At 43.7% G+C, this 72,089-nt stretch overlaps 1 protein-coding gene and 1 long non-coding RNA gene across 3 annotated transcripts in view; both read right to left on the bottom strand.

Annotated features, from left to right (window-relative positions):
- LOC129135516 (uncharacterized) overlaps window positions 1-11,086 on the bottom strand; it is a 14,556-nt gene extending 3,470 nt beyond the window's left edge. Inside the window, exons 1-3 of one of the 2 annotated variants that reach the window (XR_008536426.1) lie at window positions 5,610-11,086; window positions 4,732-4,844; window positions 2,423-2,483 (exon numbers count right to left, since the gene is read on the bottom strand). This is a non-coding gene — a long non-coding RNA (uncharacterized LOC129135516). Of the gene's footprint in view, window positions 2,484-4,731; window positions 4,845-5,609 lie in introns of both variants that reach the window. The other variant, XR_010158545.1, reaches the window with a different exon arrangement.
- Window positions 11,087-38,704: 27,618 nt separating this feature from the next.
- Window positions 38,705-58,935, bottom strand: POMZP3 (POM121 and ZP3 fusion). The gene is given in 9 exon segments (XM_009453346.5): window positions 38,705-38,934; window positions 40,168-40,304; window positions 40,438-40,529; window positions 46,912-47,029; window positions 54,805-54,963; window positions 55,280-55,495; window positions 55,989-56,288; window positions 56,290-56,491; window positions 56,494-58,935. Coding segments are annotated over 9 exon segments (1,590 nt in total). The 5' UTR covers window positions 56,645-58,935; the 3' UTR covers window positions 38,705-38,719.
- Window positions 58,936-72,089: the final 13,154 nt, after the last annotated feature.

Below are 72,089 nucleotides of genomic sequence, written 5' to 3'. Positions count from 1 at the left end.
ATCATTATTTATCATTTTTGTCTTTCTCATTTCCAAGGTCAGAAAACTGAGATTTAGTGAAGTTATATGACTTATCCAAGGCTATATCTCAATACTATTAGAATCAAAAGTAGATGTGGCTGAGTCTTCTGAATTCTAGGGCAAAGTGTTTTCTCACAAGTAATACTGTCTCAACTGTCAAGAGTACAGGTCTACCTTATAACTGAAACTATCGTAGGTATCAGAAGAGGGACTATATCAGGAGGGCAGGCGGAGGAGCTCCATCATCATGGTCCTAAACCTTGAAAGATGGGTAATGCTTAACTAATACAAGAAAAAAGTGAAAGAAATTCTGAGCAAGGCAACACCTTGGATAACGATTAGAAAATTAACATTTGTTGACTGATTTAATAAGTATTAAGCACTCATAAGCACCAGCTAGTGTTCTAGGTACTGCGATTTGGCATTGAGCAAGAGACACCATCTTAGTCTTACAGAATCTATGCTATAAGTGGAATATGGACCCTTAGAAATGAATAACAAAATTTAAAAATTATTTTACACAAGTCCAAAAGAGGTCATGAATGGAAACAGGAAGAGCAGGATTTTTTGGTAGTTCATGATATGTAGGAGAGGTTTACTCAGAGGGAGAAAGGGTGAAGTGAGAGATCAAAGCAAAATCCTAAATTTTTGGCTTGAGTACTTGAACAGATGAGATGAAGAAGGGTATGAACATAAGTAGGTTGTGATGCTGGCCCTAGTTACTAAAAGGGTGTGTATGTTTATGAAGTAGAAAACAATAGCTGGCTCCATCAGGGCTGTGAGTTTAATGCAGTTGGACTCCTCAGACTGGGCCGTGATGAGGCACGGTATAGAACTGAGAAGAAGGGGATCTGCAACTCAGCCACACCTTCTAAACCAACACCCCAATCTCATTTTCATTGTCTGTAAAATGAGGGGTTAGGTCACGTTGATAAAATTTAGCTAATTTTAGGCTCTGAACTCCTTTTAAGAATCTAATCATTACTAACGATTCTCCAGAAAATGAAATTGAATATATGTTTAAAATTCCCAGGCAACACAGAGACTTAAGAACTTCTTGGCTTGAATATTATCAAGGATTACTCCAGTTCGAAGTGTTTGATTCTATACAATACCAAAATAAGTCCCAATTATAGTGATCTAACAAGACCATATGTGACCATTGCAGTGTGGCAGAGTTTTGCTGCAAGTTTGCCCACGTATGTGAACTGATGAAGACCCTCATCTCGTAGCTGCAACATCAGGAATATTCAGCCTCTTTCTTCATTGCATAGTGAGAGAGAGAACCAAAAACCACATAGGGAGTCTTCACTGCCTCTGACTGGAAGTGGCATGCATTCCTTTGAATTTTATATTATTGGCCAGATCTTATCACCTGGCACTTGGCCCCTAACTGCAAATGGGATACAAAATAGAAAAGAGTGTATTTGGTAGACATTATATATTCTCTTTCACATAAGCTTTCTCCTTACACAGATATTTTCATAGCTCAACCAGAAACTTTTGGTTAAATAAGCATAGACTTGTCTAAATAATGGAATACTATGAAGCTGTCATAGGTTTGTAAAGATTGCTAAGGCATAAAAGTCTATTTAAAAAAAGTACAAAGTAGTGTGGATAGTCTGCTGCCACTCATGTAAGAAAGAAGGAAAATGAGAATTTATGTTTGTATTTGTTTGCATTTGGATAGAAAATCTCCAGAGGATAAGCTTAAAAGTGAGTAGTGATGGTGATGGGCCTCTTGGATGGGAAAGATGAGAGAGTGAGAGCAAAACTTTTCATAGTATATGGTCTCATATTATTTTGATTTTTATATGAACATTCTCAGTAATGGAGGGCATTAAAATATCAGTGGCTAATTCCAAAGCTCCTGCTATTACAGAATGACAGCATCCGATGGAGGAGGATGTTCATGTATCACCAAACAGCTCAAGCATGGCTTCATTACAGTGTAACATGCATCATGTCATGTGTTATTGCTTACTTAAACCTCACTCTATCCCACGGATTAATCAAGATAAAGTAGCTAAATATTGCCTGTCTACAGATGAGGTTTCCATTTGTCAAGAGGAGATATAAAACTAAGTAAGGAATCGGTAGATTTTCTCTTCATCCACTCTCAGTGCTAATATAAGAACTTAAAGGGGATTTTTTGGCCGTAATTCGATATGACATTAATGTTAGAAAATTATTCACCTAAATGAACAAAAAGTTTTCCAAAGTAAAAAAATTATCTTGATAATGTAAATTTATATGCTATTCAAACTTGAAATGCATGAAACAATTTTTATGGTAGTATACTTTATTATGAATCATTTATAATTTTTGAAGCAAAAACAATGTGAAATCATAGTAAATAGTATAAGATTTGGAACTAGACAGATATAAATTCAAATCCTACCTCTACTAATTGTGTTCCTATGGGCTTCTTGCTTAATCTTTTGGAGTTTCCATTTCTCCATCTGTAAAGTGAGGATAACAAAATATGTAGTTGTGAAAACTGAAATTAGATGTTTAAAACACTTAATACAACATCTGACATAATAAAGCATGCTCCATAGATGTTTGCTATTATTAATATTACACATTGGCCAATTAATCACAACATTTACGAATGAGGTAGATATTATTTCTTTTTCCCAAAGATATGGTGAGATTTTGTGGGCAGATAAGAGGTTCCTTTCATGATTTCTCATAATATATGAAGTTAGAAGGAGTTTCAAGATATGCGAAAACATGCTGAGACAGCATGGACTAGTCAAAAAAATCTCTGACATCTGGAACTGCCATTTTGGAAACATGAGCTGTTGTTTAGAGTAAAGATAATATTTGGAAATATACCTATCATATTGTAAGCACTTGCTAAATGAAAGTTTTTACTAGCATTTTGTGGCAAAATGAGAAGATATATAACTGAGACCAGTAAGTTAAGCCATAATCCTAAAAAAAAAATCTGTCATTTAGTAAATGGTTCAATGGTTCACATTTGGAGAAGGTTAGTAGGGAGTTAAAATGTTTGAATAATTTGCCATTATAGTTAAATTTTTACCATATTATTAGACTTCAGTGTTTTGTTTTCTGAAATCTTTCCTCGAAGTTGTAGGCTTTACATAATCTTAAACATGTTTCTTCTTTAATTTTAAGCCCAGTGTATCTCAAGGAGAACTTAATTTGTATGTTTCTGATTCTTTTATAGTTAACTAATTCAAAAGTTATTTTGTAAGAATTCTTTGATGTCCAGAAAGCCTTATCATTTTCTTATAATATATTCAAGGTTTTTTTCCTTTGGAAAATGGAAATCATGTCTTGCTTAAAGTAAATAAACTCAAACACCCAATTTTGGAGGACTGTATCAAATCATATTCTCTCTCTCTTAATTTCTGGTAGTATCTTGGCTTACAGAAATGACCATTCTTGTTCAGGAAAGAATTGGATAGTTTAGCCTTTTTCAAGTTAGTTCAATTCAGTAAACATTTTTTGTTACCTCTGATGTATGGAGAAATATGCACGTTTCCATGGGTGATAGCAATAAAAATGATACAGAAAAATAATATACAGTGCATATCCTCAAGGAGTTTATATTCTAGAGGTAGAGATAGATACATATTAAAGAAATTATAATATTTGACTGAATAAAATATCCAAAAGAGGTAAAAGCAAAATTTTATCTGAATAGTGCAAGAAGAATTATGAATTCAATTTGAGGAACTAAGGAAGGATTTTCATAAAATATATGGAATTCAAGGCAGCCTTATTAGAATTTCAAGGATTATTAGAATTTCAATGAGTGAAGTAGTTGGAGGAGGGTGTCGCTCTCTCAACAAAACCACTTGGGCATAACATAGTAACTTCATAACTCTATTGCTTGTGAAGCCACAAGTTACAGTACTTTGAATGCCAAGCTAAGAGTTCATGTTTTATTTTCTAAGTAATAGAGGAGCCATTTGAATGTCCTTGAGGAGAACACGTAATGCAAATGCAATTTGGGCTTTAGAAAGATTATGCTGATGGAACTGTGAAGGATGAATAAGAGAGGAGGAAATCAAAAGGTTTGGAAACCAAGGCTGTGACTACTTCAGTTCAGTCAAGGGTTAATGAAGAAATAAACTATGGTAGGAGAAAAGTTACAAAACAAAGGTAGCCAATTATGATTTCTGGATTTTTACTTAAGATGAATGTTAGTTAGAATATAGACTGAGCTGGCTATAACAAGGAGACCTAAAACTAGAGCAAGTCAAACAAGAGATAATTTTATTTTTTTCTTATATAATAGACCAGAGGTAGGGGCATGGCCAGGGTGGAGAAATTACTCTGCCTCATAAGATCATGCATGGTGCTATTGAAAGAGGAAAATTGTCTCTCAACCACTCTCATTCTGGTCTTTAGAAAGGGGAATGAGGAAGTCAAAAGCAAGAAACTTCCTTTTAGAAAAGTGACCCTAGAATTGTATGCACTGCATGCATTCACATTCCATTCATTGTAAGACTCCAAGAGAATTTTTGATTCAGAGTCTAAAACTTGCTTGTTCAGAGCCCAGAGGTTTTTTCTCAACATTTTGTACTTACACTGTGAGTGGTATTTGAAATTAATTTGGGTAATATAGAGAAGTAGGTTATAGAAAGTGGGTTATAGATCCCATGAATGTGAGGATAAGTAGGAGCCAAATGAATGGGAGGAGGAGAGAAGACCCAAGTGAGGCTGTTTCTTTACCTTGGCTTGAAGCCAGTAGACTGGCCTTGACATGGAGGCTCTGGAACTGAACGTCTTGCCACAGATTTGCCAGTGCTGGACTGTACCAGCAGAAGCAGGAGTCCACATGAATCCTACACAAGCACCAGACTCATTTATTACACTTATCGACCCTGGTTTTTAAAATTATGTAAGTATTAGTTTAATGCCTGTTACCTAAATATCTTAAGCTCTATGAGGCCAGGGACTTGGTCTTTTTTGTTCAATATTGAATTCACTTCATATATCAAAGTGCCTGATATATATTAGGAGCTAGATAAACACAGGTATTTTAAATTTATGTTTTAAAAACTTTCAAACCTAGGGAAAATCTGAAACAGTAGTACAATAATTATACATGTTTGCTAAAACTTTTGCTATATTTGTATTTGCATATTTTTCTTTTTCTCTTTTCATCCTGAATCTACTGAGAGTAAGTTGCAAATGTTATGACACTTCCTAAATAATTCAGAAAAGAAGGAAGGAAGAAACAAACAAAGACACACCTGTCTGTTATCCTTTTAATTTCTTTACTTTTCAATTTACCATGTCTTTGTGTTTAATTATCATTCCAAGGATAACTTAAGTAAAATTACTTGGGAAAGTTTTGTTTCATAGATACTTCTAACAAGATAAACTGAAGTCATTTACATGAATGTTATTTCTGAATATTCTACAAAAATAGATTTCATTTCATAATCACTTAAGAAGCTATCATAAATCAAAAGTCTTAAAATTAAATTTTATAAATGTTTAAATGATGCATTTTTCCCAAAGAGTAATTATTAGCTAAATAAAAAGAGAAAGTGCATGCCAAAACGTGAATAGAGTAAAATTGTAATAAAGCAGCTTTTACTCACTTGAGTTTTAGAAATATTCTTCATTGGCTATTTTTGCTTTACTTTGAGAAGTGTGATTTTAAAATTGAGATACTTGTAAATAGAGGTAAGAAAATCATTTTCAGAAGGTTCAGCATATCCTAGAGGATTTCTTTCTGCTAGAAGAATAAGTTATCGACATTTCGATGACATTCACAGACCGCCCTAGAAGTTAAACATCAATAAACTCAAGACAATTCTATAATTAGACTTTAAGAAGTTGGAAGTGGGATTTAAACCAAGCAAACAAGAGACTTGACAAAGCACAAAACTGATGTTAGGAAAACCTATAGTTGGTATTGCCAAAACACAAGAACACTGTCATTCATAAAGGACCTACTAACTTCCCAGAGACCCAGATCTAGTAAAAGGGCAGAGTAGTTATAAAAGCTTATGTTTGACTACAAACAAATACCTTTTCTCTAGTTTAATATACAGCCTCCCAAACACTGAGGAGAATACTTAAATAAGAGAACGGGAAATCCTCTGTTGAGAAATCTCATATATTCTGTCCAGAAAATAAATGGAGACATTATATCGTGTATAAATATTCAATATCAGAATGTTGGCCAACAGATTTGTTCATAGAATAGTACAGTGTATATTTGTTTTATTCCCATACAAGGCTTAAAAGTTCCACACATTACTTACAGATACATAAATTACATATATATTTTAGCTTTCTAGTTATTCTATTTTACATTCACAGTAACCTTGCAAAGGAAGTAGTGAAACTTTTAGCATTCCCATTTCAAGGCAAGGTAACTAAGGGACATCAAAATTAAATGATTTATCCAGTGTCATTCAGTTTGTCAGCACTGCTGAATTATAGGTAGCTATGTCCCCTGCACACTCTCTGTGTTAAGGATTTTACTGTCTAGGGATTCTGAATGTTCAAGATCTTCTTTGCTATTATTAAAGGAGAGATTAAGCTCAATTAAAAATTACAAAAAAATCAGCTGTATTGTCATTAGAGGGCTAATTGAAATTTTAATGTTATAGATCATATTAACCTTTTCTAAATAAGAGCACCTTCATCTGAGTTTATCCTTGTCAGACTTGCCCCTTATAACATTAGGCAGACCATGACTCCTCTTCAATCCTAATAGGTGAAGAAGACATCAGGACAGCATGGAAGTGTGTCCACAATTACTCTGGGTTGTCACAAAGATCTTGACTGTTATCTAGGATGACCCTTTTTAGCATTTGAGGGGTCTCTTTAAAAATCAAATGAAATATATGGTCCTCGTTCTCATAAAATAAAACAAAAACAAAGCAAAACTGAAAAGACCAAGAAACAAAAAGGTAAAACAGATACACATGGGATTGTTCATTACCTGTAGGTTAAGAAACCCTGGTCTGGGAATGTGAGATTGAATCAGTGTACCAGCTTTGGAACATAGTAAGAACTGAAAGACTAATAGATGACAGAATGTTACAGACGAATTCACAATGAGCCATGAAGGAATAGGAGACCAATGGCAAGGATATAGAAGAACCTGGGCCTGAAATATGCTAGTCCTTCAGTAGCATGACTTAGATAAGGATCTGTATCCCTGGACTCCCCAATTTTTGGGGAGACTATACCTGGACTATTTTATTTGCCTGAACATCTTAAATAAAAATTCAAGGGAAAAGCAGTAAAAGTACATAACACAATAGAGAAATAAATGAAGAAAAATTAAAAGTACTTTAGATTTTCCCAACATGAATAAAGAAAACTGTCTGTAGAGATATCTAAATTATACAGAGAAGAAAGACATATTTTTTTATCATGGTTAATGGAGTTATAACTAGAAACAGAGAAAGCTATGTATGTGTATTTATTTTTATAGGAATGAATATATGTACTCTCTCTCACACACAAACACGTGTGTGTGCATATGTGTGTATGTAAGAGATATACCATTTATCTATCTTCCTAGCTCTCTATATAATTCTTTTGACAATATCATTACTAGTAGATTCAGGTACTATCTCTCAAGGGATGTAGTATAAAATATAGCTTTCTCTGTAGAATGAAAAAAATAGACTAGATATGTGTGAGCAGATTGGTGTATGCAATTTCCAAGTAAACTCCAAGGCAGTAAAATACGAAAGTTTAAAAAAACCAAGTTTCCAAAAATATCATAGAATTTCTGAAATATGTATATATCATAGAGTATATTTCTATGTAATCAATTAGTATAAACATGCCAAAAATATTAGCTATTAATTAAATTGGAGCTATAAAATAAGACTGTTCATTTAGAGTTTTACATGGTATCTCTGTAAACATGATTAAAGTTCTAACCCATTGTGAGATGAGGAATAGGCTGCCTAGCAACTGTTTTAACTAGTTCCCCTGACATTCTCAAGCAAAAAATGGGTGTATGGATGGGAGTATTTATTTTTGTTTTTGTTTCTATATTAAAGCTTCTAGATGATTCCTAACTAGTCACTCTCATTGTTTTTCTTCTTTTCATCATCTGAAAGTAATAATTTTTAAAAATAGGAAAGAAAAAAAAGAAAGAAGGAAGGAAGGAGGAAGGGAATGAAGGAAGGAAGGAAGAAAAGAAAGATATATAAGGATCAACATGAGTCATTTCAAGCAATCACTGAAGAATCCAAATATAATAATGCAAATCAAAGTCAGATGCTTCTGTTTATCAAATACAGGCATATACAGCTTTTTGTGTAATGCTCACAAATCAAATTCAAAGTAATGATACTGGCTTAATAAACTACAGGTTCATTGAAATGAATGGCAGGAAAGGTAGCATTTCTTGACTCAGGATGTAAGGGCAACTTTAAAACTCTATAGCTACTTCATGAAACCATACATTGCTAAGAAGATGTTCTCATAAAGAAAACATGGCAGATTAGGTCATTCTCCTCCTTCCTGACTTCCTGGTTAGGTAAAATCACACTCATAAAACACTCCCAGCACATATTCATAGGATGTCCTAGCATGTTCCACCAGGAGAGGGGAGAGAAAGTGTTTGGTGGTGATTCAAGCAACAGTAAGCTATGTAGAGGGTTTTGAGTGTTTCCTTAGAGAGAGAGAGAGAGAGAGAGGGAGACTTCATTTTTACTACATAGCTATCATAAAGCCCTTATGAGTTTGAGAGAGAAGAATTAAGAATGGATCTCAGGTTAAATTCCAGAGTTAATGATGTGTTGATGAAGATGTAGGAAGCAAAAATGATTAGTTTAAAAGGTCAGAATCTCAAGCAAAACAAAAGAGGTGGTAGGTCTGGAGTATCACCGATAAGTTATATAAATAAGATGTTTATTAACATACATTACCTATTTATGCAATTATTTTTGTAGCTTTTGACTCCATTCTAAGACTATATTGCTAATAGGGTTTAGTAAACATAGTTTTGCAAACCTACATTATAAAGATGTTTCAACCTCATACATTGGCCTTTACCATCATGTTGAATACAGAAATACTGTTCTCTCTGGAATTTATTGTGAGTCCTGCGTTCATTTACATTTTATCAGTGACCCAACATGAAACATAACATTTACTTTTTGTTTAGTACTTTCCTGAAGCAGACAGGAGAAAGTCATTGAAATTGCTTCAAATTACCTGAGAAATTGCCATAATTTGCAACTTCACAATGCAAGCCTGGATTTCCCAAGTTAGCTCTGATCTCAATGATGAGTTTAAATGCCAGGATGATATTTTAACTATGCAGAGTCATAGGCATACATGAAACTCCATTAGTTTAGAATCTAATGAAGACTTATGTTGACATATCATTCTATGTATTTCAGCATATTATCTACTAAGACACTATAAGAACAAAACCCCCCAAAATTCCATTCTTTTTTGAGGTAGGGTGGCTTTTTCTCTTTTAATATTTTTTTACATTTGAGTTCTTCATGTTTCCTGAAGGCAAATGATGCATGAGAAAACTTGGAATATCTTGACTAGCATTTTAAAAGCATATTAAATATTATTTTCAAAACTGAACTATGAATAGTTGTGCACAACAGTTTTCTTGTTGGAAATAAATTCTGATATTTATCCATTTTTCCTTTGATGACCTAGCATACTAATGCTATACAGACTACTTCATTCTTCCCCAAAGTTGTGAAACTCACAATTTCATGAAAGATCAAGGATACAGATACTCTTTGAAGGGGTGATTTATATGTTTAGTGGAAGATGGTTATTTTTTACAAGGACTTTGGATTCTTGTGAATGTAGGTTTTACAACTAAGAATATGTTAGATGTCATTTTTTATAAATTTCATGATAGTCCTAAATTTCATTAATGTACAAATAAAATGATTCCATGGTTAATACAGTCCCAGAACTACCGGAGACCATGTTATTTAATTGCTATAAATCTTCCAAAAACAACAACAGCGAGAAAAAAGTTAAAATTCCTACCTAACGTGGTGTGTTATTTAAAAGGGTACCATATTCATTGCTTTATTCATCCTAGTTTTCTGCAAGAATTGAGAAAAATCTTTACATAGTTGAAGGTTTTATAATGAGGAAAAAAATCAGTAGCTTGCAAGGAAGCTAAAATAGGTTCAATGTTGCTAAACTGATACAAGTTGTACTCTAAAAATGCAACAATCATTGAGAATATCTAGGACAACCTTCTTTCCCCTTTTTTTTATTTTAGGGTAGATCCTCTGTTATGGTCTCGCTGCTAGGAACTTCTTCACATTATTTCATAGAAATCTTGTGTAGAGCATAGAAAGAGTTGTGACAGGGTTGTTTTGAAATATGTGCTTGCTGGAGCCAAACTGCTAAATTTACCAGCCATCTGACATGAGAAAAATCATTTGATTTTTCTGTGCCTTAGTTTCCTCATCTTTCAATGCAGATAATAATACCCATTGCAAAGATTGCAGTGAGTATTAATATACATAAAGAACTACGGTGTCTGTCCACAAAATATCACATGGATTGTGACATGGCATTATAACAAGCATAATGTTGTGTTGGCAAAATATTGTATCAGTTTTATAATTTAGTGCTTTGAGGTCCACCAAATGTAGTTTTTAATTTATTGAACAAGCATATTTGAGCTCTGAAATAGTTAAGATCAACTCCCTAAAATTATTGGTGCTACTTAGGAGGCCAGAGGTATAAATTGTTACTATTGTCAATGTTCCACACAAATCACTTAGGATATGTGAATGTCTGCTGGACAGAATTCGACTTCTTTTGTGGGGAACTATCTTTTGTAGGGAAATGGGCTCATCTTTGAAGACATTGTACAACCAAAATCAAATCATAGCAAGAGACCCACTTTATTAATTTGTCCAATTTGATTACTAAGAATTTAACCAGTATTAGCTTCTTTAAACATGCAATATGAAATAATATTTTAATTGCCTGGTATAAGCAATACACCAATTAGGAGATTTGCTGAATGTCCTAGCATTTGTGCATCTTTATAAACGCTTCATGGATAGTTCCAATAAGAATCCATTCTATGCTGACTGCTGTGCTAGGGCTACTCACCCAGAGACGTGATAGGGGCTACTCCCCTAAGACCAATTCCTCCTGGCAGGCCACTCACAATCTCACAGCGGGAGGCAGCTAAACACAAAATCAATATTAATATAAAATCAACTGCTATATTTTTAAAGAGTAGTGTTTGGATTACATAAGCAATCATAAAACTCCAGTTGGCTTTAGCAAGAGGTTTAGTCCTATAAACTTCAAAGGTTTTCTGTGTGTGCTGAGCAGACAAGCATCCTAACAGAATAAGCCAGAACTTTCCTAGCCATCCTAGCATGTTTGTGCCTTGTAAGATATTCCCAGTTACATCCTTTAATTTGCCAAAGGGCAGAAAAAGAATTTGGTAAGTTAACTTTCCCACATGCACAAATATAACTGCTGTTTTGGTATTCCACACAGGGGCCAGATTGGATGGAAGGGCAAGAGGGCCACTGAGGGAGATCACTGCAAGTGAAGGCAAAATCTAGTCTGATGGCTCAGACTAAAAAACTTGGCCTGCCAATAAGAGGGAGCAGTGCTTCCAGTGAAAATGTGAGGCAGTGCCTGGCTTTCCCTGCTATACTCCACCCTCCTCCACTCCCTGGACTGCCTGCCAAGAAAGAGAAGGGTGAGCAATAGAGAAGGAAGTGAATCACTAGCACTTCACAAGTGCTGCTGCAGAAGCCTGCCATAGAGAGCTGGCTGAGACCTAGGTGCTCTCCTGCTGATCTGAGAGGGCAGAAAAATAAATAAATAGAAATGTCAAAAAGAGGACAGCAGCAGTGTAGGGAAGGGAGGCAGAGAGGAACAACCCCAGGCAGGAGGAGTGTGGGTCAAATGTGAGAACCAATACCCTCCTTCCCTAGCTAAAGTTGTTCCCCCATCAGCCTCAGTTTCCACCATCTCTGAGGCATTCACAGGAGGAATAACTGGTGTGTTAAAATCCACCAACCACTTATATACAGGAAAGAAAAAAAAAAGATAGGGTCTTTAATCTTGTTGCAGTAAAGGAAACACAATGGAAGATAAGCGTAGAGCCTCTTGGTGAGAGGAGAGGCAGGCTTTAACAGAGTTTCTGCTTGTGCTGAATTATTGAAGAAGGGCTTAGGGATGTGGAAGCCGATCTGGATACACTGTCAAGAAGAGGGGGCAGTTTAGTTACCGGACATTTCAGTAATCTTTGTTCAGGAGGCCAGATCAGCTATGCAAGAAAGCAGCAGTAACTCAGAAGTAGCTTCAGTGTGATCTTGGCCACATCCTGTTAGAAATATACTTTGTTTCTGTTGGCCTTGTCAGTGTCCTGTTGGAAACATGGTTAATGTCTTAGCATCAACATCAGAATTCTATTACTAACAGTGCTGCTTTCCGTGGTCTCAAGTAGGAGATCCTTAGAAAGGACAAAACTCCAAGATATTAAAAGGAGAAAAGGAGCAGCAGGCATCAGAATTTTGATATTTTGTTTATTTTATAAATATGGCACATGAGTTTGGCTGGTGAGGCCAATAAAATACAGATTTTGTGTGTGTGTGTCACTAGTGTGGAAAAAGAGTTGTAGTGGAGAGCTTGGTATGTCAGGCAACGGTGCTAGGAGAGGCTGTCTTTTGGGAAATATTTCATAAAATGGGAAGCACTTGGAAGAATTGGTAGTTTGATAAACTCCATAAAAGTGAGTTGAGTGTTGGCCATAGGTGAGAACAGCATGGAAGGAGTGGAGGGAGTGGAGAGAAAAGAATGTGTCCCAGGAGAAATAAAGGGCTGCAATATTTCAATGTACAGAGACCTGAGTATGTTTGGGTTTAGGAGACACTGAGTTACACAGAGGAATAAAATATATGGTCGAAGGTAAAAAGCGGCTTGGGTGAGGCTGGAGACAGAATCTTAAATGGAGTTAATACATTATTCTATATGTTCTTCTGAAGGATCAAAAAATATTATTTTATTCTCTAACTTTCCCCAAAATAGTAAGTATCATAAAAGTACTTTTCTAAGACAGTTGATCCGTATGCAATTAGCAAAGTAAAACAGACTGGAAGGAATAAAAATATTACAAAATTGGTAAACTGTTATTCTGTGTTTACATCAGACAAGCTTCCTAAAACACTGCAAAGTGTATCATTTTATTATCTACACAGAGCAGAGAAAGCAAAGGCAAAATGTTAATTATGTTTTATGCTTGCTGCTGGATTCTATTACGTATTTATGATTTTTAAAATTGTAAATACAATGCAAGTACATATTGCTATTATCTTCAGTTTACAAATGAAGAAATTGAGGGCCATTTGGTATAAGTGGTTTGCATGGGATCACAACAATGAAGTGCCACGGCAGTGATTGCAACCCAGGTTTCTCTATTTCTGATGCTATACTATATGTGTTCCAGTAATCCATTTCATCCTATCTTTTGTGTCCACTTAGTTACTATCTACTACAAATTCTACTTTTAAATACTATTTATTTCCTCAAAACAGAAAAAAACATGAAAATTTGTTTATCCTATCTCTTCTTCCAACCACTACGTCATTCTTCTATTAACTTTTCTTTTAAAGAAAAGTCTCCAGAGTTGCTCTTTCCACTTCTTCACCTTCCAGTCTCATTTTTTTTCAATCAGCTTTATTGCAGCATAATTGACATATAATATATACCCATCATTGTTAAGTTTTGATCTGTGCATGCACCCACTTAACCGTTACTACAGTTATGAACCAAACTCACCCATGAAAATTTCCTCATGGTTCCTTGTTATTCCTACTTCCTTTCATTATTATGGATTGTAGTTTTCTGTATTTTGGCATTTATGGTAATTTTGTGGAGAATGCAAAATTTGTGTGAATATTACTTTGTTGGTGCTTTTTTTTTATTTCTATAAATATTCTTGAGCTTCCTCTTGAGATATAGTTAAGTTATATGAGTCTTATTATAAACTTTGTTGCATGAGAAGATAGTAGCATTTCATTTAGGACTAAGTTCACCCCTCTGTTTAAACATAAACCTTCTGAGCAATCTACCTGATGTCCTGTGAATCATGAGGTTTTCCATTCTGGCTGTTAAGAACAACACTATTCCTATCCCTTTGTGAGCACTGAAGACTTTTCCCTCATACCCTTTCAGGTGGTTCTTTTCCCAAACTCAAGTAGTTTTCTCACATGCACTGAGCAGTACTCAGCTGTATGTACAAGGGGGACTCTGGAGATTTCTGGGGTTATTTCTTTGTATAGCTCTCTCTACTTCAGTACTGTGCTGTATACATGCCAGCCACCTTGATCTCCCTGCAATTCCAGCTCCTCAACTCAAAGTTCTGTGTTCCACTTGTGTTCCCATTCTGTGGTATAAGAATAAATGCATATTTACTGTTTGTTCCATTTCTGGTACAAAGCAGAGCCTAAAAGCCTTGTAATTTCCTGAGTGATAGGAGTGTCTTTTGTTAATAATAACAAACTTCTTTCAACCACATTTGAATTTATGCTAATGAGGTGACCCTCTTATGGCCGTGAGATAGCTTCAGGGTGGGGGTTGGTTGTCAGAAGAACCAGCCTTCTCATTAGAAGGTTGGAACTTTCAGTCCCTTAACCTCCAGGGAGAGAAGAGGGGTTGGAGATTGATTTCACTCACAAGTGACCACTGATTTAACAAACCATGCCTATGTGATGGAGTCTCCATAAAAAACCCTAACCCATGGGGTTTGAGAGCTTCCAGGTTGGTGAACACATTGAAATGCTGGAAGGGTGGTGCAACTGGAGAGGTCATGGAAGCTCTGCACCCTTTCATCCATACTTTGACCTTTGCGTCTCTTCCATTTGGCTGTTCCTGAGCTTTATAATAAACTGGCAATAGTAACATTAAAATAATTAATCGGGAGACCAATAGGCTGAGACAACTAGCACCTTGGGTTCTTATAGAAGCAAACAAAAACCCAACTCAGTGTCAACAGTAACATGAAACTTAAGCTTAGCTAATCAGCTACTGCCAATCAACCTCTAAGGACTTCCACTTTAACTAGTCAAATATTTTCTTTGTCATGTTTCCATGCGTCCCCTATAAAAGTGTTTGCCTCATGCCCCCTTAATGGAGCACTAACTGCTTGTTTTCTGGTGCTGGCCAATCCATATATTGCTGCATGCTCAAATAAATTCATTAAGATTTTAATTTGCCAAATTTTATCTTTTAATAGTCTGTAAAGCTGTTTCCAGTGTCTGTAAATTGCTACAGCAAATTCTTAACCATGGGGGGATGTCCTGGGAACCCCTTACTTTGTAGTTGGCCAAGCATAAAGGTAGGTAGTCTAGGCACCCCATTAGCAACTGGAGTCTGAAGTGTGGTCAGTCTTGTGGGACTGAGCTTTCAAACCTATAGAGTCTCATGCAAACTCTCGGTAGTTAGTGTCATAATGGAATTTAATTGTAGGACCTCTGGTTGGTGTAAAAAATCAGAGAATTGGAAAATTGGTTGTTGGTGTTAGAAAACACCCAGGTCCTCCTTGTGCTATGACCTGGAAGCTTTCTCCAGGCAGTAAATAGAGCAATCAAAAGGCTCATGCTTTTTGTCAATGGATCATTGTCTTTCATTTTTTAATGGTCAATGTATTGAGAACTTTTATTTTAAATATTTTGTCCACTTTTTTAGTTGCTTCATGTGGGAGAGTAAGTCCAGTCTCTGTTACTCCCTCTTGGCAGGAAGTGAAAATCCCTTTATCTCTCGAATCTGCAACCCCACAACTTTCCATCCGCAGTCATCATAGATGCTCCTACTGTTTTGTTCACGTGTGATCTTCAAAGGTCAATTCTCAATCCTCGTCTTATTTTATCTACTACTGTCAATTCCCACATAGTTACTTATTTCTCTCCTCCCTTGCTGACTTAGGTTTTCTAGGGTGGCCTTTTTTAAGTGCCACAAATGGGGAGTTTACAATAAACAGAAATTTATTTTCTCCCTGTTCTGGAGAATTGAAGTCCAAAATCAACATGTTGACAGGACTATGCTCCCCTCTGAAACTCATAAAGGAAGAATTCTTTCTTGTCTCTTCCTGGCTTCTGGTGGTTTGCCAGCAATCTTTGTCATTCCTCTACTTGTAGCAGCAGCACTTCAATCTCTGCCTCCAATATCATGTCATTCTCACCTCATGCATCCATGTCTTCACATGGCATTCTCTTCTGTGTGTTTCTATCCCTTCTTCTTATAAGGTCACCAGTCATATTGGATCCCTAGTCTAATGACCTCCTTTGAATTTGATTACATTTAAAAGATCTTATTTCTAAAGAAGATCACATGCACAGGTACTGAAGCTTCAGATTTCAACATATATTTTGGGAGGACAACATTCAGCCTGTAACACTGATTATTCGATTATACCTTCTTCTGAACTTCTGAAAGTTGAAGCATCCTAGCTGAGTCTTCAGATTTCTTCTTTTGCATACTCCCTCAGTAATAATCTTATCGGGTCCTAAGTCTTTAAACATCACCTCAACATTAAAGTTTCCAAACATTATATTATTGATGCCAATTTGTTTCCTGAATTCCAAATTCATATGTTCAACTGCAAAATCTATATTTCTAACTAAAGAAATCCAAAACAAAGCCTTTTTTCTGATTCCTGCCGACCCTCCCATCAAACATGTCCTTCTATTCTTTCTCATCTTAGGAAATGAAAATACTATTTCTCACTGTTGCTCACACTAAAAATTTGAATAACTTTAAACTTTGTTAAAACCCAGTAAATCTGAAATTTAGCATCCTAAATTTACCATCTAGCATCGTCTGATATCCTTGCCCAGTCATCATTGTTTTTTGTTTCTAATTTAACTTTAGCCCTTGCAATAGTTCTCTAATTGGTCTTCCTGTTTACATTATTACACATTGTATTCCATCATCTGCAAACTAACCACAGTAGTCATTTTCATGTTCAAAACTTTTATTGGCTTCTCATTACACACAGAACAAAGTTCATATTTTTAAACTCTAAACAATATTGTTCTATGTAATCTAGCATTGCATCCTCCTCCTCAATCTCACTTCCTTCCCTTCTTCCTGTTGCTCACTCCACTAGCTTTCTAGCTTCTGTTTGAATAAGTCAAGCACTTTCCTACCTCAAGGGCTTTGCAATAGTTCCTTTCTGCCGGGCACAGTTTTCTCAACCTTCTCATGAATTTCTTTCCACAAATATTCTTTTATTTATTTATTTATTTATTTTTTTTATGGAGTCTTGCTCTGTCACCACCCAGGCTGGAGTGTAGTGGTGTGATCTCAGCTCACTGCAACCTCCACCTCCCGGATTCAAGCGATTCTCCTGCCTCAGCCTCCCAAGTAGCTGAGACTACAGGCATGTGCCACCAAACCAAGCTAATTTTTGTAACTTTAGTAAAGACAGGGTTTTACCATGTTGGCCAGGATGGTCTTGATCTCTTGACCCCGTGATCTGCCCGTCTAGGCCTCCCAAAGTGCTGGGATTACAGGGGTGAACCACTGCACCTGGCTCTCTTCCCATAAATATTCTATAGTTCAATCTCTCTTTTATTCAAATCTGTGTCCCCAAAATCACTTCCAGAGACGACTTAAACCACTGTGTGTCCTGACCACTGTGACTTAAACATCACACCCAGGATTTCTCCATTTCTCTCTGCTTTATTTCTCCTTATAATTCTAATCCTTTATTGACATTATTTTAGAGATTTTAGAGATATACGTATTTGTTTGCATGATTTCCCCTTTCCTCCATCAGACTGCAGCCCTATGAGGATCAGGATTTTTGTCTGTTTTTAGTATATTTAAAAAATTCCTGCTTAATACATAGGAGTTATTCAAAATATTTCTGAAAATGGAGTAATTTTTATTTATTGATACATACCTAGTATTTATCAGAATGCCTGGCATAATATAGGTTTCAGTAGGTATTTGCTCAATGAATGAAGAGTTTCTTAATGTAAACTGAATAAACAGAAACAATTCATTAGGAAATGTAATTTAGATTTAAAAGGCCTCTGTTGTTTACAAATGAATTCTAATCAGGTAGGTACTAGCAGCTCCTCAGGGAGGTAAAAGCTATCATTTAGAATGTGGCTGCCCTTTCTGGGTAGCTTTTTATTTTTTCTGATCATAATGGCATGCAAAAAGATAATACAAGAAAGTACCAATGCTAAGGCTTACATTGGTAAAGAGAGAGAGAATATTACTCTTCAGCAATTGTTCATTGTTATCAGTACTGGATTTGATTACGGATATAGGATTTATAGCTCTAAATTTGGAGCTCTAAAGAAACCTTTAGTTTTGAAATAACTGTAAGAATTTGTAACTCTTGAGTTTCCAATATTAAATCATTTTCCCAACTTTTAAAAGTTAGATTCTCCTTTTATCCATAAAATGGTCCTGAATACTTGAAGTTTATTATAATCACATATCTCATGTTAAAACAAAAAAAAGCTACAATCCCTGAACTAACAATTTTCTTTTTGGGGATTCTGGGCAAGAGGGCTGACTAGAAGCAGCTAATATGCACCAATTTCAAGGAGAGAAGACAGTGTGATCAGTAAACACTAGCTCTTCAACTAGATCATCCAAGAGTAAACTTCGGAATTCATGAAGAAAACAACACAACCCATGGAGAATGGAGAAGCGTGAGATATGACAATTGCCCACCCGGAGTGGTACAGAGCCAGGGGAGGCCCCCACCTCGGGAAAATGGTCAGTGAGTGAGGGTCCCTGGGGACCACACTTCTGCCATGGACCCCTTTGCAATCCTGGGCACAGGAAATACCCTAGGACCCCTCCACCCATGGGAGAGAGCACCTTGACTGTGGACTAATGAAGACCCCCAGCATAGCAGAGCTGCCTTACAGAAAAGTGGCCAAACTGTTTTCCATGAGGGTCCCCACCCCTGCTACTCCTCACAGGGCAAGGCCTCCTGACCTAGGATCTCAGAAACACCCAATCTGGGCTTTCGGCCTGTTGCAGCTCTGCGTTTTCTTGGAACAGAGCTCCCAGGGGTAACAGGCAGGCCTGCAAATTTTGCAGCTCCACAGTCCTCATTCCTGTTGCTCTCAGGATTGGGAGGGTAGTGCAGGGATTAGGGACTATCATGGGCCCCCAGCACAGCACAGCTGCCTTACCAACAAACAGTCAGATGGTTTTCTGCATGGGTCCCTGGCCCTACTACTCCTCACTGGGCAGGGGGCTTTTTGAGGTGTGCCTGCAGCATAACTACACTGCCCGCACCTGAATACTTCAGTCAGTGGCAGCTCTGCGTTTCTCTGAAGAAAAAAATCACAGAGACATCCACAGCCCCTCTGTCATTGCAGCTGCAGTAGTACTGCCCTTACTGCCTTCAGGCTGGGGAAGGAACAAAGGGCCTGGTTGATATGCCGGCACCTCCAGCATGCCACAGCCACCCTATGAAAAGGAGCTCAGTCTTTCTTCCCTGTGAGTCCTCACCCCCAACTCTTCACCAGGCAGGGCCCCTGGCTCAGGACCACAGAACAGCTGCCCCACCCCAGGCTAAGCATTCTTACTGGTAGTTGCTCTGGGTTTCCCAGGGATGGAGCTCTCAGAAGAAACCAACAGCCTCTCTCCGCTATGGCTCCTGCAGTGGTTCTGCCCTTGCTGCCCCAGGACTGGGAAAGGAGCAAAGAGTTTGAGGGCTTTACTCACATTTCCAGCATGCCACAGTCACCATACAGATAGCAGTATAGTCACCCCTTCCTGTGAGCCTTGACCCCCAGCTTTTCACCAAGCAGGGTCCCTGGATGAATATTCAGCCACACCCAGCTGAACATTCCCGTTAGCAGGATCCTTGTATTTCTTTGAGGTGAAGCTCCAAGAGGCAACTGAAAACTCCTCTGCCACTGTAACTGCAGTGGTACTTCCTTTGCTGCCCTCAGACTGGGAAAGGAACAAAGACCATGAGTGCTTTAACCACACCTCCAATAAACCATGGCTGCCCTAAAGAGAAGAGGCCAGTCTGTCTCCCCAGGTCCCCTGGTCCCCACTGCTTGTCATTGGGCAGGGACTCCTGGCTTGAATCCACAACACAGCTGCCCCACCCAGGGCTGATTGTACCAACTGGTAGTGGCTCTGCATATCTCTGCAGTGGAGCCCCAAGAAACAAATGAAAGTCCTGCTGCCACAACCATTGCCAAGGTCCCATCTCTTGCTTCCTCCAAGCTGGGGAGGGAACATAAAGCCTGAGCTTACCCCAGGGCGGCAGTGTGGATCCTGGGCATGCCAAGCTAAGACCTACAGCCAGCATTCTGGAGGAGCCGACACTTTCAGATCACTAAGAGGGAGCACAGATACAATTGGGAGGAAGTACAGAGGTTCCACATGGCTGAGCAAGAGCCTACCTACTGGCCATTATGCTTAAGCACCATCTACTGAGTCATAGCCCAAACTTCATCACCAAAAACATTTTGCTAATATACCCACCTGTGAAACCTAGGACAAAAATTAGAATTCAGCTATGAATAAAGACCCTGCACAAAGGTCTTGGCCTTCTGAAAACATCCAGAAAAGAAGTCAACTGTCGATACTCAAATTATACCACAGTTAAAGGAATATCAGCCTACACAAATGAGAAAGGACCTGACCCGTAGAAGAACTCTGGCAATTCAAAAAGCCAGATTATCTCCTTTCCTCCAATTGATTGTGCTGGTTCCATAGCAAAGGTTCTTAACCAGACTGAAAGTACTGAAATGACAGACATAGAATTCAGATATGGATAGAAATGAAAAGCATCAAGATTCAGGAGAAAGTCAAAATTTTATTCTAATCCAAGGAATCTAAGGATTGCAGCAAAACAATACAGGAGCTGAAAGATGAAATGGCTATTATAAGGAAGAACCAAATGGATCTGATAGAACTGAAAAACACACTACAAAAACTTCATAATAAAATCACAATTATTGTATTAGTTTGTTCTTACACTGCTACAGAGAACTGCCTATGACTGGGTATATTATAATGCAAAGAGGTTTAATTGCCTCAGAGTTCCGCAGGGCTGGCAAGGTCTCAGGAAAGTTATAATTATGGTTGAAGGAGAAGTAAACATGTCCTTCTTCACATGGTAGCAGGAAGTAGAATGAGAACTGAGTGAAGGGGGAAGCTCCTTATAAAACCATCAGATGTTACGAGAACTTACCACTGTCACGAGAACAGCATGGGGACAACTTCCCCCATGATTCAGTTGCCTCCCACCAGGTCCCTCCCACCAGACATGGGATTATGGGAACTATAATTCAAGATGAGGTTTGGGTGGGAACCCAGCCAATCCATATCATTCCACCACACCCAAATCTCATGTCCTCACATTTCATGCCTTTCCAACAGTCTCCAAAAGTCTTAGCTCATTCCAGCATTAACCTGAAAGTTGAAGTCCAAAGTCTCATCTGAGACAAGGGCAAGTCTTTTCCACCTAAAAGCCTGCAAAATCAAAAGCAAGTTAGTTACTTCCTAGATACAGTGGAGGTTCAGCCATTGGGTAAATACACCTGTTCCAAATGGGAAAAAGTGGCCAAAACAAAGGGGCTACAGGCCTCATGCAAGTCTGAAATCCAACAAGGCAGTTATTAAATCTTAAAAACCCAAAATAATCTCCTTTGATTTCATGCCTCACATTCAGGTCATGCTGATGCAAGAGGTGGGCTCCCATAGTCTTGGGGTCCAAATCTCAATTCTTGACTTCTGTGTACCAGAAGGCTCAACAACAAGTAGAAGCTGCCAAAGCTTGGGGCTTGCACCCTCTAAAGCCATGGCCCAAGCTATACCTTGGCCCCTTTTAGCCATGGCTGCAGCAGCTGGAATGCAGGGCACCAAGTTGCTAGGCTGCACACAGCGGGGGGACCCTGGGCCCGTAAAGCCATTTTTTTCCTCCTAGACTTCTGGATCTGTCATGGGAGGGGCTGCCACAAAGGTCTCTGACATGCCCTGGAGATATTTTCCACATTATCTTGGTGATTAATATTTCTCTCCTCATTACTTGTGTAAATTTCTGCAACCAGCTTGAATTTCTCCCCAGAAAATGGTTTTTCTTTCCTATTTAGTTATTGGGCTGCAAATTTTCCAATCTTTTATGCCCTGCTCCCTCTTGAACATTTTGCCACTTAGAAATTTATTCTGCTAGATACCTTAAGTCATCTCTCTCAAGTTCAAAGTTCCAAAGATCTCTAGGGAAGGGGCAAAATGCCACCAGTCTCTTTATTAAATCATAACAAGAGTCACCTTTGCTCCAGTTCCCAACAAGTTCCTCATCTCTATCTGAGACCACCTCAGCCTGAACTTTATTGTCCCTATCACTATCAGCATTTTGGTCAAAGCCATTCAGCAAGTCTCTAGGAAACTCCACACTTTCCCACATTTTCCTGTTTTCTTCCAAGCCCTCCACAGTGTTCCAACCTCTGCCGGTTACCCATTTCCAAAGTCACTTCCACATTTTCGGGTATCCTTGTAGCAGCACCCCACTCTACCAGTACCAATTTACTGTATTAGTCCATTCTCATGCTGCTATAAAGAACTGCTCAAGACTGGGTAAATTATAAAGGAAGGAGGTTTAATTGACCACAGTTCTTCAGGGTTCGCAAGGCCTCAGGAAACCTACAATTATGGTGGAAGGGGAAGCAAATGCCCTTCTTCACATGGTGGCAGGAAGGAGAAGAATGAGAACCAAACAAGGGAGAAGCCCCTTATAAAACCATCAGATCTTGTGAGAACTTACTATCATGAGAATAGCATGGGGGAAACTGCCCTGTGATTCAATTACTTCCCACTAGGTCACTCCCACCATACATGGAGATTATAGGAACTACAATTTAGGATGAGATTTGGGTGGGAACACAGCCAAACCATATCAAGTATTAACAGCAGAATCAACCAAGCTGAGGAAAGACTCTCAGAGCTCAAAGACTGGTTCTCCAAAATACAGTTAGACAAAAATAAAGAAAAAATTAAAAAATGAACAAAACATTCAAGAAATATGAGGTTATATAAAGAGAACACATTTTCAACTCATTGGCATCCCTGAAAGAGGAAAGAAGGCAACTTGGAAATCATATTTGAGAATATCATTCACCAAAACTTTTTCAGCTTCACAAGAGAAGCCGACATTCAAATTCAAGAGATGCAAATAACCCCTGCAAGATACTATATCAGATGACCATCCCAAAGACTCATAATTTTCAGATTCTTCAAGGTTGACATGAAAGAAAATATATTAAAGGCAGCTAGAAAGAAAGGACAGGTCACCTACAAAGGGAAACTCATCAGATTAACAGTGACTGTTTCAGCAGAAACACTCCAATCTGAAATAGATTGGGGGCCTATATTCTGCATTTTTAAAGAAAAGAAACTCCAACCAATAATTTCCTACCCAGCCAAACTAAGCTTTATAAGCAAAGGAGAAATAAGACCCTTTTCAGACAAGGAAATATTAAGGGAACTTGTTACAACCAGACCTGCCTTACAAAAGGTACTTGAGGGAGTTCTAAACATGGAAAGCAAAGACCATTACCAGCCACCACAAAAACAAACTTAAGTACATAGGTTATGGACACTATAAAACAACCACATAATAAAGTCTGCATAATAACCAGCTAACAACACAAAGATAGGATCCAATTCCCTTCCCCCACCCCCCCGTGAATATTAACCTTGAAAGTAATGGGCTATGTGCCCCAATCAAAAGGCACAGATTGGCAAGTTAGATAAAGAAGCTAGACTGCAAGACTCAAATGTATGCTGTCTTCAAGAAACCCATCCCACAAATAGTGACACCCATAGACTCAAAGGGATGAAGAAAAATCTACCAAGCAAACACAAAACAGAAAAAAGCAGGGACTCCTATTCTTATTTCCAACAAAACAGACTTTAAACCAGTGATCATCAAAACAGACACAGAAGGGCATTGCATAATAATAAAGAGTTCAATTCAATGAGAAGACCTAACTATTGTAAATATATACCCACCCAATGTAGGAGTACCCAGATGCATAAAGCAAGTTCTGAAACACCTACAAAAAGATGTAGATAACCACACAATAATAGTGGGATACTACAACATGACACTGACAGTATTAGGCAGATCATTGAGACATACAACTAACAAAAATATTCAGGACTTGAACTCAACACTTGACTAAATGGGCCTAATAGATCTCTACAGAACTCTGCATCCAAAAACAACAGAATATAAATTATTCTCATCTGCACATAGCACATACTCTAAAGTCAACCACATGATTGGCCACAAAACAACCCTCAGCAAATCAAAAAAAACTGAAATCATACCAAACATACTCTTGGACTACAGTGCAATAAACAATCAACACTAAGAAAATTGCTTACAACTATGCAATTACTTGGAATTAAACAACCTGCTCCTGAATGACTTTTGGGTGAACCATGAAATTAAGGCAAACATCAAGTAATTCTTTGAAACTAAACTCTAGTATCCCAGAGATACCAGAATCTCTGGGACACAGTGAAAGCAGTGGTAAGAGGGAATTTTATAGTGATGCCCACATCAAAAAGTTAAAAGGATCTCTAATTCATAACCTAAGGTCACACCTGGAAAAATTAGAAAAACAAGAGCAAACCAACTCCAAAGCTAGCAGAAGACAAGAAATAACCAAAATCAGAGCTGAACTGAAGGAAATTGAGAGATGAAGAGCAAAAAAGATCAATCCAAATTTTAACTTTTTTAAAGAATAAAAAGATTGATAAACTCTTAGCTAGACTAATAAAGAAAAAAATAGGGAGGACCCAAATAAGCACAATTAGAAAAGACAACGAAGACATTACCACTGACCCCACAAAAATACAAAATACCCTCAGAGACAACTACAAATACCTATGCACACAAAGTAGAAAACTTAGAAGAAATGGATAAATTCCTAGAAACATAAGCTCCCAAGGCTGAACAAGGAAGAAACTGAATCCCTAAACAGATCAATAATGAGTTCCAAAATTGAATGTTATGAAAAGCCTATCAATTAGAAAAAAACAAGGACCAGATGGATCCACAGCCTAATTCTACCAAATGCATAAAGTAGAGCTAGTACCACTTCTACTAAAACTACTCCAAAAAGTTGAGGAGGAGGGACTCTCCCTAACGCATTGTATGAGGCCAGCATCATCCTAATACTAAAATCTGGCTGAGATGCAACAAAAAAAGAAAATGTTGGGCCAATATCCCTGATGAACATAGATGCTAAAATCCTCAACAAAAATACTAGCAAATCAAATCCAGCAGAACATCAAAAAGCTAATCCACAGCAATCAGGTAGGCTTTATTCCTGGGATGCAAGATTAGTTCAACCTACACAAAACCAATAAATATGATTCATCTCCTAAACAGAACTAAAATAAACCACATGAACATCTCAACAGATGCAGAAACGGCTTTCAATAAAATTCAGCATCCTTTCATGTTAAAAATCCTCAACAAGCAAGGCATTGAAGAAACATACATCAAAATAACAAGAGCCATCTATGACAAACCCACAGCCAACATCATACTGAATGGGCAAATGCTGGAAGCATTGCCCTTGAGAAACAGAACAAGACAAGGGTGACCACTCTCAGCACTCCTATTCAACATAGTACTGGACATCCTAGCCAGAACAGTCAGGCAAGAGAAAGAAATAAGGCCGGGCGCGGTGGCTCACGCCTGTAATCCCAGCACTTTGGGAGGCCGAGGCGGGCGGATCACGAGGTCAGGAGATCGAGACCATCCTGGCTAACACGGTGAAACCCCGTCTCTACTAAAAATACAAAAAATTAGCCGGGCGTGGTAGCGGGCGCCTGTAGTCCCAGCTACTCGGGAGGCTGAGGCAGGAGAATGGCGTGAACCCGGGAGGCGGAGCTTGCAGTGAGCCGAGATCGCGCCACTGCAATCCAGCCTGGGCGACAGAGCAAGACTCCATCTCAAAAAAAAAAAAAAAAAAAAAAAGAAATAAAAGGTACCCAAACAGGAAAAGAGGAAGTCACACTATCTCTATCTGCAATCTGTTTCTATACTTAGAAAACCCCATAGTTTCTGCCTAGCAGCTCCTAGATCCAATAAAAAACTTCATCAAAGTTTGAAGATACAAAATCAGTGTACAAAAATTAGTAGCATTTCTATACACCAATAACGTTCAAGCTAAGATCCAAATCAAGAACACAATCCTATTCACAATAGCCAAAAAAGGAATAAAATACCTAGGAATACAGTTAATGACAGAGGTGAAACATAAACATCTCTACAAGAACTACAAAACGTTGCTCAAAGAAATCAGAGATGACACAAACAAATGTAAAAACATTCCATGCTCATGAATAGGAAGAATCAAAATTGTTAAAATGGCCATACTACCCACAGCAATTTAGATTGAATGCTATTCCTCTTAAACCACCAATTACATTCTTCACAGAATTATAAAAAACTGTTTCAAAATTCATATGGAAACATAAAAGAGCTCAAATAGCCAAGGTGATCCTAAGCAAAAATAAAAAAGCTGGAGGCATCACATTACCTGACTTCAAACCATACCACAAGGCCACAGTAATCAAAACAGCATGGTACTGGTACAAAAACAGACACATACACCAACTGAACAGAATAGAGAGCCCAGAAATAATGCCAGACAGCTACAACCACCCAATTTTTGACAAAGTTAACAAAAAACAAGCAATGGGAGCAGGACTCCCTATTCCATAAATGGTGCTGGGATAACCTGCTAGATATATGCAGAAGACTGAAACTAAACCCCTCCCTGACACCATATACAAAAATCAATTCAAGATGGATTAAAGACCTAAATGTAAAACCTAAAACTAAAGACCTTAGAAGGTAACCTACAAATTACCATTCTGGACATAGGTCCTGGGAAAATTTTCTTCCCAAAGATGCCAACAGCAATGGCAACAAAAACAAAAATTGACAAACGGGACCCAATTAAAGTAAAGAGCTTCCGCACAGCAAAAGAAACTATCAACAGAGTAAACAGACAACTTCCACAAGGGGAGAAAATATTTGCAAATTATGATTTGATGAAGATAGGTTCTTCATAGATTCTAATATCCAGAATCTATAAGGAACTTAAATTAACAAGCAAAAAACAACCCCATTGAAAAGTAGGCTAAAAACCTGAACAGACACTTTTCAAGAGAAGACATACATGTGGCCAATAAGCATATGGAAACAAGCTCAACATCACTAATAATTAGAGAAATCAAAACCACAATGAGATACCATCTCATGCCAGTCAGAATAGCTATTATTAAAAAGGCAAAAAACAGCAGATGCTAGTGGAGTTGCAGAGAATGGGGAATGCTTATACACTGCTGGTGGGAATGTAAATTAGTTCAGCCACTGAGGAACACAGTGTGATGACTTCTCAAATAACTTAAAACAGAATTACCATTTGACCCAGCAATCCCATTATTGTGTATATACCCAAAGGAATATAAATCATTCTGTCATAAAGACACATGAATGCAAATGTTCATCACACACTATTTTCATAATAGCAAATATTGCATGTTCTCACTCACAAATGAAAGCTAAACAATGAGACTACATGGGTACAAAGAGGGGAACAACAGATACCAGGGACTACTAGGCTGAAGGAGAGGGGAGGGAGAGGATTGACAAGCTACCTAATAGGGCCTATGGTTATTTCCTGAGTGATGAAATAATCTGTACAACTAACCCCTGTGACATGCAATTTACCTATATAGCAAACCTACACATGTATCCCTGAACCTAAAATATAACTTAAAAATAAAAATAAATATTTTCTTTTCATTTTTTGTATTACCAGTTTAGTTTTCTTTTTTACCTCTCACTCAGACTGTTGCAATAATCTCCAAGCTGTATTTTATGCATTTCATTTTCCCCCATCCTATTTATTCTCCACATTCCTTCCTAGATTTTCTTTTTTTTTTTCTTCTTTTTTTTTTTTTTTTGAGATGGAGTCTTACTGTCACCCAGGCTGGAGTGCAGCGGCGCGATCTTGGCTCACTGCAAGCTCCGCCTCTTGGGTTCATGCCATTCTCCTGCCTCAGCCTCCCCCAGGACTACAGGTGCCTGCCGCCAAGCCTGGCTAATTTTTTTGTATTTTTAGTAGAGACGGGGTTTCACCGTGTTAACCAAGATTGTCTCGATCTCCTGACCTCGTGATCCACCCGCCTTGGCCTCCTAAAGTGCTGGGATTACAGGCGTGAGCCACCGCGCCCAGCCCTAGATTTTCTTTCCTAAAGGAAAGATGTCAAGCCACTTTCTTGCTTGACAATATTTAGCAGCTGGCTTGCCATTGATTTTAAGATAAGCTCCAAATTCTCCATTGTATTAGCTAGCTATGGTTATATAACAATATTGTAACAAATTTATTGTCTTATTTTTTATGATGTCAGTATTTATGATGTCAGTTTCTGTGGGTCAGGAGTCCAGGGATGGTTTGGCTGTCTACTCTGATTCAGAGTTTCACAAGGTTTACAGTCAAGGTATAGGCTGGTGCTGCTGTTTCAAGCTCTGAAGTTTAACCGGGGAAAAATCCATTTCCAAGCTCATGTGGCTGTTAGTATCTTTCAGCTCCTGTGAGCTGTTGGCCAGAAGCTGTTCTGAGTTCCTGGCTGGCTGTTGACCTAAGACTGCCTCAATTCCTTGTTCCATGAATCTTCCCAATGTGGACGCTTACTTTGTCAAAGCCAGCAAGGGAAAGAGTCTCCTTATAAGATGGAGTTTACAATCTTAGGCAACGCAATCACATCACCTTTGCCACATTCTGTGGGTTAGAACAAGCCCCAGACTCTGCCCACACTCAATGGTAGGGGATTGCATCAGCCATGAATATCACAAGGTCATCTTAGAGTCTGTCTGCCACATTCATCAAGTCATACAATGCCCTTAAAATCTGGTCTCAACTATCCTTCTTTTTTCTACTCCAGCACTGTATATTTTGTCACACTAAACTATTTTTAAGAAATTATATTGAATCACACGAACAACTGTATTTTGTTGGGGGGATTTTTGTGGGGTTTTTTTGCTTCCAAGTTTTTCTCTTGTTACCTTCTGTGCCTGAATTACACTTCTGCACCTTACCTGGCAAAATTTTACCAAAGACCTTGTGCAAATTTCAGCTCTTCTTAAAACACTCCTGGTTCTACCCGGAAAAATTAATAGCTCCTTCTGAACTGTGTTCCTAAAGCCCTCCCACCGCCTTCCTATCCATTGATTTCATTATGGCATAATTTGGGGTGCTTGCCTAAAATTGTAATTCCAGTAAGAGTAGACAGTGTTTTATCAATACTGAACCCTCAACACCTAGCACAAGATCTTGTACTCGCAAGGACTTGTGCATTTGCTAATGAAGTGAACAAATATTGCATTAATTTCAAATGTTTGTTGAACTGAATTTTTGAATGCTGTGTTGACCAAACTACTAGCAGGGCAATGTGTTTCATTCTTGAAAAGTTGTACCTTTGCATTCCAAACACAACCTTGCCTGCTTCCCAGAGTTCCAAAACTAAAGTAAAACATCCAATTAATCAATCAGTTACTCAACTGAAAAATCAAAGCTAGAGAAGTACTCTAATCAAGCATAACTTATTTTCCTATCTGAGATGTTTTCCACATTTTGTATTTGCTGAAGCAGTGCAAAATGTTGCTGCTTAAAGACATTATGTGACAATCTGTTTTCATTCCTATGCTCTAAAAATTATGAATAGTAATTTTAATATTCTTTATTTTTTATATTTTAAATCAGTGTTATTAGTTTTCCCATATTAATTTATTTTAATGACATATATGTAATTTCAAGGTTTGGAAAACTTTAGATAGCAGGTCAAATTCTTTTTAATTCAATCTGTTCAACTGAGGTCTTTATGGGCTTGGAGTAGATATTGCTTTAGGCTGCATATTAGTCAGTAAGCTAGATAATAAAAAATGGAAGTATATTTTTCCATTTTAGAGTAATGATGAAAGTCACATAAAGACAATTTCCCAGGCAACTGAAATTAATATTCATTATTGCTAAAAAGTTTTTGTTTTTATTTTCATGATTGGGAGGAAAGCATTTCTTAATTGGGTTATTCATCTTCTGGCCTCCTGAACTAGAAGTTAAGATAATTTGAATTTCTGAAATAATTATCAGTCATAACACTGTGGTGTGATATAACCATGCCTTTAAAGCCTGTTACAGGGAATCTATGCTACAGATTGTAACAGCTATGCTTTTCTTATTTATAAATGCTTTTTAACTTACTTTTAAAAATGTAGTTTCTTTCTATCAATGTGCCTGCTTCCAGTGCTGCCTCCTCCACCAACTCTTCTTAGGCATTTCGAAACATATAACCATTGAGGGTATATATGATCCTGACATTAAAATAAATTTATTACAATTTTATTATTATTACTTAGTAGTATTGAACATTTACTGAGCTCTTCCTATTTGCCAAACACTGTTCTAAGTCCATTAGGTGTATAATCTCATTTGTCTTCACAAAGACTATGGGTTAAGGTAAATGGTAGAAGAGCAATAATCTCCTAGACAGATTAAATACTTTATGCAAAGGAAGCCCTGTGGTAAAGAGAGAGTTAGTATAAATAAACATGGAAACAAGTCCAAAAAAGCTGGAGTAAGAAGTGTCTTGGTGGAAATGGATAAAAGTGGGAATTAAAAGGTGTGCAGGGGCCAGATCTTTTAAATGCTCTGGTTCAACCTTACCTTTAGAAACATTCTGTTATACCCATTGAGCAAAATAAAGCATCCTTTCTTGTTTCTTGAAAAAATGACTTCTACTTTGAATGACATTTGGTTGTTTCTGTAATTTACCTTCATTGGCTCTATTAATTTAACTCAAATTAAAACCCCATCTCTACTAAAAATACAAAAAATTAGCTGGGCGTGGTGGCAGGCACCTGTAGTCCCAGCTACTCTGGAGGCTGAGGCAGGAGAATGGCATGAACACGGGAGGCGGAGCTTGCAGTGAGCCGAGATTGCGCCACTGTACTCCAGCATGGGTGACAGAGCGAGACTCCATCTCAAAAAAAAAAAAAAAAAGAAATACATAAAATAAATTATAAGAGAAGGATTGGCAAAATAAGAAATATTTCACCTTGAGGTATATTTATATGGATATGTTATTAATATACTGAAAAATTGTATAACATATTTAAAAATCTGATGTGTCTTGGTATAAATGGTATCAGTCCATTTTGGTTCAGAAATAACATTCTTGTCAATTATGTCGTCATTACCATGCACTCAGACCAGGTTTTGGCCATGGTCACTTGAAGTCTTCATGTCCACACTTAATTGCTTTAGTCTAATGTCTTTCTGAAAGCTTCTTGCAGGCAATTATAATCCCAGAGAGTTATGTCTTCAAGGAGCTTCATGGAAAGAATGAAGTCTGACAAGTACGGGTTTCTAATAACTTTGAGTTCACACTATTGAACTAAATTTCCAAAACTCGGCCAGGCACAGTGGCTCAAGCCTGTAATCCCAGCACTCTGGGAGGCCGAGGTGGGCGGATCACCTGAGGTCGGGAGTTCGAGACCAGCCTGACCAACATGGAGAAAACCCGTCTCTACTAAAAAAAAAAAAACACACACACACAAAAATTAGCTGGGCGTGGTAGCATATGCCTGTAATCCCAGCTACTCAGGAGTCTGAGGCAGGAGAATCGCTTAAACCCGGGAGGCGGAGGTTGCAGTGAGCTGAGATTCTGTCGTTGCACTCCAGCCTGGGCAACAAGAGTGAAACTCTGTCAAAAAAAAAAAAAAAAAAAATTCCAAAACTCGAATGAAGAAACTGATGGGTTTGTGAAATTGCTAATACAGATCACAGCAAGAATTAATTACAAGACTGAATGAACTGATGAAAAATAATTATTAATCTTTTTTTTTTTTTTTTTTGAGATAGAACCTCACTCTGTCGCCCAGGCTGGAGTGCAATGGCGTGATCTCGGCTCACTACAACCTCTGCCTGCCAGGTTCGAGAGATTCCTTTGCCTCAGCCTCCCAAGTAGCTGGGATTACAGGCGCCCGCCACCATGCCCGGTTCGTTTTTTTTTTTTTTTTTTTTTTTGAGACAGAGTTTCATTCTTGTTGCCCAGGTTGGAGTGCAATGGCGAGATCTTGGCTCACTGCAACCTCTGCCTCCCAGGTTCAAGCAATTCTCCTGCCTCAGCCTCCCTAGTAGCTGGGATTACAGGCATGTGCCACCACGCATGGCTAATTTTATATTTTCAGTAGAGACAGGGTTTCTACATGTTGGTCAGGCTGGTCTTGAACTCCCGACCTCAGGTGATCTGCCTGCCTCGGCCTCCCAAAGTGCTGGGATGCTGGGATTACAGGTGTGAGCCACTGCGCCCGGCCTCATTTTTGTATTTTTAGTAGAGATGGGGGTTTCACCGTGTTGGCCAGGCTGGTCTCGAACTCTGACCTCAGGTGATCCGCCTGCCTAGGCCTCTCAAAGTGCTGGGATTACAGGTGTGAGCCACCAAACCGGGCCTGAATGAATTTTTTTTTTTTATGGCAGGGTCTTGGCTCCGTCACCCAGGCTGAAGTGCAGTGGTGTGATCATGGCTCACAGCAGCCTTGAATTCCTGAGCTCAATCGATCCTCCCACCTCAGCCTCCCAAAATGCTGTGATTACAGGTGCAAGCCACTAGACCCAGCTGAATTATGGATTTTTAAGGCTGCTTTATGTCAAACATTGTGGGTTCTTTTAATATTGTTTTCCAGATTTAAGGAAACTTTTTTCTTTTAAGCTTTGTATAATTTATAGTAATTTGGTAAAGTACTTTTGAAAACAAAAATGAAAACATTTGCTTTTCCTCTCTACCTGAACCCTCCAGAATTTAGAAGCAATTTATGATTTTTTTTTTATTATTATACTTTAAGTTCTAGGGTACATGTGCACAACGTGCAGGTTTGTTACATATGTATACATGTGCCATGTTGGTGTGCTGCACCCATTAACTCATCATTTACATTAGGTATATCTCCTAATGCTTTCCCTCCCCCCTCCCCCCACCCCACAACAGGCCCTGGTGTGTGATGTTCCCCTTCCTGTGTCCAAGTGTTCTCATTGTTCAATTCCCACCTGTAAGTGAGAACATGTGGTGTTTGGTTTTTTGTCCTTGCGATAGTTTGCCGAGAACGATGGTTTCCAGTTTCATCCACATCCCTACAAAGGACATGAACTCATCATTTTTTATGGCTGCATAGTATTCCATGATGTATATGTGCCACATTTTCTTAATCCAGTCTATCATTGTTGGACATGTGGGTTGGTTCCAAGTCTTTGCTATTGTGAATAGTGCCACAATAAACATACGTGTGCATGTGTCTTTACAGCAGCATGATTTATAATCCTTTGGGTCTATACCCAGTAATGGGATGGCTGGGTCAAATGGTAATTCTAGTTCTAGATCCCTGAGGAATTGCCACACTGACTTCCACAATGGTTGAACTAGTTTACAGTCCCACCAACAGTGTAAAAGTGTTCCTAGTTCTCCACATCCTCTCCAGCACCTGTTGTTTCCTGACTTTTTAATGATCGCCATTCTAACTGGTGTGAGATGGTATCTCATTGTGGTTTTGATTGGCATTTCTCTCATGGCCAGTGATGATGTGAGCATTTTTTCATGTGTCTGTTGGCTGCATAACGATTATTCTTATGTTTACAGCAACATGGTTATTTGCATAGATTCAAAAAGAATCTGTTCTCTGGCCAGGCACAGTGGCTCACACCTGTAATCCCAGAACTTCGGGAGGCCGAGGCAGGCGGATCACTTGAGATCAGGAGTTTGAGACCAGCCTGGCCAACATGGCAAAACGCCGTCTCTACTAAAAATACAAAAATTAGCCAGGCGTGGTGGCATGTGCCTGGAATCCCAGCTACTTGGGAGGCTGAGGCAGGAGAATCGCTTGAACCCGGGAGGTGGAAGTTGCTGTGGGCCGAGATTGCACCACTGCATTCCAGCCTGGGTGACAGTGAGATTCTGTCTCCAAAAAAAAGGAGGGCCAGGCACGGTGGCTCACACCTGTAATCGCAGCACTTTGGGAGGCCGAGGGGGGCGAATCACGAGGTCAAGAGTTCAAGGTGACTATAGGGAGAAAAATTATATTTCAATAGAAAAACGATAGTTTACCTGTTATTATAGTAATGTTCATTGTTTGAGTTATTTATCTACCTGTAGACTGGATTAGATTCTAGATTCTTCCAGTTTTCTCTAATGTCTGGCTACAGTCTCCAGTGAAGAATGAGAACTGGCTGGGCACGGTGGCTCATGCCTGTAATCCCAACATTTTGGTAGGCCGAGGCAGGAGGAGCACTTGAGGTCAGGAGTTCAAGACCAGCCTGGCCAACATGGTGAAACCCCATCTGTACTAAAAAAATAAAATAAAATTAGCCAGGCATGGTGGCATGCCCCTGTAATCCCAGCTACTTGGGAGGCTGAGGTGGGAGGATGGTTTGAACCAGAGAAGTCGAGGTTGCAGTGAGTTATGGTGGTGCCACTGCAATCCAGCCTGGGCAACAGAGTGAGACCCCATCTCAAAAAATAAACCCACACCCAAAGTGTTGGTTTACAGAGGCTTTCCAATGCAATAGGAAGCTTCTGGAAACTTTAGGGAAAGAGGAGGATTAAGCAATGGAGTCTAGAGAACCCTCAGTGGCTTGCCACTGCCTTTCATTTCCAGTCTAGTTCCCCTAGGAGGCAGGCAGGCCGAGCCCTCTGACATTGCTGCTGGAGGCTGTCTCTCCTGGCAAAGGCCCAGGGAAACTATCCTGCTGAGGCCCATCTGGAGCTGGCAGGGAGCTGACATTCACGGCCACATCTTAGTCATAACTCCTCCCCTCCCCTGACACAGCCACTTCCTCTTTCTGCTGAGAAAAGAAGTTGAATGAAGGACAAGCTCTCAGAAAGTTGCAACCCCTAAGAACTTGAGTACAAGGAAGAGACGGATGTTTATTGCAAGAACCGTTCCCCGGTGTCTCCTGGCTCACAGAACAGCTCCAACAACACGTGCTTGGATGCCAAGTGTGCCATGAAGACCAATCCTTGCTATAATCCTGATGGAAAGAACTTCCCCATCTGAAAAGAGGATGGTGATAAGTAAACAGATTGTCAGGGGTAGAAGTACCCGTCGGACCCCAAGCCTGGAGCATTTTGCCAGAGACCTTTTTTTTTTTTTTTTTGAAACGGAGTCTCGCACTGTTGCCCGGGGTGGTGCAATCTTGGTTCGCTGCAACCTCTGCCTTCCGGGTTCAAGCGATTCTCCTGCCTCAGCCTCCCAAGTAGCTGGGACTACAGGCACATGCCACCACGCCCGGCTAATTTTTGTATTTTTAGTACAGATGGGGTTTCACTATGTTGGCCAGGCTGGTCTCGAACTCCTGACCTCGTGATCTGCCCACCTCAGCCTCCCAAAGTGCTGGGATTACAGACATGAGCCACCACGCCCGGCTCAGAGACCTCTTGCATGAGCCATGATTCTACCAAGCGCTCTACTCATTCCCCCAAGAAATCACGTCATCCCCTTTTTACAGATGAAGTTACCTGCTAAGCTAGAAGTGGCAGGAAGAAGCCAGGTGTGGTTTGTGGCTGCTTGGGAGGCTGAGGCAGGAGGAATGCTTGAGCCCAGGAGTTGGAGTCCAGCCTGGGCAACATAGCAAGACCTCGTTTCAAAAAAAAAAAAAAAAAAAAAAAAAGAGTGGCAGATGGGACTAGGGCCTGGGGATATGGCTTCAAGGATGTCTCCCAGCCTGCAGGCCGCATTCTCTGCCATTCCAGTTGATCATCTTGACAGGGAAAGTCTACCGGCACACGCATGCTTAGATGGGCCAGTATCTCCCTTATCTGGCCCATGAGGCCTCCCTCTCCAGGCCAAGCCCCACTCTTTACTAGGCACTGAGGCCTTCCATGCCCCCAGGGCACAGATTCTCCCATTTCTCTCCCCTCTTTTTTTTTTGAGATATTCTCACTCCAACACCCAGGCTGGAATGCAGTGGCACGATCTTGGCTCACTGCAACCTCCATCTCCTGGGTTCAAGTGATTCTCCTGCCTCAGCCTCCCCAGTGGCTGGGACTACAGGCACCCACCACACACCTGGCTAATTTTTATATTTTTAGTAGAGATGGGGTTTTGCTATGTTGGCCAGGCTGGTCTTGAACTCCTGGTCTCAAGTGATCCACTCGCCTCGGCCTCCCAAAATGCTAAGATTACAGGTGTGAGCCACCACATCCACCTCCCCATGGTTGAGGATTTGCTTCTGGATCACCACCTCCAGGAAGCCTACCTCTGCAACCCCTAGGCAATTTTGTTTTTTGAGAGGGTCTTGCTCTGTCACTCTGGCTAGAGCGCAGCAGGAGGCAGCAAGGCTGGGACCTGGGCAGAGAGTACAGCTCACTGCAGCCTTGAATTCCTGGGCTCAAGTGATCCTCCAGCCTCAGCTTCCCAAGCAGTTGGGACTACAGGCACGTACCACTGTGCCCGGCTAATTTTTATATTTTGTAGAGATGGGGTCTCACCACGTTGCTCAGGCTGGTCTTGAGCTCCTAGGCTCAAGCCATCTTCCCACTTCGGTCTCCCAAAGTGCTGGCATTACAGGCCTGAACCACTGTATCTGGCGTTTTTTGAACCCCAGCCTGTTACTCCCCTACAGATCACACTACAACCTGCTTAGACCGCAAGCGGCTCACCCGGAACAATCCCTTCGTGCCACAAGTCCCTGGCTCAGTGCCCTTAACCACTCAAATCACCTGGGTTTTTTTTTTTTGGTTTTTTTTTTTTGAGATGGAGTCTTGCTGTTGCCCAGGCTGGAGTACAGTGGCGCGATCTCAGCCCCCCGAAACCTCTGCCTCTCCCGGGTTCAGGCAATTCTCCTGCTTCAACCTCCCAGCTAGCTGGGATTACAGGCGCCCACCACGATGCCCAGCTAATTTTTTGTATTTTTAGTAGAGACGGGGTTTCAACATATTAGCCAAGCTGGTCTTGAACTCCTGACCTCAAGTGATCCACCTGCCTTGGCCTCCCAAAGTGCTGGGATTACAGGCGTGAGCCACCATGCCCACCCCACCCTGGGATTTAAGATGCAAATTTCTAGGTCTGGGATGGGGCTTTAAATGATACATTTCTAACAAATTCTCAGGTGATGCCAACGTTCACAGACCACACTTAAAGTATCAAAGGCCTTCCTGCTCTCAGTAGGTCCAAAGCTACCCAAACCTTGCTCTGAACGCACTATAGACATGTCTATACCCGAGTCAACACGCTGGAGCCCCTGCCCTCAGCCAGACAGGCCAGAGATAAGAACCATGCCAGTTGCACCTGAGCATCTTTCAGCTTTCATCAGTTTATGCCTAATCCTGCTCAGTAGGTGCCACCCCCATGTTGCCCACGAGGACTGGCAGGCTCACAGCAAGTAGGCAGCCAGGCTGGGATGCTGCAGCAAAAGTGAACTTCCCCGAGTGAGAATGGCTTGAGTTTGGGGCAAGGCCGGAGCCAGCTACTGAGGGATGTGAAGCCTCCCACAGAGGTACCATGAACACCTTCCCCAGCAAAGGGGGCACAAGTTCCCTGGGTACCCTCCTTGGGGCACCATTCCCTTACTCACTCCTAGGAACTATGGCTGAAACCTGGGGGAGGGAAGCAGCCTATTTAGGGAGCGCGATAAAGGTAGGGGGAGGTTGAGAAGCAGCTCCCCCCAGTGACAGTGAGGCCTCATGTCTATAATCCCAGTGCTTTTGGAGGCCAAGGAGAGAGATCACGTGAGGCCAGGGGTTCGAGGCCAGCTTGGGGAACATAGCAAGACCCAGTTCCTACCAAAAATAGAATAAATTGGGCACAGTGGGGCTCATGCCTGTAGTCCCAGCAACTCAGGAAGCTCAGGCAGGAGGATGGCTGGAGACCAGGAGTTCCAGGTTGCAGTGAGCTGTGACTATACTACTGCACTCCAGCCTGGGCAACACAGCCAGACCTTTCTCTCAAAAGGGACAAATCAAAACAAACCCAAAACCAAAGCAGGTTCTCAGCTCTCCTGAGGCTTCCTACCCCCAAAGCAAAAGTACCCACCTCAGAGCCACCTCAGGACCACCGGCTTATGACATTAGGCTGCCTCCTGGAATGGCTTGGAGTGCCAGTCACCCCTTGCTGCAGCTTTGACAAGTTCATACCAACATGTCCCAAGAATAGCTTCAAGCCCAAGGTGACAGCTAAGACCAGGCAGAAGCAGTGCTCTGATCACTGCCCTGCTGGGAGGGCCCAATCATGACTGGCCTTCTGGCCTCTAGCATCTGGACAGAGCTGCCTGCCTGCTTGCCTTGGAGAAGTGGGCCTGGAAGCTCTCTCCTCCCCACTCCCATGTCTAGAGTCAAATCCATGGGGGCCAGAGATATAAGATTCTTTGCTAGCCTAGAAGTAAGGTGGGTCCAGCCAGACTGACCTTCATCTAAGAGTTTCCATGTTGGTTCCCATGGAGGTGATAGATTATAGTTGTCTAAGGACATGAACCCTGCCCTGTTTACAGTAGAGACACAGTAGTGCTTGCTGGACTATGCTATGTGAGTGCACGGGGCGGGTGGTATACAGTCGTCCCCACCTGACACAGTCAGTACTAATTCTGACCTTCCATCTGACCACCACACCACGACCAGATATTGCTTTCTTCTTTTATTCGGAAGCAGACACAGGGTGGGAGGCAGTGCGACACCTCCTGGTGAGAACCAGGATAACAGCAGTCAGAGTCAGGGACACCACCACAGCCAGGCCTACGCCCAGCAGCACCACTGAGGTGTCAGAAGGCAAAGCCCACTGCTCTACTTCATGGTCACCACTCCTGTCCAGGAAGATCAGTGGCCCCACAGTGACATCTGCTTCTTCTGTCACTGTGAAAGGAGAACACACAACCAAGGGTCATCTTAGTCCCTAACCGGGAACTGGGTTGGAGGTTTTATTCTGCCTCAGTGGGCTAAACTAATATGTTGTCTTTTTTGTGTGGGCTAATAAACAGTTTCTAGACAAAAAAACACAGCTTTCTCGGCCAGGTGTGGTGGCTAATGCCTGTAATCCCAGCACTTTGGGAGGCTGAGGCAGGCAGATCACCTGAGGTCAGGTGTTTGAGACCAGCCTGGCCAACACGGCAAGACCCGTCTCTACTGAAAATAAAAAAGTTAACTGGGCATGGTGGCACATGCCTGTAGTCTCAGCTACTTGGGAGGCTGAGGCAGGAGAATAGCTTGAACCTGGGAGGCAGAGGTTTCAGTGAGCAGAGATCGTGCCATTGCTCTCCAGCCTGGAGGACAGAGCTAGACACCATCTTGGTGCAGGGGAGGGGGAAGAAAAAAGAAAAAGACAGCTTTCTCATACGGAGAAAGCAGGTCACCCAAGAGGGATTCCCTAGTACCTCGTCTTTTTTGTAGAGACAGGGTCTTGCTATGTTGCCCAGGCTGGTTGAGAACTCATGGGCTCAAGCGATTTCCCTGGCCTCAGCCTCCCCAAGTGCTAGGATTATAGGCACAACCCACTGTTCTGGCCAGATTATTATTTTTTTTTTTTTTGAGAGACAGTTTTACTCTTGTTGCCCAGGCTGGAGTACAATGGTGCAATCTCGGCTCACTGCAACCTCTGCCTCCCAGATTCAAGTGATTCTCCTGCCTCAGCCTCCCAAGTAGCTGGGATTACAGGCATGTACCACCACGCCCAGCTAATTTTTTATTTTTAGTAGAGATGGGGTTTCTCCATGTTGGTCAGGCTGGTCTCGAACTCCTGACCTCAGGTGACCTGCCCGCCTTGGCCTCCCGAAGTGTTGGGATTACAGGCCTGAGCCACTATGCCAAGCCAGATTATCTTAACAACTGCTATATTTCCCCTACATGCCTAATTATGTCTCAGTAGAAGCCTAGGATGACAGCAGATCTACCCTGGCTGCCACCGAGGTGGAAGGCTGAGAGCCCCTCCTGCTTAACCCCAAGATTTGTGTTAGGGAAAGGTAGCTGCAGGCCTAGGTACAAACAGTTTTAATGGAGGACAAGGGAAAATACCATCACCCTGAAATGACAGCAGGTACCCTCAACTGAGTAAGGGACAATGAACAGCCTCTTGGCCATTCTGTGACATACCATGCCTGCGGTTACGGGAAGCAGACCTGGACCACTGGCTCACGACATGAGGCTGCCTCCTGGAATGGCTTGGAGTGCCACAGTCACCTTTGTTACAGCATTGACAGATGTCAGCCGGGCCTTCCACTGGGAACCAGCTGAGATGAAAGAGAAGCAGCTTAGATTTTTGTTGCCTGCAGGAAGCAGTTTGCTGATAATATATTGGGGGAAATAGACAAGGGGTCGCCGATTCAGTTTCTACTCCAGTCACGGAGCACCTGTCCTCCTCACCTGTTGGAAGGCTTGCTGAAGGAACAGGCTTTGTTGAGTTCATCTGGGTCCTGCTCAGCTAGGGTGACCTTCAGGTGGCAGGTGATGTATATCTGCAAGGAATAACAGCTATTTCCAGGCCGAGTTCCAGGCTGTGCCTGGGAGTTTAACACACCAGTTCTCTTATAACCCTTAACCCTTTAAAGAGTGAGAAGGGGCCGGGTGCAATGGCACACACCTATAATCCCAGCATTTTGGGAGGCCAAGGCGGGTAGATCACCTGAGGTCAGGAGTTCGAGACCAACCTGGCCAACATGGTGAAACCCCATCGCTACTAAAAATACAAAGTTAGCTGGGCGTGGTGGTGGGTACCTGTAGTCCTAGCTACCTGGAAGGCTGAGGCAGGAGAATCACTGGAACCTGGGAGGCAGAAGTTGCAGTGAGCCAAGATCATGCCACTGCACTCCAGCCTGGCTGACAGAGTGAGACTGTCTCATAAAATAAACAGGGGGAAGGAAGAGCCTCATCTCTAAGATGGTGTAAAGGTTCACTTACCCAATGTTAGAGCAAGTAGCAACTAGTTTTAGACTGGAATCCACCACTTATTCCCCTGATCTTTTCCAAACTTACCTAATCATTGAGCATGCTTGACCCTGGGCTTCTGAGACAGGGCCTGTCACCCAGGCTGGAGTACAGTGGTATGATGATGACTCACTATAGCCTTGACCTCCTGGGCTCAAGGGATCCTCCCATCTCAGCCTCATGAGCAGCTGGAATTACGGGTACAAGCCACTATACCTGGCTAATTTTGGATTTTTTGCAGAGATGAGGTTTTGCCATGTTGCCCAAGCTGGCCTCAAACTCCTGGGCTCAAGTGATCTGTCCGCCTCAGCCTCCCAAAGTACTGGGATTACAGGTGCCAGCTATCCGTGCCTGGCCAGTCCTGGGCTTAACTCAGCATTGCTAAACCCGCGCCCATCCCCCGGTGACCGAGGTGAGTGGTAGACACCTTAATAGCTAGCAGCTTAGCTGGGCTTCTGACACTGCCACCTGCCACTTGACTAGTTGACAAGCTACTTTTCTTCAGGGATGTAGTCACTGTATTGCCAGCTAAGGCAAGACCAAGTTGTTTCTGTGACCTGAGGTCCTTGGGCACATAAAGAAGCCTTTTGGACTTGCTTCTGTGGAGTTTCCATTTCAGACTTAAGAGGTTTTTTTTGTTTTGTTTTGTTTTTTTGAGGTGGAGTCTTGCTGTTGCCCAGGCTGGAGTGCAATGGCACGATCTCAGCTCACTGCAACCTCTGCCTCCTAGGTTCAAGCAATTCTCCTGCCTCAGCCCCCCAAGTAGCTGGGATTACAGGCACTTGCCATAATGCCTCGCTAATTTTTTTGTATTTTTAGTAGAGACAGGGTTTCACCATCTTGGCCAGGCTGGTCTTGAACTCCTGACCTTGTGATCCACCTGCCTTGGCCTCCCAAAGTGCTGGGATTACAGGCGTGAGCCACTGCACCCGGCCAGACTTGAGTTTGATGGCTCACCCTTTGGGCAAGCTTCCCTGGGCTTTTCTTCCTTGCACATACCTCTGCTATTAGTCAAGCCTACGTCAGTCTCCCTTCACCTGTAAGGGATATGATGACCAGAAGACTCACCAGGCTGATACCCTGACAGTCCTGGCCTCTGGGAAACGTTTACCCACCCTCGTTAGACAAGTACGAGGGAATGAACCCAATATGAGCTCCTGCTGGGAGCTGAAGGACCCCCCCCCCCACCCAGGGAATAGTCAACTACCCTGTAAGCATTGCCCCCCTACCCTTTTTTTTTTTTTTTTGAGACGGACTCTGTCTCTAGTCCAGGCTGGAGTACACTGTAGCCACTACCTCCGAGGTTTAAGCGATTCTCTTGCCTCAGCCTCCCAAGTAGATGGGATTACGGGTACCCACCACCACACCAGGCTAGTTTTTGTATTTGTAGTAGAGATGGGGTTTCCCCATGTTGGCCAGGCTTGTCTTGAACTCCTGGCCTCAAGTGATCCACCTGCCTTGGCCTCACAAAGTGCTGGCATTATTGGCATGAGCCACCGTACCTGGCCAAGCCTTCTCATTTTAGACTGACATTCCATCCTGCTGCTGGGGCTAGGGGCCATTCTGACAGAGCCAGGGCTCAGTCTAGCCTTGGCCCGTCCCCAGGTCAGTTTCCCTTCATATTTCAGGCAGGGCTAAAATTCCTCCCTGCTCAACCTCGGGCAGAGCATGGCAATTCTGCCACCTTCCAGCAGAAGCCTCAGAGCCACAAGCCTCAGTCACCACCTAGTGGCCAAGTACACCAGCAGAGAAACTTGAAACCATGTAAATTCAGACTTTTAGAAACAAGCCAGTTTAGCAGTTGTCCAGCTGCCCATCTTAGCCACCTGCCCTGCAAGTAAGAAGCTTCCAAGGCCCTGTTGTCTATTCCACAAAGGAAATGTACTTTCATCCTTAGCTTCTTCCTAGTATGTTTTTCTGGTGCTAACTGGAGTCTAAGATCCCAGGGCAGTTCCCCTATAGCGGCCTTTTAGAAGCAGGGTCTAGGCTGGGCGTGGTGGCTCATGCCTGTAATCCCAGCACTTTGGGAGGCTGAGGTCAGTGGATCACCTGAGGTCAGGAGTTTGAGACCAGCCTGGCCAACGTGGTGAAACCCCATCTCTACTAAAAAAAAAAAAAAAAAAAATACAGAAATTAGCTGGGCATGGTGGCAGGTGCCTATAATCCCAGCTACTTGGGAGGCTGGAACGGAAGAATTGCTTGAACCTGGGAGATGGGAAGTTGCAGTGAGCTGAGATTACGCCATTGCACTCTAGCCTGGGCAACAAGAGTGACACTCCATTTCCCAGGAAAAAAAAAAAAAAAAAAAAAAAAAAAAAGAGGGGAGTGTGATAGCTCACGCCTGTAATCCCAGCACTTGCTGAGGCAGGTGGATCACCTGAGGTCAGGAGTTTAAGACCAGCCTGACCAACATAGTGAAACCCCATCTCTACTAAATATTCAAAAATTAGCCAGGCGTGGTGATTGAGTGCCTATAATTCCAACTATTAGGGAGGCTGAGGCAGGAGAATGGCTTGAATCAGGAGGCGGAGGTTGCAGTGAACCGAGATCATGCCATTGTATTCCAGCCTGGGTGACAGAGCGAGACTCTGTCCAAAAAAAAAAAAAAAAAAAAAAAAAAGTACACAGGGTCTTGCTCTGTTGAGGGCAATAGCACCATCATAGCTCACTGCAGCCTTAAACACCTGAACTCTGATCCTCCCACCTCGGCCTCCCAAGGTGCTGGGATTACAGATGTGAACCACCGTGCCCAGCCACCCTATTGCTCTGAAATAGGGTTGTTCCTTCTTTGTGCCATGGGACATAGTCTACTGAGGCATCATCAATCCTACCTTTGAAGGGGAGCCCTCCAAGGGCTCAGACTATCTTCCATTAAACAGCACTGTTCTCTGGTCTTAGTTACCCCTCAACCCCCAGAGATTGAGAAACCACCTCAGTCCATACCCATGCTGACCGCTACCACCTCTGTGAAAACTTCTCCCCATCTTCTTCCCAAATGGCCACACCTGAGGTCAATCTTGACTTCCTCCCACAACCAGGATCCTCTCCCCTAAGGAGCTATCGGTCACTGATCCGAGGGCCAGGACTCTTTTCCCAAATCTGCCCTCCTTTATCCCCAGCCCCATTGAAGCAGGGCCCACCACTGAGAGCTTCAGGCCATCTCATCAACATTAGATGCTTTTCCCTTTTGCTACCCTACTGATCTGTGTGTTGATCTCTCTTCCCACAAGGCAGCTGCTGGAGGAGGTGAAGTGGCATCAATGTGATCTTTGAAAAGTTTCTACTTTGTCCCTTAATGCCACCCTGACGTATGAGCCTCTGCTTCAGAGGTTTGCAAGCCTGGCTGCGTATTAGAGTCACCTAGGAGCTTAAGTGGCTTTTGATGCATTTCCAAGTAGAATAAGGTAGGTCAGTAGATGGAGGATAACAGTAAAATGCTAGTAGGCCGGGTACAGTGGCTCACGCCTGTAATCCCAGCACTTTGGGAGGCCAAGGCAGGTGGATCGTTTGAGGTCAGGTATTCAAGACCAGCCTGGCCAATATGGTGAAACCATCTCTACTAAAAATATAACAGGCACTCAGTGGTGGCGTATGCCTACAATCTCAGCTACTTGGGAGGCTAAGGCAGGAGAATCGCTTGAGCCTGGGAGGTGGAAGTTGCAGTGACCTAAGATTGGGCCACTGTACTCCAGCCTGGGTGACAGAGACCCTCTCAAAAAAAAAAAAAAGGGGGGGGGCGCGTGGTGGTTCATGCCTATAATCCCAGCACTTTGGGAGGCTGAGGCGGTTGGATAATGAGGTCAAGAGTTCAAGACCAGCCTGGCCAAAATGATGAAACCCTGTCTCTACTAAGAAATACAAGGATTAGCCGGGCATGGTGGCAGGCGCCCACAATCCCAGCTACTCAGGAGGCTGAGGCAGGAGAATTGCTTGCACCCGGGGGCAGAGGTTGCAGTGAGCCAAGACTGCACCATTGCATTCCAGCTTGGGTGACAGAGTGAGACTGTCTCAAAAAAAAAAAAATGCTGGTGGTAGAACCTAGGTGGTGTGCACACTGAAGTTCATAGAGTTTTACAGCAAACACCTATGAAGATTTAGTTAATGTTACAAAATGTGACACCAGGCCCTACCCCAATAGAGTGAAGGTATGAGACTCTCTACAATCAGTATTTTTACAACCTCTCCAGATGATTAGTATAGAGCCAGCACTGGAAACCCCTACTTTAATCACCTCCTAACCACCTATTCTAAGCTCACGGCCTCACCTCTCATCTCAGTGAGCTTGTTTAAAAGCTACTTGAGGCTGGGCATGGTGGCTCACGCCTGTAATCTCAGCACTTTCGGAGGCCGATGCAGGTGGATCACAAGGTCAGGAGTTCCAGACCAGCCTGGCCAACATGGTGAAACCCAATCTCTAGTAAGAATACAAAAGTTAGCCGGGTGTGGTGGCAGGCACCTGTAATTCCCAGCTACTCAGGAGGCTGAGGCAGGAGAAATGCTTGAACCCAGGAGGTAGAGGTTGCAGTGAGCCGAGACTGTGCCATTGCATTCCAGCCTGGACTGCAGAGCGAGACTCCAACTCAAAAAATAAAAGCTACTTGAGGCTGGGCATGGTGGCTCACGCCTGTAATTCCAGCACTTTGGGAGACCGAGGCAGGCGGATCACCTGAGGTCAGGAGTTTGGGACCAGCCTGGACAACATGGCAAAACCTTGTCTCTACTAGAAATACAAAAAAATTAGCCAGGCATGGTGGCGGGTACCTGTACTCCCAGCTACTTGGGAGACTGAGGCAGGAGAATCACTTGAACCTGGAAACCTGCAGTAGCTGGGACTACAGGTGCCCACCATCATGCCCAGCTAATTTTTTGTATTTTTAGTAGAGGGGGTTTCACCGTGTTAACCAGGATGGTCTCAATCTCCTGACCTCGTGATCTGCCCGCCTCAGCCTCCCAAAGTGCTGGGATTATGGGCACGAGCCACCGCACCAGGCAATTTACTTCTAACCACTTACCAGTACTTCCTGGCTAGATGTTGGTCCTTGCACCTGCACTTCCTACTGCATCCCTCCCCCACCTCAGCCATTAGGCAGTTCCCATCTTCATTCCTTCCTTCTCCTTCCCTCTTAGTGTCAATTTGAGTTTTCTAGTTTAGGTTCTCAAGGGGAGGCCCCAGACTGGCAGAACCAACACTTAAGAATGCAGATTCTAGGCTTCACTAGACCACCTGAATCAAACCCTGGGTTGGGGCCCAGTCATCAATTTCAACAAGCCCTCCAGCTGAGGATGATGCCTTCAGAATCACTAACCTAACCTATGACCAAGTTCAAGAAGCCACCCTGGCTAGGAAGTTCACACTGGTTTTCTTTGCCCCTGCAGAAAGCCTCCAGGAAGGCTAACACCTGCCCTTTTTTTTTTTTTTTTTTTTTTTTTTGGAGATGGAGTCTCACTGTCACTCAGGCTGGAGGTGCAGTGGCACAATCTCTGCTCACTGCAACCTCTGCCTCCCAGGTTCAAGCTATTCTCCTGCTTCAGCCTGCCAGGTAGCTGGGATTACAGGTACCCAACCACCACACTCAGCTAATTTTTTTTGTATATTTAGTAGAGTCGGGGTTTTACTATGTTGGCCAGGCTGGTCTTGAACTCCTGACCTCAAGTGATCCACCCCCCTCGGCCTCCCAAAGTACTGGGATTACAGGCATGAGCCACCGTGCCCAGCCTCTACCTCTTAAGGCTTCATATTGTTCATCCTTCTGCTTGAAGGCCTCGCTAAAGCTCATGGCTTTACTTGTAAGTTTGAGTTACCGGGACACAGCTCTAAGTCATTTGCTTAAGGGTGGAGCTAGTGAGTGACCCCATTCAGTAGGATATGAAGGTTGCAAGTTCAGCCTTCTTTCAGGCTGTTAAAGCTCTTACCGTGTTTCTGGAGTCATTAGCAAAGTGGAAGACATCCACTGTGAACTGGAGTGTATCTGGCCCGGGTCGGGGAACTTTGAATGCAGAAGAGGCATCAGTGAGACCGTCGACAAGACAGCTTGGAAGAAAACAGAACGGTGTTAAAGCCAGACAGGTGGGCCGGGCACCGTGGCTCACGCCCATAATCCCAGCACTTTGGGAGGCCAAGGTGGGTGGATCACTTTAGGTCAGGAGTTCGAGACTAGCCTGGCAAACATGGTGAAACCTTGTCTCTACTAAAAATACAAAAATTAGCCGGGCATGGTGATGGGCACCTGTAATCTCAGCTACTTGGGGGGCTGAGGCAGGAGAATCACTTAAACCTGGGAGGCAGAGGTTGCAGAGGGCAGAGATCAAGCCTCTGTATTCCAGCCTGGGTTACAGAGTGAGACTGTCTCAAAAAGGCAAACAGGTGCCTTTAGGGTCATTTTGCTAGGAAGGTTCTCTAGGCAGGGAGCCCAGTGCTCACCCATGGAATTCTACGATGGTGTGATAAGGGGAGGCATTCTGGTCTGGTGTCGGTGTGGCCACGCAGTGGTCCACAAACAACCGCAGTGGCACGTGGCTGCCAGTGTGGATTTCTGCCTGGAGGTGGGCTGCATCTCCCAGGTGGAAGGTGGGGGACGTCTTCTCAGCGTTCCAGTTCTCTGAAAGACACAGCCAGCTGGGCATGGTGGCTCACGCCTGTAATCCCAGCACCTTGGGAGGCTGAGGCAGGTGGATCACCTGAGGTCAGGAGTTCAAGACCAGTCTGGCCAATATGGTGAAACCCCGTCTCTACTAAAAATACAAAAATTAGGTGAGTGCAGCGGTGCACACCTGTAATCCACCTGTGCTGGAGGCTGAGGCAGGAGAATCGCTTGAATCTGGGAGGCAGAGGGTGTAGTGAGCCAAAATTGCACCATTGCACTAGCCTGGGTGACAGACTGAGACTCGGTCTGAAAAAAAGAAAAAAAAGGAACGTTCAAAATAGAGGGTAGAGAATATGAGAATATGCACCCATTTGTGTTTTTTAAACAACTGCATACAATAAACGGGCTTACAGACGAAGAAAGTTTCTGGGAAGAGACCCAAGAAGCCCCCAGAAGGTAGGGGGATAAGCTGAAGAATTGTTAAAGATTTTATTTATTTATTTTTTGAGACAGTGTCTCCCAGGCTGGAGTACAGTGGCGTGATCATAGCTCACTGCAGCCTCGACCTCCTGGGTTCAAGTGATCTTCCTGCCTCAGCCTCCTGAGTAGCTGGGACTACAAGCGTGCACCACCACGCCAGGCTGATTTTTGTATTTTTTGTCAAGATAGGGTCTCACCATATTGCCCAAGTTGGTCTCAAACTCCTGGGCTCACGCATTCCTCTTGCCTCACCTCCTAAAGTGCTGAGATTACAGGCATGAGCCACCACGGCTGACTGAATTTTTAAAGATTTAGAGAGGGCTGTCAGCTGGGCACAGTGGCTCATGCCTCTAATCCCAGCACTTTGGGAGGCCAAGGTGGGAGGATCACATAAGGTCAGGAGTTTGGCCAACATGGGGAAACCCCATCTCCACTAAAAATACAAAAATTAGCCAGGTGTGGTGGCATGCACCTGTAATCCCAGCTACTGGGGAGGCTGAGGGAGGAGAATCTCTTGAACCCAGGGGGCAGAGGTTGCAGTGAGCCGAGATCGTGCCATTGCACTCCAGCCTGGGCAACAGAGTGAGACTCTGTCTTTAAAATAAAATAAAATAAAATAAAATAAAATAGGGCTCTCTCCTCTCTGGCAGTACCCCCACTCCCCACAACATACACAGTAGGGCAGTTTGCCACTTGCGTTCTTGCATAAAGGTCCACAGCCTAAGGGGCAGTGGCAGGAGCAGCGGCAGGAAATATTCCTGGCAGGGGTTCTTTGTCTGAAATTTTCTGCCTAGAGATGGTGTCTTTTTTTTTTTTTTTGAACTCCTCAAAGGCTGGGGTTTGTTCAACACACCCAAGGGGCCACCAGTGCTCTGAAGCAACTGAAAATGAATGACGTGGCCCAAGAAAGAATGTGACTGTTGGCCACAAAATGGGGAGTGGTGTTGAGCAAAGAAATTTAAACTCTAATACCCATAATCCCAGCACCTGGCTAGGTCCAAGTGGGAGGATCACTTGAGCTCAGAAGTTTAAGACCAGCCTGGGTGACAAGACCCCATCTCTACAAAAAATAAAAAAATCAGCTGGGTGTGGTGGGACACCCCTGTGGTCCCAGCTACTTGGGAGACTGAGGCAGGAGGATCACTTGAGCCCAGGGGGTCCAGGCTGCAGTGAGCTATGACGACACCACTGCATTCCAGCCTGGGTGACAGGGTGACATCTTGTCTCTTAAAAAAAAAAAGGGCCGGGTGCAGTGTCTCATGCCTGTAATCCTAGCACTTTGGGAGGCCGAGGCGGGCGGATCACAAGGTCAGGAGATCAAGACCATCCTGGCTAACATGGAGAAACCCCGTCTCTACTAAAAATACAAAAATAAAATAAAATTAGCCGGGCATGGTGGCGGGCGCCTGTAGTCCCAGCTACTTGGGAGGCTGAGGCAGGAGAATGGCGTGAACCCGGGAGGCAGAGCTTGCAGTGAGCCGAGATTGCGCCACTGCACTCCAGCCTGGGCAACAGAGTGAGACTCTGTCTCAAATAAAAACAAAACAAAACAAAAGGACAACACGTGGGGGTGGGGTATGGGTAGAGGGTATTTGCAAACTGTTAGAACTTTTCAGATGAATGAACGGCGAGCACACGTACCTTATTTTAGATTTGCCACAAGGGAACCAGTGAAAAGGGTGAGCCATTTCTTTTGTTTTTGAGATGGAGTTTCACTCTTCTTGCCCAAGCTAGAGTGCAATGGTATGATCCCGGCTCACTGCAACTTCCACCTCCCATATTCAAGTGATTCTCCTGCCTCAGCCTCCCAAGTAGCTGAGACTACAGGCGTGTCCCACCATGCCTGGCTAATTTTTGTATTTTTAGTAGAGATGGGGTTTCGCCATGTTGGCCAGGCTGGTCTTGAACTTCTGACCTCAGGTGATCCGCCTGCCTCAGCCTCCCAAAGTGCAGGGATTACAGGTGTGAGTCACTTGCCCAGATGGGTGACCCCTTCAAAACATGTTCCAAGGGGCTGGGACTTACATAAGATAATTATTTGGGGAAGACTGGTTTACTCCTCAGGGCTGTAAAGCCATCTTTTTTTTTTTTTTTTTTTGAGACACAGTCTCTCTGTGTCGCCAAGGCTGGAGTGCAGTGGCATGATCTTGGCTCACTGCAACCTCTGCCTCCTAGATTTAAGTGATTCTCCTGCCTCAGCCTCCTGAGTAGCTGGGATTACAGGCGCCCGCCACCACGTCCGGCTAATTTTTTTTTTTGTATTTTTAATAGAGATGGGGTTTCACCATGTTGGCTGCAAAGCTATCTTGCTTTTCTTTGTTGTGCAGGTCACACCTGGGTCCTGAGCTGGCGCCATCACCGGAGACGCCAGGTGATGTCCATTCATCAGAAATAATGAGCAAAGCAGCTGTGGCTTCTAATCAGCCCATCCCTCCAGGGTGTCAGATGGAGGCCAATTAGTGGACGCACTAGACAACCAAATTCTGCCTTTCCAAGCAAAACATCAGAAAATGTTCTAGCCTTAGCATTGATGCTGGAACCCAGTGTCTTGCTTCTGCTTGGGTTTTCATGATCTTTCCTTGCTCTGGGTGAGCTGGGGGCTGGTTCTAGATCAGAACCTTCAGAGGCACTAAGAAATGCCACCTGGAGTGGAGTTAAAGAAGTTATTTTTTTTTTTAACTCCTACTATTGTCAGAGGCGGGTGAACCAGAGCAACTCCATTTTGAATAGGGGCTGGATAAAATGAGGCTGAGACCTATTGGGCTGCATTCCCAGATGGTTAAGGCATTCTAAGTCACAGGATGAGATGGGAGGTTGGCACAAGATACAGGTCATAAAGACCTTGCTGATAAAACAGGTTGCAGTGATGGCCGGGCGCGGTGGCTCACGCCTGTAATCCCAGCACTTTGGGAGGCTGAGGTGGGCGGATCACGAGGTCAGGAGATCGAGACCATCCTGGCTAACACGGTGAAATCCCGTCTCTACTAAAAATACAAAAAATTAGCCGGATATGGTGGCGGGCGCCTGTAGTCCCAGCTACTCGGGAGGCTGAGGCAGGAGAATGGCGTGAACCCGGGAGGCGGAGCTTGCAGTGAGCCGAGATCACGCTACTGCACTCCAGCCTGGGTGACAGAGCGAGACTCCGTTTCAAAAAATATATAAATAAATAAATAAGTAAATAAAACAGGTTGCAGTGAAGAAGCCGGTTAAAACCCACCAAGACCAAGATGGCGACGAGAGTGACCTCTGGTCGTCCTCACTGCTACACTCCCACCAGCTTCATGACAGTTTACAAATGCCATGGCAACGTCAGGAAGTTACCCTATGTGGTCTAAAAAGGGGAGGCATGAATAATCCACCCCTTGTTTAGCATATCATCAAGAAATAATCATAAAAATGGGTAACCAGCCACCCTCGGGGCTGCTCTGTCTATGGAATGGTCATTCTTTCATTCCTCTACTGTCTTAATAAACTTGCGTTCACTTTATGGACTCGCCCTGAATTCTTTCTTGCGTGAGATCCAAGAACCCTCACTTGGGGTCTGGGTAGGGACCCCTTTCCTGTAACACTATCATTCTCAAGTTTTTGTTTTTTTTTTTTGAGATGGAGTCTCGCTCTGTCACCCAGGCTGGAGTGCAGTGGCACGATCTCGGCTCACTGCAACCTCTGCCCCCCAGGTTCAAGCGATTCTCCTGCCTCAGCCTCCCGAGTAGCTGGGATTACAGGTACGCTGTAATTTTTGTATTTTTAGTAGAGACAGGGTTTCACCATCTTGGCCAGGCTGGTCTTGAACTCCTGACCTCATGATCCACCCGCCTTGGCCTCCCAAAGTGTTGGGATTACAGGCGTGAGCCACCGCGTCTGGCCCATTCTCAAGTTTTGTTTTGTTTTGTTTTGTTTTAGAGACAAGGTCTCACTCTGTTGTCCAGGCTAGAGTGCAGTGATATGATCACGGCTCACTGCAGCCTGGAACTCCTGAGCTCAAGCGATCTTCCTACCTCAGCCTCTTAGAGTGCTGGGATTATAGGCTTGAGCCACTGCATTCAAACTCAAGCCCTTTTTCTTTTTTAATCTAAATTCCTTTTTTTTTTCTTTTTGAGTTGGGGTCTTGCTCTGTTGCCCTGGCTAGAGTGCAGTAGCTGGATCATATCTCACTGCAGCCTCCAACTCCTGGGCTCAAGTGATCCTCCCACCTCAGCCTCTGGAGCTGGGAATACAGGCACTCACCACCATGCCTGGCTAATTTTTATATTTTGTTTGGTAGAGATGGAGTTGCACTATGTTGGCCAGGCTGGTCTCTAACTCTTGGGCTCAAGAGATCCCTCCACCTCAGCCTCCCAAAGTGCTGGAATTACAGGTGTGAGCCACCACGCCCAGCCCAAATTGATTGTGGTTTTATTTTTTTTAATTTCACTTTTCCCCCTGTGATACAGCCCCAGGAGATCCCCAAATAAATTCTTAAAACAGTCTTATGACTCTAATGTCAGAAATCCTATCTATAGGAACAATGGTATGCAATGGTCAGGAACTAGTGCCACCTGACTTTTAGCAACAAGGAAGTGGGCCAAAATGCAGCCTGATTAATGCTTAATTATAACTCTATTTCTGTCCAGAACCCAGCATGCAGTTCTTGTTGCTCCTGTGGGGACAGTTTCATTCTCATTGTAAATGAATATTCTGGTGTGTTGCTTTGGGATATATAAGTTGTTCAAGAAAAGGGATCAAGCCTGGTGCGGTGGCTTATGCCTGTAATCCCAACACTTTGGGAGGCTGAGGTGGGTGGATCACCTGAGGTCAGGAGTTTCAGACCAGCCTGGCCAACAGGGCAAAACCCCCATCTCTACTAAAAATACAAAAATTAGCTGGCTGTGATGGTACGCAACTGTAATCCCAGCTACTCAGCGGGCTGAGGCAGGAGAATCTCTCAAAACCTGGGAGGCGGAGGTTGCAGTGAGCCAAGATCGCGCCATTTACACTCCGGCATGGCTGACAGAGCGAGAATCCGCCTCCAAAAAAAAAAAAAGAGAGAGAGACAGAAAGAAAAGCAAAGCACGCTTGGTGACCATGCTAGGTTTTTTGAGATAAGTTTTTTGTTAAATAAGAGCAATTTTGTTTAAGTTGGGGGTTATTTAAAGATTGTTTCAAAATATGGATTTAGGAAGGAAATAGAAACAAGGTGGAAAGAAGGCCAGTAAGTAGGAGAGATGTGAAAAAAAGTTGTAAGTATGAGGATGTATTTTTGGTAAAGAAAGTTGAAAAAAGAGTAATTTTTCATTTTGCGTAAGAGAGGACTTTGGTCAAAATCAAGAGGAAAGGAAAGTAAATTTCTGTCCTAAAGTAGATTGCTAATATAAAAAAAGAAGTATAGGACAAAATCAAAGATTTAAGGAAGTGTAGAAGTTGTGGAAGATTAATCTCATGAAAGGAATTTGGTGTGTGATTAAGCTGGCCGAAATTAGAAGGGGATTATTTATAAGATTTTCGGCCAGGCGTGGTGGCTCATGCCTGTAATCCCAGCACTTTGGGAGGCTGAGGTGAGCTGATCACCTGAGGTCAGGAGTTCGAGACCAGCCTTCTCAACATGGCGAAACCCACTTCAACTTCTTTTCTTTCTGGAATTAGAAAACTATTCCATTTTCATTAGGTTATTGTACAAACCACATAAGGAATTTTTTTTTTTTTTTTTTGAGACAGTCTCGCTCTGTCACCCAGGCTAGAGTGCACTGGCATGGTCTCGGCTCGCTGCAACCTCTGCCTCCTGGGTTCAAGCAATTCTCCTGTCTCAGCCTCTGGAGTAGCTGGGACTACAGGCACCCATCACCACATCCAGCTAATTTTTGTATTTTTAGTAGAGACGGGGTTTCACCATGTTGGCCAGGCTGGTCTCGAACTCCTGACCTCAGGTGATCCACCCGCCTCGGCCTCTCAAGGTGCTGGGATTATAGGCGTGAGCCACCTTGCCCTGCCAGGAAATTGGTTTTAATCTCATTACTGATAAAACTACCCAACTCTAGTTTTCATTTTTCTTTCCCAAGCATTTCCTTCAGCACAATTAAGACACTAGAACTGGTGGGCCGGGCGCCGTGGCTCCAGCCTGTAATCCCAGCACTTTGGGAGGCCAAGGCGGGCGGATCACGAGGTCAGGAGTTCGAGACCATCCTGGCCAACATGGTGAAACCCTGTCTCTACTAAAAATACAAAAAAAGTAGCCGGGCATGGTGGTGGGCGCCTGTAGTCCCAGCTACTCGGGAGGCTGAGGCAGGAGAATGGCATGAACCTGGGAGGCTGAGCTTGCAGTGAGCTGAGATTGGGCCACTGCACTCCAGCCTGGGGGACAGAGACAGACTCCAACTCAAAAAAAAAAACAAAAAAAGACACTAGAACTGGTGGTTACCCAAATAACTGAACACCACAAAATTCCGACCGGAAGACTTAGAGCCTTCTTTCTTGAAAATAAACTTTTAACACGTTTCTACAGAAGCATGAGGCTAACATGGCTAATAGCTGTCAGCTTATCTCTGCTACTCACAGAAAAGGTAAATTATGACATCGATCTAACCTGTGCCTTGAAATGAACAGCATTAAAACCCCTGTTATTAGGTTCTTTCATGAAAGCCAAAGAAGGAGGCCTATGAAGGCTCACAAACTGGAGGTGGCCTCTGTATCTTTACGGGAATGTCTACATCTCATCCCATAGGAGTCCAAGCGGGAAACTGGCTTAGTACTCTCCTGAGCCTGTTACCTTCTTTTATTTTCCTGGCCATCAAGGAATATTTGGTCTTCTTCCTCCACTGTCCTTTTCTTCTTCTCTTTGAGGGCACTCAGTACAGTCTCCTTTGCACATGGGTCTGGGGCGTTACTTGATGGTGAGGACAGTGTTGAGCTGATTATCTGCTCTGGTCTATAATGAAAGACAAGATTCTAGCCGTAAGATATTTTAATTCCCATGCCATATCAGAAACGGAAATCAAAAGCTAACCAACAGGCCCAAGTATAATTTATACACTCACAACAGTTCCCCTTAGCAAGTAAAGCTACTTTTTCGTTAACGGCAAAAAGTGAAAAACAAACGGTTTTACTAGAATTTGGTATTTCTCATTCAAACAAGCAGATTCGTCCTTTCTTTTTTGCGTTGTAGTCATGTTGTCATTGGAACAACTGGAGAAGAATAAAGTGGACAAGAAAAGGGAGAGTATTCTTCCAACGATAATACTCACATCGCAGAACGCGAAAATCTTCTGTCAGGAGGGGCGATCCTCACAGTCACTGGGCTACACACCATCCTGGAGTTGCGAGGGGACAGCACAGCCTTCTTGTGATAACCATTCCAGCACACTGTGGGAAGTACCCCCAGACAGGAATACTGGGCCTGATGGATCGGATAGCGTCTTCGAGGTGTTATTACAAACCGATCTGGTAAAGTCCCACGATCCCTGCAGAGAATGCGAGACAAATCATGGAAACAAAGTATAAAAGAATGTCAAAATTTTAGACGGTTAAAAACCCACCAGTTAAGACATTTTCCAAAGAACTTAAGTCTCTTTCTACGCCACACAGAACACGTTGTTTTTATGGCAACTTTCCCCTATTCCATCTAAGGGCAGAGAGTGACAGCTGCTTAACAGCTATCTCAACAATGGATTGCAACAATTTGAGAGGGAAAATCTAAATCTAGACTAAATCTAGACTGCACTAAAATTCGGGGAGTTTTTAGAACTGGAAAGAAGGGAATCGTTTTGGCAACACATCTCACACCAAGAGTCAGAGGCCAGGAGACGGCTGGCACACACCAAGGTGTTAAGGAGGGCAACACCACACACAATTGCCTTCGGATTTGATGAAAAAGCACATCGGATTTAAAAGTCAAGTCCTCGATTTCAAGCCGGCCGAGCCAGAGGATGATCTGGGAAAATCAGCGCATCTCACCGTGGGGAAGGCCTCCCGGAGGGTCGGAGAAGAGGAGTGGGGAGAGAGGGGTAAAAGTGGTGAACGCGATGGGTCGGCGGGGAGGGCGGTGTGGAGCGCGGCGCCGGGCGGGCGGGTGGGCGGCGGCCAGGCCTATTCCGCAGGTCCTGGCCCTCCGGAGCGGGGGCGGGCTGCGGCGGCCCGGGCTTGCCCAGGTAACTGCCCATGAGGAGCAGTTCGGCAGGGTCAGGTCCTTCGAGCAGGGTCCGCGGCTCTAGGAGGTTTCCGTTGGCTGTCGACTTGGCCGGAGGCGAAGCGAAGTGTTCGCCGATGTCGCGCCTTCTGAACGAAGGAGGACAAGGGGCGCGAACCTCGGGGCTCGCGGCTCAGTCCCCACCAGGCCGCGGTAGTCCCCACGGCCAGCCAGGCCAGCGCAGCCGCAGCAGGCACGAGGTACAGTAGGAGGCCGACCAGCGACAGGCCGAGAAGCGCCGCCCCGGCCGGCCCGCCGCAGCCCCGGCCCGGCCGGCCCTGACACTCGCTATCGGCCGCCGCCGCTCGCCTGCTCCGGCCGCCGCAGCCGCCGGAGACATCGCGGCTCCGCGCCGCGGAGGAGACTTAAGTATCCCAGCGTGCACCGCGCCACGCGTCGCGTCATCGCGCGCCCGCCACGTCATGCGCGCGCGACTCGGGGAGACGCTACAGCGCGGCAGCTCCTGAGACACAGCTGTTTTGGAAAATGCCGCCTGCCTTCAACGCCTGTTTGTGAGTCTTGCGGTTTCCTGCATGACTCCCAGCGAGACGATCCCGTCCGGGATCCCATCCGGCTCCCATCCGGAGGCGATCCCGTGAAAGGATCGCGTCCAAAATAAAAGGGCCCGAGACCTATGCTTATGTAATTCCTAATCCGTGATCTTTTCTAGGGGCTGAACTCCCCTCCAGCACAGCCTGTTACCAGGTGCTTTTCACAAACGCCACTGGCGGCTGAGTTTTCCCCCCCACTTCCATTTCTACTTTACAAGTTGATAACGTGGGACGATTACCTACCAAATTTCACATCATGGCCCAGATAGCGGGTGGATTTTGAGGCTCTGTGATCGATTTATACCTATGCTAAAGTTATCGGTCTGAGAAAGTAGATTAGTGGTTGCCTAGGGCTAAGGAGTGGGTTTGGGGGTGGGGAATAGAAAATGACTGCTTATGGGTATAGGCTTTCTCGTAGCAGCATAAACATAGTTTAAAATTAGATTGTGTTGGCGGTTGCACCACCCTATGAACTGTATGGTTTGTGAATTATATCTTAATAAAGCTGTTTAAAAAGTCTGGTAGTCTGCCAATACACTTTGGTGTAGTTAAGTTTCCTCAGACATTCATTCATTGATTTATTCATTCCATTGTTTATATACATTAAAGAGATTAAGGGGGAAAATAGAGGATCTCTGATCTTTATAAGCTCTGTTTAGTAAGGAAGATGTGTAAGTAAAAGATTGCAATTCAATGTTATCAGTGTGATAACGGGAACAAAAAAAGAGGCCAGACGCAGTGGCTCATGCCTGTATTCCCAGCACTTCGAAGGCAGAGGCAGGCGGATCACCTGAGGTCAGGAGTTCAAGACCGGCCTGACCAATATGGTGAAACCCTGTCTCTACTAAAAATACAAAAATTAGCTGGGCATGGTGGCGCGTGCCTGTAGTCCCAGCTACTCGGGAGGCTGAGACAGGAGAATTGCTTGAGTCCGGGAGGTGGAGGTTGCAGTGAGCCGAGATCATGCCACTGCACACTCCAGCCTGGACGACAGAGCGAGTCCATCCCCCCCCCCCCCGCAAAAAAAAAAGTTGTGATAAAGGGGAAGGAAGGCAGGGAAGTGCTCCTGGAGCTGAGAGGCCTGGCAGGTTCAAGGAAGATGAAGGAGCACTGTGCAGAAGTCCAGAGATGGAATTGTTCAGTATCGCTGGAGATTAGGGTGTTTTGGGGATAGAAAAGTTGGAAAGGTATAGATGCCTCTGGGGCAACTCAGAGAGATGAGAAGAAGGTGCAGTTTGGGTTCCAGATCCTCCCCAACCCAGTGCCAAAGTAATTCTTCTATTTAATATACTGTGATTTCACATAAGACTTAATTTGAAAAAAAAAGGGTGGGGGGCGGAGGGGGGACTGTGTTGCTTAAGAAAAAAATCTCAGTATCAGTAGACTAGTGGGACAAAAGCCAGGCTGCCCTGGGTTGAACAGTGACTGGAAGGTGAAGAAATGGAGGCAGTGACTGCAGACTCCCTACTCAAGAAACCTGGGTAATAGGGGAAGAAGAAACATAGTATCTAGGTCAGTAGGGGCTCTTTAAATTATTGTGTATGGCTGGAGTTAAGTGGAGGAGCTACACATAAAAGCCATCAGGGTACAGATGTCCTGAAACCAAGCAAGATGATTGAGAATTAATGTAAATAGAGAGGTCCATAGCCTGAGCCCTCGGGGCACTCCTGTGTTTAGAGGTTAAGAGATGAATACACAAAGGGCACAAGTCATGTAGGAAATATAGATAAATATGACTACATTAAAAGTTAGTACTTCTGGGCCGGGAGTGATGGCTTATACATAATCTAGCACATTTGGAGGCGAGGCTGGTGGATTGCTTTGAGCTCAGGAGTTCGAGACCAGCCTAGGCAACATGGTAAAACCCAGTCTCTACTAAAAAAAAAACACAAAAATTTGCCTGGTGTGGTGGCATGTTCCTGTAGTACTACTCAGGAGGCTGAGGCTGGAGAATCGCTTGAACCCAGAAGGCAGAGGTTGCAGTGAGCTGAGATCACACCACTGCACTCCAGCCTGGGCAACAGAGTAAGATCACACACACACAAAAAGTTAACACTTCTGTATGGGAAAAGACAAGATACACATCTAAAAGACAAGCCAAGACTGGGAAAAACAACATAACACATATAACCAAAAGAGGATTCAAAAGTAGAATTTATAAAGAACTCCAAAGAATCAATAACAAAAAGATGGCCCAATTTTTAAAAAGGACAATTGATATAAAAAAGCTATCGAATGGGAAACACAAATACCTAATAATATATACATATGTGCATATACGTACATACACATATACATTTAACCTCACTAGTAATCTAGGAAAGACTAACAATATTTTGCACTCATTTATACACTAGAAAAATTAATTTAACAAGATCAAGTCTTAGCATGGATGTGAAACAAACAGAACTCATGCCGTTGTGGATATATGAAACAGTACAATTTGGAAAGCAATTTGGCAATAACTAGTAAAAAATAAGGGTGAAGAAGTATGTATCCTATAAACCCGCAATCCCATTCTGGGTAGATAGTCACTGAAGCATTATTTGTATCACAGACAATGTGAACACACTTCATGGGTAATGTCTATCAACACAAGGATGGGCAAACTGGTATAATTCATATAATAAAATACTATAAAGCAGCTGAAAATTAATCCTTCCAGCTGCAGGTTAGTCCTCCCACCATAAACAACTGTAGACATGGACAAAATGTATTGATTAATAAATTTGTTAAAAAAAAATCTGGCAGTCTGCGATCCAGACTTTGGTTTAACGCATGCTGTGGTGGATACATAAAACAGTACAACTTGGCAACTACTTTCAGGCAGAGGACAACAGGAAGCAAAAGACTGATCCCTAAGTGTAAGGAAACTTGTGAGATGAGCCCCAAAGTCACCTAGTTCCTCTACCTGGGGATCGTTTCCCAACTGCAGTGCAGAGAGCTGGAGTCTGAGCACAGTAGGGAGATCCCGCTGGGCTGAAGAGGCAGAGATGAGGAGGCAGAGATCAGGCTGAGACAGCTGAAATGGCAGAGAAATGGGGCAGAAAAAAGAAAGGAGGGCACTATGCAAAGAGGGAGTTCTAGAAATCTATGCATGACGCAAACCCACGGCTGAAGGCTGGAATGATGGGTAATTTCATGTGTCAACTTGAAGGGACCATGGGGTGCACAGATACTTGGTTAAACATTTATTTATGGGTGTATCTATACAGGCATTTCTGGATGAGATGGTCTTTTATTTATTTACTTATTTTTATTTTTTGAGATGGCGTGTTGCTCTTGTCGCCCAGGTTGGAGTGTAGTGGTGCGATCTCAGCTCACTGCAACCTCTGCCTCCCAGGTTCAAGTGATTCTCCTGCCTCAGCCTCAGTGGAGTAGCTGGGATTATAGGCACCCACCACCACACCTGGCTACATTTTTGTATTTTTAGTAGAGACTGGGTTTCACCATGTTGGACAGGCTGGTCTCAAACTGCTGACCTCTGGTGATCTGCCTGCCTCAGCCTCTCAAAGTACTGGGATTATAGGCATGAGCCACTGTGCCCAGCCTCTTTATTTTTTTGTAGAGATGGGGGTCGCCACAAATCAGACTGGAAAAACTCACAATTTATAGGGCTCTGTGTGGAGTACTCAAGCACCCCAGGAATGGGAAAGAATCAGTCTTAGATTGAGCATTGCTTTGGACCCACCTAATGAATCATCAAAACAAGACCTGAAAGGATCCAACTTTCCAATGATCTTAAATACATCCCAAAACAAAGCTCAAGAAAATGTACATAGGAATAAAAAATTGGCTGGGCGCGGTGGCTCACGCCTGTAATCCCAGCACTTTGGGGGGCCGAGGTGGGTGGATCATGAGGTCAGGAGATCGAGACCATGCTGGCTAACATGGTGAAACGCCATCTCTATTAAAATACAAAAAATTAGCCAGGCATGGTGGCGGGCGCCTGTAGTCCTAGCTGCTCGGGAGGCTGAGGCAGGAGAATGGCATGAACCCAGGAGGTGGAGCTTGCAGTGAGCCGAGATCGCGCCACTGCACTCCAGCCTGGGCGACAGAGCTAGACTCCGTCTCAAAAAAAAAAAAAAAAAAACCAACCAAACAAACAAAAAAAACACAAAAATTAGCTAAGCGTAGTGGCACATGCCTGGAGTCTCAGTTACTCGGGAGGCTGAGCTGGGAGGTTCACTTGAGCCTGGGGGGTTTCCTTGAGCCTGGGAGGTCGAGGCTCCAGTGAGCCATAATTGTGCCACTGCATTCCAGCCTGGGTAACAGAGCGAGACTCTGTCTCAAACAAATAAATAAAAAGCTGAAAGAATTCATCACCAACAAACACAGTAAGAAATGTTAACGGATGTCCTTCAGGCAGAAGAAAAATACCAAATGGAAATCTGGATCTACACAAAGGAATGAAAGGCATTGAAAATGGTAACTACATATATTTAGATGTGCCTGTTTTTCCTTATTATTTAAATCTCTTTAAAATATAATTGAGGACTGATATCAGCAAAAGGGCAGAGTAGACAGCTCCAAGCTCCCATCACCCAACAGAAACAGAAAAAAAAAAAAAAAAAAAAAGGCCAGGCGCAGTGGTTCACACCTATAATCCCAGCACTTTGGGAGGCTGAGGCAGGTGGATCACCTGAGGTCAGGAGTTTGAGACCAGACTGACCAACATGGTGAAACCCCATCTGTACTAAAAATACAAAATTAGCCAAGTGTGGTGGCACATGCCTATAATTCCAGCTACTCGGGAGGGTGAGGCAGGAGAATCGCTTGAACGGGGAGGCGGAGGTTGCAGTGAGCCGAGATGGCGCCACTGCACTCCAGCCTGGGCAACAAGAGTGAAACTCTGTCTCAAAAAAAAAAACCAAATAATTATTAGAAACAACTCTGAAAAACAGCCAAAGCCTTATAACAACCAAATGAATGCTGAATCAAGAAAAAGGCAACTTAAAAAGGAAAGGTAGAAAATCTTTGTGGCAATGTTTTTTAAGAGACAGGATCTTGCTCTGTTGTCCAGGCTGGAATGCAGTGGCATGATCGTGGCTCACTCTACCCTTGAACTCCTGGGCTCAAGTGATTCTCTCACCTCAACCTTCCAAGCAGCTGGGACTGCAGGCGTGAGCCACCGCACCTGGCTTCTATGGGAGTCTTGAAGACAGAAGGCTGCATTCGCAGTGTGGGGCCTCTTGGCATTCCACAGGGACGGGGCGGACCTTACCTTCAAATTACTGGTAAATCTGCTATCGCACGTCTGAGGGCTACTGAGGGAATGATGTAGATGCCTGTCTATTTGCTGGAAACTCACTGAGGCTGGAAAAGTGGTGAGCATTGCTCAAAAACATTGTAAGGCAAACAATCTACACAGGACTGGGGCAAAACCTGACAGTTGAGACTCACAACACTCCACCGTTCTCTCTCTCTCTTTTTTTTTTTTTTTGAGACTGAGTCTCACTCTGTCACCCAGGCTGGAGTGCAGTGGTGAGATCTCAGCTCACTGCAACCTCCACCTCCTGGGTTCAAGGGATTCTCCTGCCTCAGTCCCCCAAGTAGCTGGGACTACAGGGGCCTGCCACCACGATCGGGTAATTTTTGTATTTTTAGTAGCAATGGGTTTTCACCATGTTGGCCAGGACAGACTTGAACTCTTGACCTCAAGTGATCCGCCCACCTCGGCCTCCCAAAGTGCTGGGATTACAGGCATGAGCCACCATGCCCGGCCTCCACTGTTCTTTTTTTTGTTTTTTTTAATGTGGCCATTCTTGCATTGCTACAACACTCTACTGTTATGCACTTGATTGTGCTCCCCAAATGCGTATGTTGAACCCTTAACCCACATGACCTACCTGGAGATAGGGTCTTTAAAGAGGTAATTAAGGTTAAATGAGATCAGAAGGGTGGGACCGTAAGCCAGTATGACTGGTGTTCTTTTTTTTTTTTTTTTTGGGATGGAGTCTTGCTCTGTCACCCAGGCTGGAGTGCAGTGGCACAATCTCGGCTCACTGCAAGCTCCACCTCCCGGGTTCATGCCATTCCCCTGCCTCAGCCTCCCGAGTAGCTGAGACTATAGGCGCCCGCTGCCACGCCCAGCTAATTTTTTTGTATTTTTTAATAGAGACAAGGTTTCACCGTGTTAGCCAGGATGGTCTCGATCTCCTGACCTCGTGATCCACCCACCCGCAGCCTCCCAAAGTGCTGGGATTACAGGTGTGAGCCACCATGCCCGGCAACAGTAGGGGAAAGAGCTGAGTTCCATTCTCTGGTGTCCTTAAAGAACAGGAAGAAATGCCAGGGATGGCCAGGCACGGTGGCTCATGCCTATAATCCCAGCACTTTGGGAGGCTGAGGCAGGCAGATCGCCTGAAGTTAGGAGTTCGAGACCAGCCTGGCCAACATGGCCAGGCCCGTCTCTACTAGAAATACAAAAATTAGCCAGGCGTGGTGGCAGGTGCCTGTAATCCCAGCTATTAGGGAGGCTGAGGCAGGAGAATCGCTTGAACCCGGGAGGTGGAGGTTGAGTGAGCCGAGATCGTGCCACTGCACTCTAGCCTGGAGACAGAGCATGACTCCATCTCAAAAAAACACAAAAGAAACAAGCAGAAATGCCAGAGACGTGCAGAGAAAAGGTCACATGAAGACACAGCAAGAAGGCAGCTATCTGCAAGCCAATGAGAGAACACTCTGAAGAAGTCAGCCCTGCTGGCACCTTGATCTTTGACTTCTGGCCTCTAGAACTGTGAGAAAATAACTTCCAGCTGTTGAAGCCATGGTCTGTGGCATTTTGCTATGGTAGCCCGAGCAAACTAATAGAGACTTCCTAAATCCGAGAAGGAAAGCTGGGGAGAATTCCTCTGAGAAAGCAGGAAAGCTGGGGAGAATTCCTCTGAGAAAGCAGGAAAGCTGGGGAGAATTCCTCTGAGAAAGCAGGAAAGCTGGGGAGAATTCCTCTGGGAAAGCAGGGCAGTCACAAGCACTCAGTTGTTACACGGGCTTTGCCCAGGGCAGGATGCTTGCTCAGAAACACCTGACAAAGACCTAAGTTTTCACCTTGGCCTGATCACGAGGGTCAGTGCAGGCCTAGCTAAGTGCTGAAGAAAAGCTGTGGTGCAAAGGCAAACTTCAAAGACTGGGAGAGGTACTTTCTTCCATTTTTAGCTCCTAGTATTCAAGGAAATCTCTTATCAAAATGTGAGCTGAACACATGCTAAAAGAATCAGAGACTTCAGTGACCACACATGAAAATGATAAATCTTTGCAAAAATAGTTTGGAAGTCACTAAACGTATGTACTACTACAGCCTTCAATGATTAAAAACAGACACACTCACAAATACATAGCAAATAAAATGAGAAGAATCATCTAAATGCCAGAGTTACTACCTTGCAATATTCAAATGTCCGTGTTTCAATGACAATCACAAATCATGCAAAGACAAGGGAACGTATTCAAAGTAACAAAATAAATTGATGGAAATCAGCCCTTAGGAAGCCCAGATATTGGACTTAGCAGACAAAGACTTTTTAAAAACTCTATAAATCGTGAAGGACCTCTTCAAGGAGAACTACAAACCACTGCTCAAGGAAATAAGAGAGTACACAAACAAATGGAAACACATTCCATGCTCATGGATAGGAAGAATCAATATTGTGAAAATGGCTATACTACCCAAAGTAATTTACAGATTCAATGCTATTCCCAACAAGCTACTGACTGTCTTCACAGAATTAGAAAAAACTACTTTAAATTTCATATGAAACCAAAAACGAGCCCATATAGCCAAGACGATACTAAGCAAAAAGAACAAAGGTGGAGGCATAACGCTACCTGACTTCAAACTACACTACAAGGCTACTGTAACCAAAACAGCATGGTACTGGTACCAAAACAGATATATAGCAATGGAACAGAACAGAGACCTCAGAAATAACACCACACATCTACAACCATCTGATCTTCGACAAACCTGACAAAAACAAGCAATGGGGAAAGGATTCTCTATTTAATGGTGCTGGGAAGACTGGCTAGCCATATACAGAAAACTGAAACTGGACCCCTTCCTTAACACCTTATAAAAAATTAACTCAAGATGGATTAAAGACTTAAATGTAAAATCCAAAACCATAAAAATCCTAGAAAAAAACCTACGCAATACCATTCAGGACATAGGCATGGGCAAAGTCTTCATGACTAGAACATCAAAAGCAATTGCAACAAAAGCCAAAATTCACAAATGGGATCTAATTAAACTAAAGAGCTTCTGCATAGCAAAAGAAACTAGCATCCAAGTGAACAGGCAGCCTACAGAACGAGAGAAAATTTTTGCAATCTACCCATCTGACAAAGGTCAGATCCAGAATCTTGTATATTCTTGTAGATCCAGAAACTACAAGGAACTTAAACAAATTTACCAGAAAAAACCAATTAACCCCATCAAAAAGTGGGCAAAGCGCCAGGCACGATGGCTCACATCTGTAATCACAGCACTTTGGGAGGCCAAGGCAGGTGGATCACCTGAACTCAGGAGTTCAAGACTAAAAATACAAAAATTACTGAATTACTCTACTAAAAATATAAAAATTAGCCTGGCATGGTGGTGGGCACCTATAATCTCAGCTACTTGGGAGGCTGAGGCAGGAGAATCTCTTGAACCCAGGAGGCGGAGGTTGTAGTAGGCCGAGATCGCGCTGCTGCACTCCAGCCTGGGTGACAGAGTGAGACTCCGCCTCAAAAAACAAAAAGGCTGGGTGCAGTGGCTCACACCTGTAATCCCAGTGCTTTGGGAGGCCGAGGCAGGCGGATCACCTGAGGTCAGGAGTTCAAGACCAGCCTGGCCAACATGGGGAAATCCCATCTCTACTAAAAATACAAAAAATTTAGCTGGGTGTAGCGGTGCACACCTGTAATCCCAGCTACTAGGGAGGGTGAGGCAGAAGAATCACTTGAACCTGGGAGGTGGGAGGCAGAGGAGGAGCTGAGATCGTGCCACTTGCCTAGGCGAGTGAGACTCATCTCAAAAACAAACAAAAAAAACAGTGCATGTTGGCTAGTTTGTTAATCAATATTAGTTAGTTATTAGCTCCGAATAGATGTCAGGTAATATGGCAGGCACTGATGACGTATTCATGACACAAAGCTGGTCCCAATGCTAGAATGATCTTTGTTCGAGATCCAGGTTGCTGCTGCCACTAGAGGGCAGCCGAAGCTCATCTGTAATGGCACAGTAATGGTTAACCCCAACAATCTAACATTACCAGGGAAGAACTGTCCTGAAGGGCAAAGTACCAAGCTACCTAAAGTTTGTATTGATTCTCTCAAGACTGTTGCTAACAAAATGGTAAAATGGGTCAAGTTTGTGTTTGGAACCCCTAGCCTCTCATCTCTTCACCCTCTTCCCTGAAGAGGTGGAGGGAATAATACAGGTACCACCTGTAAGTAAAAAGTGTGGCAGAAACAGTCAGTTGCATCTCACCAACAGGTGGGTCAGGGTGGGGAGGGAGAGGAGATTCCTGGAGAGGAACGGATCAAGCTAGGAAGCACAGAACTGCAGGCCAGAGACAACTCTGGAAGCAGAAACAGGTGTGTGCTTCCAGGCGCACAGACACCAACTGTGTGACACCCACACCTTCTACTCACAAACTCACTATTGACGGTGCACCACCACCTGCTTTGTGCAATACAGGAAACACCAATAAACACTGGAGACAGTGTCAGGCCAGGCATGGTGGCTCACACCTGTGCTCCCAGCACTTTGGGAGGCTGAGGTAGGAGGATCGCTTGAGGCCAGAAGTTCAAGACCATCCTCAGCAATACAGAGAGATCCTATCTCTACAAAAAGTTAAAAAAAAAAAAAAAAAAAAAAAGATACAGGCCAGGCGTGGTGGCTCACGCCTATAATCTCAGCACTTTGGGAGGCTGAGGCAGGCGGATCACCTGAGGTCCGGAGTTTGAGACCAGCCTAACCAACATGGAGAAACCCCAACTCTGCTAAAAATACAAAATTAGCTGGGCATAGTGGCGCATGCCTGTAATCTCAGCTACTCGGGAGGCTGAGGCAGGAGAATCGCTTGAACCCGGGAGGCAGAGGTTGTGGTGAGCCGAGATCATGCCATCGCACTCCAGCCTGGGCAACAAGAGCAAAACTCAGACTCAAAAAAAAAAAAAAAAAAAAAAGATACAGTCTCATTCCTTAATGAGTATAAAGAAGTAAAGTCTGTTTCAGTTACTAATTACATAAGAAACCAATCTAAAACATAGTGGCAAAAAACAATCATTATCATCAGGGATTCTGTGATTCCAACAGGCCTGGCTTGTCTCTGGTCCACACGACATGTGGGGCCTCAGCTGGGAAGACATGGAGTCTTAAGTGTGATCAATGGGAGGGGGCTGGAATCATTTAGAGGCATCTTCATTCACAAAACCAGGAACTGATACTGGCTGTCAGCCAGGACTTCAACTGACCTGTGGGCTGGAACCTGTCCATGTGGCCCCTCGCAGTCTCCCCATTTGGGCTGGTTTGGGCTTCATCACAGTCCGGCAGCTTACTTCTAAGGGCAAGCATTCCATGACAACACAGCAGAAAGGCATGACATTTTTACAGTGCAGCCTGGCTATCTCATAGTGTCGCTTCTGTCCTACTTTATTTATTGGTCAGGGCAATCACAAAGATGTGCATAGGCTCAAGGAAAAGAGACATACCCCTGACCACGCGATGGAAGAAGTGACAAGGTCATGTTATGAGAGGAGTGTGTGGGATGGGAGATAGGGCTGTGGCCACCTGCAGAAAATAGCATCTGCCACAGGCTGTCATGGAGGCACAGGATGGGGATTTAGCCTACCTGAGGGGTCAGTCAGCAAAGGCCTCTGGGACGAAGTGAGATCTTCGGCTGAGGATGTGAGGGGCTAAAAGGAGACTGAGGAAGAGTCTCAGGGAGAGGAATCAATGAGACTGGATTCCAGAGAGAGGCTGGTGAGTTGGATGGTTTGCTTCAATATGATGGCAATACAGAGGGCAAGGAGACTGGTGCAGGAGGAGAGAGAAGGTGCCATGTGCTCTGGGTGGCGCTCTGTGCCGGACCCCCTTAGAAGAGGAGCAGCCTCCAGTCAGCGGTGTCCCAGGAACACAGAGGCTGGAGAGGACAATGGCAGCCAATCCCTGCTCCCAATCTGGTGACAGTAGGGAAAAGCTGCAAGGTCTAGATCCACCCTGCTTCCTGGCCCCAGTATAGAAGATCAAATTCAATCTGCCCAATCTTATCCAGATAAAGTAAAGGAAGACTGGAAAAAAGAACTAATCCAAAGCTCCATCTGCCCATGACTTTCTCTGCTGATGCCGGAGGCAGCTATGGATGAAGAGATGGCACACGGCATGTCCCGACGCAGTGGAGGTGGGGAGACCCTGGAACTCCACAGGGAAAGAGTGAAGTTGCTGCCACCTGGGCATCAGCTATTCTCTGCTCTTCTGCCTCATCCTCAATTCAGACCATGATGGAGCTGATTTTCCTCCATTTTATACCTTGGATTGAATGGTCTTGAGCTGCTGGTCTTGTCTCCAGAGTCACATCCAAGAGGTTTGTCTTTCAAATAAATGCTGTGTATCAATGTACAGTGTATATAATTAATGTATGATATCAGACTAAATTATAGATAAGACAAGAGATGAAATTAGAGTTAAGTAGGGACCCGATGACGAAGAGCCTTGTAAATCAGGGAGAGTCTGGTTCATGTCCTTCTCCAGACACAATTTCAACACGGCTGTAGGCATGTATCACTGATGACATGGACACTGAATTACCCGCCGTGCTGGTCTGTGGCTCTCAAGTTTTGCTCATTCTGCTTCTGCGGGAAATGCCTTGACGCACCTTGGGAAAACCCACTTAGATCTTTTTTTGAGATGGAGTCTCGCTCTGTCGCCAGGCTGGAGTACAGTGGTGCGATCTCGGCTCACTGCAACTTCTGCCTCTCAGGTTCAAGCGATTCCCCTGCCTCAGTCTCCCAAGTAGCTGGGACTACAGGCATGCACCACCATGCCCGGCTAATTTTGTGTGTGTATTTTAGTGGAGATGGGGTTTCACCATGTTGGCCAGGATGGTCTCGATCTCCTGACTTCATGATCCGCCCGCTTTGGCCTCCCAAAGTGCTGGGATTACAGGTGCGAGCCACCGCACCGGGCCAGAAAACCCACTTATCTTTTAAGATTCAGCCCAACTGTCACCACCTCTGGGAACCTGTCCTCAGCCCCAAACATATGGCCACCCTCCCTTTGGGGTCCCCGCTCGCCCGTGTCTATTTTCATTACATTCCTATCAGTTTACTGCACTGTGCTGCATATCTACCGTGTCTATTTTCATTGCATTCCTATCAGTTTACTGCACTGTGCTGTGTGTCTATTTCTCCCACTCTGGCCTGTGGGCTCTTTGAAGACATGGGCTGTATCTCGCCTATCTTTTGATCCCTCACATAGGATATGGTGCGTGGCGAGCACTCACTAAAGGTGTGCAGAGTACTGCATGAGGAAAAACTTCATCCAGGCCAGGCGCAGTGGCTCATGCCTGTACTCCCAGCACTTTGGGAGGCCAAAGAGGGAGGACTGCTTGAGCCCAAGAGTTCAAGATTAGCCTGGGCAACATAGCAGAGATCTCGTCTGTACCAAAACAACAACAACTAGCTGGGCATGGTGGCATGAACCTGTAGTCCCAGCTACTCAGGAGGCTGAGGCAGGAGGATCCCTTGAACCCAGGAAGTCAACACTGCAGTGAGGTATGATCGCTCCACTGCACTCCAGCCTGGGTGACAGAGTGCAACCCTGCTCTTAAAAAAATAGAAAGTTCATTTATAAACAGAAGTGAACAGGAATCTGACTCTTGTACTTTGGTGGGAGTTTGGGTTATCTTTTACTTGAGGCTGAGGCTATGTCAAAACTAGGGATATAACAACAAGCACCATGTACCGAGTGCTGCTTCTGTGCCGCAGGCTCTCCTACATGCTTGCCACGCATTCGTCTATTTCATCCTCCCAATAGTCCTACTCCATGTCCAGCAAGGAGTGAAAAGGCTGAGGCGAGTCACAGGGAGAAGAGGGCCCCAGTGAACAGACGAAATGAGGAAGAAGATCTGGAGAGGTCGCACGAGCCAGAGCGCAAAGGCACAGTGGCTGCGGTGCAGGCTCTTTAGCAAGGTGCTTTGGGCTGGAGATGGGGTTTTACTGCCTGTTGCGAGATGGGACATGAGACACAATCAACATGCAAATGGGTAGGATGTTTCATCACACGGAAGCAAAATGTATTGCCGCTAAAATGAGAAGTAACACCCTGAAGGTTATCAAGACAACAATTTTCAATGCCACATGTTGTTTCCAGTTCCATAGGAGATGGAATAAGCACACCCATTACATTTCTCTTCTAATTACAACTAAAACCCCTGTTCAAAATACATGAAGCAGCTGGGCACAGTGGCTCATGCCTGTAATCCCAGCACTCTGGGAGGCCGAGGCAGGTGAATCACCTGAGGTCAGGAGTCTGAGACCAGCCTGGCCAACATGGTGAAACCCGATCTCTACTGCTAATACAAACATGAGCTGGGCATGGTGGCAGGCGCCTGTAATCCCAGCTACTCAGGAGGCTGAGGCAGGAGAACTGCTTGAACCCAGGAGGTGGAGACTGTATTGAGCTAAGATTGCACCACTGCACTCCAGCCTGGGCAACAGAGCCAGACTATCTGAATTAAAAATAAATAAATAAATAAATAAATACATGAAGCAACGATCCAATCAATCAAACCAACAAATTCTGGAAAGGTAGAGAAGAGAAGGGCTGACCCAGTGGTGAGTTCCCAGGGTGGTTTGATGGTTTGTTCTTTGGCCTCCTATATACCCTGTCTTATCTGTTAGAGCAGAGTCTACAACCAGGAAATCCCAGTGCCCCCTTCATCCCCCAACCCCCACAAAAGGAGCCTCATCTTTCGAGCCAAATGACAGCGAAGAGGGCGGCCCTGCGGGACAGTGCCCTTTTGACTACACACACCTTACTCTAGGAAAACAGCCTGAAAAAAGCTGCACCTTCCCCTGCCCCAGATACTGTAGACACTGTGGAACAAAGACCTGTTGACCCTCCCCACCTTGGGCCAACACAAGCAGAGGTGGCATCTCTCCCCTCTCCACCAAGCACTGGCAAGACTGTGTGGAAGGGCCCTGCTGACCATCCACAACCTGCACAAGACTGAACCACAGTAACAAGGTGGCACCCCATCCTCTCTCAAAGACAGTGAGGAGCTAGAAGCAAGGATTCTCCAACCCATTTCCCGTTCCCTGTCCCACCCGCCGCAGAATATTCCTCTCTAATCCTAATATAACGTCGTGTACATTTCTGTTACATTCGGATTAAAGACAAGTTCTGTTTAATAATAACTCCAAGAACAGTTGATATATATATTTTTTCTTTTAGAACAGGAGTGAAAGTTTATTAAAAAGCTTTAAAGCAGTAAAGAAAGGAAGGAAGGGAAGGAAAGTACACTTGGAAGAAGGCCAAACCCAGTTTTCATATTTTATTTTCGCATTGAAAATTAGTCAGATTTACTTCAGCCTCAAAAGTGTGTTTACGTAAAATTAAATGAGCACTAGCAGCAAGCTGCACTTTTTTTTTTCCCAAATGGGAAACGGGTTAAATATGTGTAGGAAGTCCTGGGCCATGCCCTCCAAGTGCCCATGTGTGAAAACAACCAGGATCAACACAGCAAAAGCTCTGAGAGCTCAACGGCAATGTGGAATACTCTGAGGTTTCAAACTGGCCTCCAGGGCTGGGTGCGGTGGCTCATGCCTGTAATCCCAACACTGCGGGAGGCCGAGATGGGAGGAACACTTGAGCCCAGGAGTTCAAGATCAGCCTGGGCAACAGAGTGAGACCTTGTCTCTACTAAATATAAAAAATTAGCTGGGCGTGGTAGTGTGTACCTCTGGTCCCAGCTACTCAAGAGGCTGAGGAGGAGGAGGAGTGATTGAGTCTGGGAGGTTACAGCTGCAGTGAGCTACGACTGGGCCATTGCACTCCAGCCAGGGCAACAGAGCAAGACCCTGTCTCCAAACAACAACAAAAACAAAAACAAATTGGGCTCTGGGTTGCACAAAGGTGGGGGAGGCCAGAAGAGCTCTGCAAAAAGCTTTGAAAACTAAATTGATCTTAGAACCAGAGCCCTGCTGGCCACAGAAAGTGCATCCTGAATCTAAACAGGTTTGCCTGCTAATACAGAATATTTAAACAGGAACTACGGTCTCATAACATAACACTCAAAGTGTCCAGGATAAAATTAAAACTTACTCCTCATA

This window comes from Pan troglodytes, chromosome 6 (assembly GCF_028858775.2).
Source record: "Pan troglodytes isolate AG18354 chromosome 6, NHGRI_mPanTro3-v2.0_pri, whole genome shotgun sequence".
Lineage (NCBI taxonomy): Eukaryota > Metazoa > Chordata > Mammalia > Primates > Hominidae > Pan > Pan troglodytes.
The sequence above is the reverse complement of the archived record's forward strand: the minus strand, read 5'-3'. Positions and strand labels throughout refer to the sequence as shown.